Source organism: Salvelinus fontinalis, unplaced genomic scaffold (genome assembly GCF_029448725.1).
Source record: "Salvelinus fontinalis isolate EN_2023a unplaced genomic scaffold, ASM2944872v1 scaffold_0045, whole genome shotgun sequence".
Lineage (NCBI taxonomy): Eukaryota > Metazoa > Chordata > Actinopteri > Salmoniformes > Salmonidae > Salvelinus > Salvelinus fontinalis.
Genome location: NW_026600254.1, coordinates 249,878 through 321,966, shown reverse-complemented (window position 1 = coordinate 321,966; position 72,089 = coordinate 249,878). Strand labels below are relative to the sequence as shown.

The 72,089-nt window shown below is 54.4% G+C and overlaps 2 protein-coding genes across 3 annotated transcripts in view; both read right to left on the bottom strand.

Moving 5' to 3' along the window:
- Nucleotides 1-522, bottom strand: part of LOC129842515 (uncharacterized) — a 1,453-nt gene extending 931 nt beyond the window's left edge. The window contains exon 1 of the mRNA XM_055911094.1: nt 78-522. The gene's annotated coding sequence lies outside the window, so the exon portion shown is untranslated. The remainder of the gene's footprint in view (nt 1-77) is intronic.
- Nucleotides 523-36,775: 36,253 nt separating this feature from the next.
- wdr32 (WD repeat domain 32) lies at nt 36,776-66,492 on the bottom strand. Of its 2 annotated transcripts, none has more exons than XM_055911082.1 (8): nt 65,726-66,492; nt 65,343-65,456; nt 61,227-61,424; nt 57,738-57,940; nt 57,388-57,468; nt 46,141-46,319; nt 40,249-40,415; nt 36,776-37,740 (listed from the first exon to the last, which is right to left on the bottom strand). In XM_055911082.1, exons 1-8 carry the CDS (start codon nt 66,202-66,204, stop codon nt 37,536-37,538), a joined length of 1,626 nt encoding a protein of 541 aa, XP_055767057.1. In that variant the 5' UTR covers nt 66,205-66,492; the 3' UTR covers nt 36,776-37,535. The 2 variants fall into 2 exon arrangements, with proteins under 2 accessions (XP_055767057.1, XP_055767058.1); XM_055911083.1 differs by having other exon boundaries at nt 46,174-46,319; nt 65,726-66,491.
- Between the last annotated feature and the right edge of the window lie 5,597 nt (nt 66,493-72,089).

The following is a 72,089-nucleotide window of genomic DNA, read 5'->3' as shown; positions in this document are numbered from 1 at the left end:
AGAGGGCCTAGAACAGAGCCCTGGGGGACACCAGTGGTGAGAGCGCGTGGTGAGGAGACAGATTCTCGCCACGCCACCTGGTAGGAGCAACCTGTCAGGTAGGACGCAATCCAAGCGTGGGCCGCGCCGGAGATGCCCAACTCGGAGAGGGTGGAGAGGAGGATCTGATGGTTCACAGTATCGAAGGCAGCCGATAGGTCTAGAAGGATGAGAGCAGAGGAGAGAGAGTTAGCTTTAGCAGTGCGGAGCGCCTCCGTGATACAGAGAAGAGCAGTCTCAGTTGAGTGACTAGTCTTGAAACCTGACTGATTTGGATCAAGAAGGTCATTCTGAGAGAGATAGCAGGAGAGCTGGCCAAGGACGGCACGTTCAAGAGTTTTGGAGAGAAAAGAAAGAAGGGATACTGGTCTGTAGTTGTTGACATCGGAGGGATCGAGTGTAGGTTTTTTCAGAAGGGGTGCAACTCTCGCTCTCTTGAAGACGGAAGGGACGTAGCCAGCGGTCAAGGATGAGTTGATGAGCGAGGTGAGGTAAGGGAGAAGGTCTCCGGAAATGGTCTGGAGAAGAGAGGAGGGGATAGGGTCAAGCGGGCAGGTTGTTGGGCGGCCGGCCGTCACAAGACGCGAGATTTCATCTGGAGAGAGAGGGGAGAAAGAGGTCAGAGCACAGGGTAGGGCAGTGTGAGCAGAACCAGCGGTGTCGTTTGACTTAGCAAACGAGGATCGGATGTCGTCGACCTTCTTTTCGAAATGGTTGACGAAGTCGTCTGCAGAGAGGGAGGAGGGGGGGGGGGGGAGGAGGATTCAGGAGGGAGGAGAAGGTGGCAAAGAGCTTCCTAGGGTTAGAGGCAGATGCTTGGAATTTAGAGTGGTAGAAAGTGGCTTTAGCAGCAGAGACAGAAGAGGAAAATGTAGAGAGGAGGGAGTGAAAGGATGCCAGGTCCGCAGGGAGGCGAGTTTTCCTCCATTTCCGCTCGGCTGCCCGGAGCCCTGTTCTGTGAGCTCGCAATGAGTCGTCGAGCCACGGAGCGGGAGGGGAGGACCGAGCCGGCCTGGAGGATAGGGGACATAGAGAGTCAAAGGATGCAGAAAGGGAGGAGAGGAGGGTTGAGGAGGCAGAATCAGGAGATAGGTTGGAGAAGGTTTGAGCAGAGGGAAGAGATGATAGGATGGAAGAGGAGAGAGTAGCGGGGGAGAGAGAGCGAAGGTTGGGACGGCGCGATACCATCCGAGTAGGGGCAGTGTGGGAAGTGTTGGATGAGAGCGAGAGGGAAAAGGATACAAGGTAGTGGTCGGAGACTTGGAGGGGAGTTGCAATGAGGTTAGTGGAAGAACAGCATCTAGTAAAGATGAGGTCAAGCGTATTGCCTGCCTTGTGAGTAGGGGGGGAAGGTGAGAGGGTGAGGTCAAAAGAGGAGAGGAGTGGAAAGAAGGAGGCAGAGAGGAATGAGTCAAAGGTAGACATGGGGAGGTTAAAGTCACCCAGAACTGTGAGAGGTGAGCCGTCCTCAGGAAAGGAGCTTATCAAGGCATCAAGCTCGTTGATGAACTCTCCAAGGGAACCTGGAGGGCGATAAATGATAAGGATGTTAAGCTTGAAAGGGCTGGTAACTGTGACAGCATGGAATTCAAAGGAGGCGATAGACAGATGGGTAAGGGGAGAAAGAGAGAATGACCACTTGGGAGAGATGAGGATCCCGGTGCCACCACCCCGCTGACCAGAAGCTCTCGGGGTGTGCGAGAACACGTGGGCAGACGAAGAGAGAGCAGTAGGAGTAGCAGTGTTATCTGTGGTGAGCCATGTTTCCGTCAGTGCCAAGAAGTCGAGGGACTGGAGGGACGCATAGGCTGAGATGAGCTCTGCCTTGTTGGCCGCGGATCGGCAGTTCCAGAGGCTACCGGAGACACCATACAGGCGTCTCCACCACCATAGAGGGGTCTCCACCACCACAGAGAGGTCTCCACCACCACAGAGGGGTCTCCACCACCACAGAGGGGTCTCCACCACCACAGAGGCGTCTCCAACACCACAGAGGCGTCTCCACCACCACAGAGGCGTCTCCACCACCACAGAGGGGTCTCCACCACCATAGAGGGTCTCCACCACCGTAGAGGGGTCTCCACCACCATAGAGGCGTCTCCACCACTGTAGAGGGGTCTCCACCACCACAGAGGCGTCTCCACCACCATAGAGGGGTCTCCACCACCACAGAGGGGTCTCCACCACCACAGAGGGGTCTCCACCACCACAGAGGGGTCTCCACCACCACAGAGGCGTCTCCACCACCACAGAGGCGTCTCCACCACCATAGAGGCGTCTCCACCACCATAGAGGGCTCTCCATAGAGGCGTCTCCACCACCACAGAGGGGTCTCCACCACCACAGAGGCGTCACCACCACCACAGAGGCGTCTCCACCACCACAGAGGGGTCTCCACCACCACAGATGCGTCTCCACCACCACAGAGGCGTCTCCACCACCATAGAGGGCTCTCTACAGAGGCGTCTCCACCACCACAGAGGCGTCTCCACCACCACAGATGCGTCTCCACCACCACAGAGGCGTCTCCACCACCATAGAGGGCTCTCTACAGAGGCGTCTCCACCACCACAGAGGCGTCTCCACCACCACAGAGGCGTCTCCACCACCATAGAGGGATCTCTACAGAGGCGTCTCCACCACCACAGAGGCGTTCCCACCACCACAGAGGGGTCTCCGCCACCACAGAGGGGTCTCCGCCACCACAGAGGGGTCTCCGCCACCACAGAGGGGTCTCCGCCACCACAGAGGGGTCTCCGCCACCACAGAGGGGTCTCCACCACCATAGAGGCGTCTCCACCACCATAGAGGGGTCCCCACCACCATAGAGGGGTCTCCACCACCACAGAGGGGTCCCTACCACCACAGAGGGGTCTCCCCCACCACAGAGGGGTCTCCACCACCATAGAGGGGTCTCCACCACCACAGAGGGGTCCCTACCACCACAGAGGGGTCTCCACCACCATAGAGGGGTCTCCATCACCACAGAGGTGTCTCCACCACCACAGAGGCGTCTCCATCACCATACAGTCGTCTCCACCACCACAGAGGCGTCTCCACCACCACAGAGGCGTCTCCACCACCATAGAGGCGTCTCCACCACCACAGAGGCGTCCCCACCACCACAGAGGCGTCTCCACCACCGTAGAGGGGTCTCCACCACCGTAGAGGGTCTCCACCACCGTAGAGGGGTCTCCACCACCGTAGAGGCGTCTCCACCACCGTAGAGGGTCTCCACCACCGTAGAGGGGTCTCCACCACCATAGAGGCGTCTCCACCACCGTAGAGGGTCTCCACCACCATAGAGGGGTCTCCACCACCATAGAAGGGTCTCCACCACCACAGAGGGGTCTCCACCACCATAGAGGGGTCTCCACCACCACAGAGGGGTCTCCACCACCACAGAGGGGTCTCCACCACCACAGAGTGGTCTCCACCAACACAGAGGCGTCTCCACCACCACAGAGGGGTCTCCACCACCACAGAGGGGTCTCCACCACCACAGAGGGGTCTCCACCACCACAGAGGGGTCTCCACCACCACAGAGGGGTCTCCACCACCACAGAGGGGTCTCCACTACCACAGAGGCGTCTCCACCACCACAGAGGCGTCTCCACCACCATAGAGGCGTCTCCACCACCATAGAGGGGTCTCCACCACCATAGAGGGGTCTCCACCACCATAGAGGGGTCTCCACCACCATAGAGGGGTCTCCACCACCATAGAGGGGTCTCCACCACCATAGAGGGGTCTCCACCACCATAGAGGGGTCCCCACCATAGAGGCATCTCCACCACCACAGAGGGGTCCCCACCATAGAGGCATCTCCACCACCATAGAGGGGTCTCCACCATAGAGGGGTCTCCACCACCACAGAGGCGTCTCCACCACCACAGAGGGGTCTCCACCACTACAGAGGGGTCTCCACCACCACAGAGGCGTCAACACCAGCATAGAGGGGTCTCCACCACCATAGAGGGGTCTCCACCAGCATAGAGGCGTCTCCACCACTACAGAGGGGTCTCCACCACCATAGAGGGGTCTCCACCAGCATAGTGGGGTCCCCACCACCACAGAGGCGTCTCCACCACCACAGAGGCGTCTCCACCACCACAGAGGGGTCCCCACCACCATATAGGGGTCCCCACCACCACAGAGGCGTCTCCACCACCACAGAGGCGTCTCCACCACCATAGAGGGGTCTCCACCACTACAGAGGGGTCCCCACCACCATAGAGGGGTCTCCACCAGCATAGAGGGGTCCCCACCACCACAGAGTCGTCTCCACCACCACAGAGGCGTCTCCACCACCACAGAGGCGTCTCCACCACCACAGAGGGGTCTCCGCCACCATAGAGGCCTCTCCACCACTGTAGAGGGTCTCCACCACCGAAGAGGCGTCTCCACCACCATAGAGGGGTCTCCACCACCATAGAGGCGTCTCCACCACCATAGAGGGGTCTAGAGGTGTCTCCACCACCATAGAGGCGTCTCCACCACCATAGAGGGGTCTCCACCACCATAGAGGGGTCTCCACCACCATAGAGGGGTCTCCACCACCATAGAGGCGTCTCCACCACAATAGAGGGGTCTCCACCACCATAGAGGGGTTTCCACCACCATAGAGGCGTCTCCACCACCATAGAGGCGTCTCCACCACAATAGAGGGGTCTCCACCACCAAAAAGGGGTCTCCACCACCATAGAGGCGTCTCCACCACCATAGAGGGGTCTCCACCACCATAGAGGCGTCTCCACCACCATAGAGGGGTCTCCACCACCACAGAGGCGTCTCCACCACCAAAGAGGCGTCTCCACCACCACAGAGGAGTCTCCACCACCACAGAGGCGTCTCCACCACCACAGAGGTGTCTCCACCACAACAGAGGTGTCTCCACCACCACAGAGGGGTCTCCACCACCACAAAAGGGTCTCCACCACCACAGAGGCGTCTCCACCACCATAGAGGGCTCTCCATAGAGGTGTCTCCACCACCATAGAGGGGTCCCCACCACCACAGAGGCGTCTCCACCACCACAGAGGCGTCTCCACCACCACAGAGGCGTCTCCACCACCACAGAGGCGTCTCCACCACCACAGAGGCGTCTCCACCACCACAGAGGGGTCTCCACCACCACAGAGGAGTCTCCACCACCACAGAGGCGTCTCCACCACCACAGAGGCGTCTCCACCACCACAGAGGCGTCTCCACCACCAAAGAGGCGTCTCCACCACCATAGAGGGCTCTCCACAGAGGCGTCTCCACCACAACAGAGGTGTCTCCACCACCACAGAGGGGTCTCCACCACCACAAAAGGGTCTCCACCACCACAGAGGCGTCTCCACCACCATAGAGGGCTCTCCATAGAGGCGTCTCCACCACCATAGAGGGGTCCCCACCACCACAGAGGGGTCTCCACCACCACAGAGGCGTCTCCACCACCACAGAGGCGTCTCCACCACCACAGAGGGGTCCCCACCACCACAGAGGCGTCTCCACCACCACAGAGGCGTCTCCACCACCACAGAGGCGTCTCCACCACCACAGAGGCGTCTCCACCCCCACAGAGGCGTCTCCACCACCACAGAGGCGTCTCCACCACCACAGAGGGGTCTCCACCACCACAGAGGCGTCTCCACCACCACAGAGGCGTCGCCACCACCACAGAGGCGTCTCCACCACCACAGAGGCGTCTTCACCACCACAGAGGGGTCTCCACCACCACAGAGGGGTCTCCACCACCACAGAGGGGTCTCCACCACCACAGAGGGGTCTCCACCACCACAGAGGGGTCTCCACCACCATAGAGGGGTCTGCACTACCATAGAGGCGTCTCCACCACCATAGAGGGGTCTCCACTACCATAGAGGTGTCTCCACCACCATAGAGGGGTCTCCACTAACATAGAGGCGTCTCCACCACCATAGAGGTGTCTCCACCACCATAGAGGCGTCTCCACCACAGTAGAGGGTCTCCACCACCATAGAGGCGTCTCCACCACCATAGAGGCGTCTCCACCACCATAGAGGGGTCTCCACCACCACAGAGGGGTCTCCACCACCATAGAGGCGTCTCCACCACCACAGAGGGGTCTCCACAGAGGCGTCTTCACCACCATAGAGGGGTCTCCACCACCACAGAGGGGTCTCCACCACCATAGAGGGGTCTCCACCACCATAAAGGGGTTTCCACCACCATAGAGGCGTCTCCACCACCATAGAGAGTCTCCACCACCGTAGAGTGGTCTCCACCACCGTAGAGGCGTCTCCACCACCACAGAGGGGTCTCCACCACCATAGAGGGGTCTCCACCACCATAAAGGGGTTTCCACCACCATAGAGGCGTCTCCACCACCATAGAGAGTCTCCACCACCGTAGAGTGGTCTCCACCACCGTAGAGGCGTCTCCACCACCATAGAGGCGTCTCCACCACCATAGAGGGGTCTCCACCACCACAGAGGGGTCTCCACCACCATAGAGGCGTCTCCACCACCATAGAGGCGTCTCCACCACAATAGAGGGGTCTCCACCACCAAAAAGGGGTCTCCACCACCATAGGGGCGTCTCCACCACCATAGAGGGGTCTCCACCACAATAGAGGGGTCTCCACCACCAAAAAGGGGTCTCCACCACCATAGGGGCGTCTCCACCACCATAGAGGGGTCTCCACCACCATAGAGGGGTCTCCACCACCATAGAGGCGTCTCCACCACCATAGAGGGGTCTCCACCACCATAGAGGGGTCTCCACCACCACAGAGGCGTCTCCACCACCATAGAGGGGTCTCCACCACCATAGAGGGGTCTCCACCACCACAGAGGGGTCTCCAACACCATAGAGGGGTCTCCACCACCACAGAGGGGTCTCCACCACCATAGAGGAGTCTCCACCACCACAGAGGGGTCTCCACCACCACAGAGGGGTCTCCACCACAACAGAGGTGTCTCCACCACCATAGAGGGCTCTCCACAGAGGCGTCTTCACCACAACAGAGGTGTCTACACCACCACAGAGGCGTCTCCACCACCACAGAGGCGTCTCCACCACCATAGAGGGGTCTCCACCACCACAGAGGTGTCTCCACCACCACAGAGGTGTCTCCACCACCACAGAGGCGTCTCCACCACCACAGAGGCGTCTTCACCACCATAGAGGGGTCTCCACCACCACAGAGGTGTCTCCACCACCACAGAGGCGTCTCCACCACAACAGAGGGGTCTCCACCACCACAGAGGTGTCTCCACCACCACAGAGGTGTCTCCACCACCACAGAGGCGTCTCCACCACCATAGAGGTGTCTCCACCACCATAGAGGGGTCTCCACCACCATAGAGGGGTCTCCACCACCATAGAGGGGTCTCCACCACCATAGAGGGGTCTAGAGGTGGCTCTACAACCATAGAGGGGTCTCCACCACCACAGAGGGGTCTCCACCACCACAGAGGCGTCTCCACCACCACAGAGGCGTCTCCACCACCATAGAGGGGTCTCCACCACCACAGAGGGGTCTCCACCACCACAGAGGAGTCTCCACCACCATAGAGGGGTCTCCACCACAACAGAGTCGTCTCCACCACCACAGAGGCGTCTCCACCACCACAGAGGCGTCTCCACCACCACAGAGGGGTCTCCACCACCACAGAGGCGTCACCACCAGCATAGAGGGGTCCCCACCACTACAGAGGGGTCTCTACCACCATAGAGGGGTCTCCACCAGCATAGAGGGGTCCCCACCACCACAGAGGCGTCTCCACCACCACAGAGGCGTCTCCACCACCACAGAGGGGTCCCCACCACCATATAGGGGTCCCCACCACCACAGAGGGGTCCCCACCACCACAGAGGTGTCTCCACCACCACAGAGGCGTCTCCACCACCACAGAGGGGTCCCCACCACCACAGAGGCGTCTCCACCACCACAGAGGGGTCTCCACCACCACAGAGGGGTCTCCACCACCATAGAGGGGTCTCCACCACCACAGAGGCGTCTCCACCACCATAGAGGGGTCTCCACCACCACAGAGGGGTCTCCACCACCATAGAGGCGTCTCCACCACCATAGAGGCGTCTCCACCACAATAGAGGGGTCTCCACCACCAAAAAGGGGTCTCCACCACCATAGGGGCGTCTCCACCACCATAGAGGGGTCTCCACCACCATAGAGGGGTCTCCACCACCATAGAGGCGTCTCCACCACCATAGAGGGGTCTCCACCACCATAGAGGGGTCTCCACCACCACAGAGGCGTCTCCACCACCATAGAGGGGTCTCCACCACCATAGAGGGGTCTCCACCACCACAGAGGGGTCTCCACCACCATAGAGGGGTCTCCACCACCACAGAGGGGTCTCCACCACCATAGAGGAGTCTCCACCACCACAGAGGGGTCTCCACCACCACAGAGGGGTCTCCACCACAACAGAGGTGTCTCCACCACCATAGAGGGCTCTCCACAGAGGCGTCTTCACCACAACAGAGGTGTCTACACCACCACAGAGGCGTCTCCACCACCACAGAGGCGTCTCCACCACCATAGAGGGGTCTCCACCACCACAGAGGTGTCTCCACCACCACAGAGGTGTCTCCACCACCACAGAGGCGTCTCCACCACCACAGAGGCGTCTCCACCACCATAGAGGGGTCTCCACCACCACAGAGGTGTCTCCACCACCACAGAGGCGTCTCCACCACAACAGAGGGGTCTCCACCACCACAGAGGTGTCTCCACCACCACAGAGGTGTCTCCACCACCACAGAGGTGTCTCCACCACCACAGAGGCGTCTCCACCACCATAGAGGTGTCTCCACCACCATAGAGGGGTCTCCACCACCATAGAGGGGTCTCCACCACCATAGAGGGGTCTCCACCACCATAGAGGGGTCTAGAGGTGGCTCTACAACCATAGAGGGGTCTCCACCACCACAGAGGCGTCTCCACCACCACAGAGGCGTCTCCACCACCATAGAGGGGTCTCCACCACCACAGAGGGGTCTCCACCACCATAGAGGGGTCTCCACCACAACAGAGTCGTCTCCACCACCACAGAGGCGTCTCCACCACCACAGAGGCGTCTCCACCACCACAGAGGGGTCTCCACCACTACAGAGGGGTCTCCACCACCACAGAGGCGTCACCACCAGCATAGAGGGGTCCCCACCACTACAGAGGGGTCTCCACCACCATAGAGGGGTCTCCACCAGCATAGAGGGGTCCCCACCACCACAGAGGCGTCTCCACCACCACAGAGGCGTCTCCACCACCACAGAGGGGTCCCCACCACCACATAGGGGTCCCCACCACCACAGAGGCGTCTCCACCACCACAGAGGCGTCTCCACCACCACAGAGGGGTCTCCACCACCATAGAGGGGTCTCCACCACTACAGAGGGGTCCCCACCACCATAGAGGGGTCTCCACCAGCATAGAGGGGTCCCTACCACCACAGAGGCGTCTCCACCACCACAGAGGCGTCTCCACCACCACAGAGGCGTCTCCACCACCACAGAGGGGTTTCCCACCACCATATAGGGGTCTCCACCACCACAGAGGGGCCCCCACCACCATATAGGGGTCCCCACCACCACAGAGGGGTCCCCACCACCACAGAGGTGTCTCCACCACCACAGAGGCGTCTCCACCACCACAGAGGGGTCCCCACCACCACAGAGGCGTCTCCACCACCACAGAGGGGTCTCCACCACCACAGAGGGGTCTCCACCACCATAGAGGGGTCTCCACCACCACAGAGGCGTCTCCACCACCATAGAGGGGTCTCCACCACCATAGAGGGGTCTCCACCACCATAGAGGGGTCTCCACCACCATAGAGGGGTCTCCACCACCATAGAGGGGACTCCACCACCACAGAGGCGTCTCCACCACCACAGAGGGGTCTCCACCACCACAGAGGGGTCTCCACCACCATAGAGGGGTCTCCACCACCATAGAGGGGTCTCCACCACCACAGAGGGGTCTCCACCACCATAGAGGGGACTCCACCACCATAGAGGGGACTCCACCACCATAGAGGGGTCTCCACCACCATAGAGGCGTCTCCACCACCACAGAGGCGTCTCCACCACCACAGAGGCGTCTCCACCACCACAGAGGGGTCTCCACCACCACAGAGGGGTCTCCACCACCACAGAGGAGTCTCCACCACCACAGAGGCGTCTCCACCACCACAGAGGCGTCTCCACCACCACAGAGGCGTCTCCACCACCAAAGAGGCGTCTCCACCACCATAGAGGGCTCTCCACAGAGGCGTCTCCACCACAACAGAGGTGTCTCCACCACCACAGAGGGGTCTCCACCACCACAAAAGGGTCTCCACCACCACAGAGGCGTCTCCACCACCATAGAGGGCTCTCCATAGAGGCGTCTCCACCACCATAGAGGGGTCCCCACCACCACAGAGGCGTCTCCACCACCACAGAGGCGTCTCCACCACCACAGAGGCGTCTCCACCCCACAGAGGCGTCTCCACCACCACAGAGGCGTCTCCACCACCACAGAGGGGTCTCCACCACCACAGAGGCGTCTCCACCACCACAGAGGCGTCGCCACCACCACAGAGGCGTCTCCACCACCACAGAGGCGTCTCCACCACCACAGAGGGGTCTCCACCACCACAGAGGGGTCTCCACCACCACAGAGGGGTCTCCACCACCACAGAGGGGTCTCCACCACCACAGAGGGGTCTGCACTACCATAGAGGCGTCTCCACCACCATAGAGGGGTCTCCACTACCATAGAGGCGTCTCCACCACCATAGAGGGGTCTCCACTAACATAGAGGCGTCTCCACCACCATAGAGGGGTCTCCACCACCATAGAGGGGTCTCCACCACAGTAGAGGGTCTCCACCACCATAGAGGCGTCTCCACCACCATAGAGGCGTCTCCACCACCATAGAGGGGTCTCCACCACCACAGAGGGGTCTCCACCACCATAAAGGGGTTTCCACCACCATAGAGGGGTCTCCACCACCACAGAGGGGTCTCCACCACCATAGAGGCGTCTCCACCACCATAGAGGCGTCTCCACCACAATAGAGGGGGCTCCACCACCAAAAAGTGGTCTCCACCACCATAGGGGCGTCTCCACCACCATAGAGGGGTCTCCACCACCATAGAGGGGTCTCCACCACCATAGAGGCGTCTCCACCACCATAGAGTGGTCTCCACCACCATAGAGTGGTCTCCACCACCATAGAGGCGTCTCCACCACCATAGAGGCGTCTCCACCACCATAGAGGGGTCTCCACCACCACAGAGGGGTCTCCACCACCATAGAGGCGTCTCCACCACCATAGAGGCGTCTCCACCACCATAGAGTGGTCTCCACCACCATAGAGGCGTCTCCACCACCATAGAGGCGTCTCCACCACCATAGAGGGGTCTCCACCACCACAGAGGGGTCTCCACCACCATAGAGGCGTCTCCACCACCATAGAGGCGTCTCCACCACAATAGAGGGGTCTCCACCACCAAAAAGGGGTCTCCACCACCATAGGGGCGTCTCCACCACCATAGAGGGGTCTCCACCACCATAGAGGGGTCTCCACCACCATAGAGGCGTCTCCACCACCATAGAGGGGTCTCCACCACCATAGAGGCGTCTCCACCACCATAGAGGGGTCTCCACCACCATAGAGGGGTCTCCACCACCACAGAGGGGTCTCCACCACCACAGAGGGGTCTCCACCACCACAGAGGGGTCTCCACCACCACAGAGGGGTCTCCACCACCACAGAGGGGTCTCCACCACCACAGAGGGGTCTCCACCACCATAGAGGCGTCTCCACCACCATAGAGGCGTCTCCACCACAATAGAGGAGTCTCCACCACCAAAAAGGGGTCTCCACCACCATAGAGGGGTCTCCACCACCATAGAGGGGTCTCCACCACCATAGAGGCGTCTCCACCACCATAGAGGGGTCTCCACCACCATAGAGGCGTCTCCACCACCATAGAGGGGTCTCCACCACCATAGAGAGGTCTCCACCACCACAGAGGGGTCTCCACCACCACAGAGGGGTCTCCACCACCACAGAGGGGTCTCCACCACCACAGAGGGGTCTCCACCACCGTAGAGGGGTCTCCACCACAACAGAGGTGTCTCCACCACCATAGAGGGGTCTCCACCACTACAGAGGGGTCTCCACCACCATAGAGGGGTCTCCACCACTACAGAGGGGTCCCCACCAGCATAGAGGGGTCCCCACCACTACAGAGGGGTCTCCACCACCATAGAGGGGTCTCCACCACCATATAGGGGTCCCCACCACCACAGAGGCGTCTCCACCACCACAGAGGCGTCTCCACCACCATAGAGGGGTCTCCACCACTACAGAGGGGTCCCCACCACCATAGAGGGGTCTCCACCAGCATAGAGGGGTCCCCACCACCACAGAGGCGTCTCCACCACCACAGAGGCGTCTCCACCACCACAGAGGCGTCTCCACCACCACAGAGGGGTCTCCGCCACCATAGAGGCCTCTCCACCACTGTAGAGGGTCTCCACCACCGTAGAGGCGTCTCCACCACCATAGAGGGGTCTCCACCACCATAGAGGCGTCTCCACCACCATAGAGGGGTCTAGAGGTGTCTCCACCACCATAGAGGCGTCTCCACCACCATAGAGGGGTCTCCACCACCATAGAGGGGTCTCCACCACCATAGAGGCGTCTCCACCACCATAGAGGCGTCTCCACCACCATAGAGGGGTCTCCACCACCATAGAGGGGTTTCCACCACCATAGAGGCGTCTCCACCACCATAGAGGCGTCTCCACCACCACAGAGGCGTCTCCACCACCAAAGAGGCGTCTCCACCACCACAGAGGAGTCTCCACCACCACAGAGGCGTCTCCACCACCACAGAGGTGTCTCCACCACAACAGAGGTGTCTCCACCACCATAGAGGGCTCTCCACAGAGGCGTCTCCACCACAACAGAGGTGTCTCCACCACCACAGAGGGGTCTCCACCACCACAAAAGGGTCTCCACCACCACAGAGGCGTCTCCACCACCATAGAGGGCTCTCCATAGAGGCGTCTCCACCACCATAGAGGGGTCCCCACCACCACAGAGGCGTCTCCACCACCACAGAGGCGTCTCCACCACCACAGAGGCGTCTCCACCACCACAGAGGCGTCTCCACCACCACAGAGGCGTCTCCACCACCACAGAGGGGTCTCCACCACCACAGAGGAGTCTCCACCACCACAGAGGCGTCTCCACCACCACAGAGGCGTCTCCACCACCACAGAGGCGTCTCCACCACCAAAGAGGCGTCTCCACCACCGCAGAGGGGTCTCCACCACCGCAGAGGCGTCTCCACCACCACAGAGGCGTCTCCACCACCGTAGAGGCGTCTCCACCACCGTAGAGGGGTCTCCACCACCACAGAGGGGTCTCCACCACCACAGAGGCGTCTCCACCACCACAGAGGGGTCTCCACCACCACAGAGGGGTCTCCACCACCACAGAGGGGTCTCCACCACCACAGAGGGGTCTCCACCACCACAGAGGGGTCTCCACCACCACAGAGGCGTCGCCACCACCACAGAGGCGTCTCCACCACCACAGAGGCGTCTTCACCACCACAGAGGGGTCTCCACCACCACAGAGGGGTCTCCACCACCACAGAGGGGTCTCCACCACCACAGAGGGGTCTCCACCACCACAGAGGGGTCTCCACCACCATAGAGGGGTCTGCACTACCATAGAGGCGTCTCCACCACCATAGAGGGGTCTCCACCACCATAGAGGGGTCTCCACTACCATAGAGGGGTCTCCACCACCATAGAGGGGTCTCCACCACCATAGAGGCGTCTCCACCACCATAGAGGTGTCTCCACCACCATAGAGGGGTCTCCACCACCATAGAGGGGTCTCCACTACCATAGAGGCGTCTCCACCACCATAGAGGGGTCTCCACTAACATAGAGGCGTCTCCACCACCATAGAGGTGTCTCCACCACCATAGAGGGGTCTCCACCACAGTAGAGGGTCTCCACCACCATAGAGGCGTCTCCACCACCATAGAGGCGTCTCCACCACCATAGAGGGGTCTCCACCACCACAGAGGGGTCTCCACCACCATAAAGGGGTTTCCACCACCATAGAGGCGTCTCCACCACCATAGAGGCGTCTCCACCACCATAGAGTGTTCTCCACCACCGTATAGGCGTCTCCACCACCATAGAGGCGTCTCCACCACCATAGACGGGTCTCCACCACCACAGAGGGGTCTCCACCACCATAGAGGCGTCTCCACCACCATAGAGGCGTCTCCACCACAATAGAGGGGTCTCCACCACCAAAAAGGGGTCTCCACCACCATAGGGGCGTCTCCACCACCATAGAGGGGTCTCCACCACCATAGAGGGGTCTCCACCACCATAGAGGCGTCTCCACCACCATAGAGGGGTCTCCACCACCATAGAGGCGTCTCCACCACCATAGAGGTGTCTCCACCACTGTAGAGGGGTCTCCACCACAACAGAGGTGTCTCCACCACCATAGAGGGCTCTCCACAGAGGCGTCTTCACCACAACAGAGGTGTCTCCACCACCACAGAGGGGTCTCCACCACCACAGAGGGTTCTCCACCCCCACAGAGGCGTCTCCACCACCATAGAGGGGTCTCCACCACCGTAGAGGGTCTCCACCACCACAGAGGCGTCTCCACCACCATAGAGGGGTCTCCACCACCATAGAGGGGTCTCCACCACCACAGAGGGGTCTCCACCACCACAGAGGGGTCTCCACCACCACAGAGGGGTCTCCACCACAACAGAGGTGTCTCCACCACCATAGAGGGGTCTCCACCACAATAGAGGGGTCTCCACCAGCATAGAGGGGTCTCCACCAGCATAGAGGGGTCTCCACCACCATAGAGGGGTCTCCACCACCACAGAGGGGTCTCCACCACCACAGAGGAGTCTCCACCACAACAGAGGTGTCTCCACCACCATAGAGGCGTCTCCACCACCACAGAGGCGTCTCCACCACCATAGAGGGCTCTCCATAGAGGCGTCTCCACCACAACAGAGGCGTCTCCACCACAACAGAGGGGTCTCCACCACCACAGAGGTGTCTCCACCACCACAGAGGCGTCTCCACCACCACAGAGGGGTCTCCACCACCACAGAGGCGTCTCCACCACCACAGAGGTGTCTCCACCACCATAGAGGGGTCTCCACCACCACAGAGGTGTCTCCACCACCACAGAGGCGTCTCCACCACCATAGAGGGGTCTCCACCACCGTAGAGGGTCTCCACCACCACAGAGGCGTCTCCACCACCACAGAGGGGTCTCCACCACCATAGAGGGGTCTCCACCACCATAGAGGGGTCTCCACCACCATAGAGGTGTCTCCACCACCATAGAGGGGTCTCCACCACCATAGAGGGGTCTCCACCACCATAGAGGGGTCTCCACCACCATAGAGGGGTCTAGAGGTGGCTCTACAACCATAGAGGGGTCTCCACCACCACAGAGGCGTCTCCACCACCACAGAGGCGTCTCCACCACCACAGAGGCGTCTCCACCACCACAGAGGGGTCTCCACCACCACAGAGGGGTCTCCACCACAACAGAGTCGTCTCCACCACCACAGAGTCGTCTCCACCACCACAGAGGGGTCTCCACCACCATAGAGGGGTCTCCACCACCATAGAGGGGTCTCCACCACAACAGAGTCGTCTCCACCACCACAGAGGCGTCTCCACCAGCATAGAGGGGTCCCCACCACTACAGAGGGGTCTCCACCACCATAGAGGGGTCTCCACCAGCATAGAGGGGTCCCCACCACCACAGAGGCGTCTCCACCACCACAGAGGCGTCTCCACCACCACAGAGGGGTCTCCACCACCATAGAGGGGTCTCCACCACCATAGAGGCGTCTCCACCACCATAGAGGGGTCTCCACCACCATAGAGGGGTCTCCACCACCATAGAGGCGTCTCCACCACCACAGAGGGGTCTCCACCACCACAGAGGCGTCTCCACCACCACAGAGGGGTCTCCACCACCATAGAGGGGTCTCCACCACCATAAAGGGATGTCCGTGTCCCATCTCTCTTTAGCGACTCCTGTGGGTGGCCAGGTGCAGTGCACGCTGACACGGTCAGGTGTACTGTGTTTCCTCCGACACATTGGTGCGACTGGCTTCCGGGTTAAGCCAGCAGTGTGTCAAGAAGCTGTGTGGCTTGGCAGGGTCGTGTTTCGGGGGACGCATGGCTCTCGACCTTTGCCTCCCCCGAGTTCGTACGGGAGTTGCATTGATGGGACAAGACTGTAACTACCAATTGGATACCACGAAATTGGGGAAAAAGGGGGTTAAACAAGAAAGAACGAATAAAGAAAAGCTCCATGTCGAAACTATACATGATCTGTTGGCATTTATAAAATTGTACCGAAAATATATATTTCCATCACAGCTGTCGTAATGTTTTTGATACGGTATAACCTGTAGTCAGTCACAGGATAGGTTCCAAATGGCACCCTATTCCCTACGTAGTGCACTTCTACCCCATAGGTCCTGGTCAAAAGTCGTGCACTACGTAGGGAATAGAGCGCTAATTGGTATGCTGCCACTAACAACCCCTCCAAATGAACCATAGTTTCAACAGATAGCTGAGGTAGGTCTGCTGTCATTCACCTAGCTCTGGTCCAGGGCGTTACGTTGCTACTCCACTACGTAGTGGAGGAACACGCACTAACGCCTTGGACCAGAGCTATCTTTCATCCATTCAGGTCCACAATACAACACAGATTCATCATGAAGCATCATTCACTGAACAGCAGATACAGGGTCGTATTCATTAGTGCACACTGTCCCAAAAAGTTTTGCAACTGAAAACGAGGCCATTCTTATTCCGACAAAGTCAGGTAAGTCCCCCACTGTTTCAGTCAGTTTTCTTCCGTTTGGTGCCTAATGAATATGACCCAGGGCCACGTTCAGTAGCCAAACGTTTTGGAACGTAGCAGATAGAAATGGCATGAATAGAGCCAATGGGATTCCTTATTGAACGTGAATAGAGCCAATGGGATTCCTTATTGAACGTGAATAGAGCCAATGGGATTCCTTATTGAACGTGAATAGAGCCAATGGGATTCCTTATTGAACGTGAATAGAGCCAATGGGATTCCTTATTGAACGTGAATAGAGCCAATGGGATTCCTTATTGAACGTGAATAGAGCCAATGGCATTCCTTATTGAACGTGAATAGAGCCAATGGGATTCCTTATTGAATGTGAATAGAGCCAATGGGATTCCTTATTGAACGTGAATAGAGCCAATGGGATTCCTTATTGAACGTGAATAGAGCCAATGGGATTCCTTATTGAACGTGAATAGAGCCAATGGGATTCCTTATTGAACGTGAATAGAGCCAATGGGATTCCTTATTGAACGTGAATAGAACCAATGGGATTCCTTATTGAACGTGAATAGAGCCAATGGGATTCCTTATTGAACGTGAATAGAACCAATGGGATTCCTTATTGAACGTGAATAGAGCCAATGGGATTCCTTATTGAACGTGAATAGAGCCAATGGGATTCCTTATTGAACGTGAATAGAGCCAATGGGATTCCTTATTGAACGTGAATAGAGCCAATGGGATTCCTTATTGAACGTGAATAGAGCCAATGGGATTCCTTATTGAACGTGAATAGAACCAATGGGATTCCTTATTGAACGTGAATAGAGCCAATGGGATTCCTTATTGAACGTGAATAGAGCCAATGGGATTCCTTATTGAACGTGAATAGAGCCAATGGGATTCCTTATTGAACGTGAATAGAGCCAATGGGATTCCTTATTGAACGTGAATAGAGCCAATGGGATTCCTTATTGAACGTGAATAGAGCCAATGGGATTCCTTATTGAACGTGAATAGAGCCAATGGGATTCCTTATTGAACGTGAATAGAGCCAATGGGATTCCTTATTGAACGTGAATAGAGCCAATGGGATTCCTTATTGAACGTGAATAGAGCCAATGGGATTCCTTATTGAACGTGAATAGAACCAATGGGATTCCTTATTGAACGTGAATAGAGCCAATGGGATTCCTTATTGAACGTGAATAGAGCCAATGGGATTCCTTATTGAACGTGAATAGAGCCAATGGGATTCCTTATTGAACGTGAATAGAGCCAATGGGATTCCTTATTCTACATGTCAGAGAGATGTTTTGTTCTACATGTTTCTATCTGAGCGCTCCAGAACGTTTGCGTCCTGCTGAACGTGCCCCCAGGTGAAGTCATCCACACCTGAGTCCTGGCTACAGTCTTAAAACATGGGTTCTGGCATTGATGACTCAGTATTCCCATAACCTCCTAGAATCCAACCAGTACAGCAGACTGATGAAGGCGGAGAGTGATGTGCATAGTAATACAGGCTTCTATCGATCACTAGAGGGTTATTTATGAGTAAAACAGGCTCCTATCGATCACTAGAGGGTTATTCATGAGTAAAACAGGCTCCTATCGATCACTAGAGGGTTATTCATGAGTAAAACAGGCTCCTATCGATCACTAGAGGGTTATTCATGAGTAAAACAGGCTCCTATCGATCACTAGAGGGTTATTCATGAGTAATACAGGCTCCTATCGATCACTAGAGGGTTATTCATGAGTAAAACAGGCTCCTATCGATCACTAGAGGGTTATTCATGAGTAAAACAGGCTCCTATCGATCACTAGAGGGTTATTCATGAGTAAAACAGGCTCCTATCGATCACTAGAGGGTTATTCATGAGTAAAACAGGCTCCTATCGATCACTAGAGGGTTATTCATGAGTAAAACAGGCTCCTATCGATCACTAGAGGGTTATTCATGAGTAATACAGGCTCCTATCGATCACTAGAGGGTTATTCATGAGTAAAACAGGCTCCTATCGATCACTAGAGGGTTATTCATGAGTAAAACAGGCTCCTATCGATCACTAGAGGGTTATTCATGAGTAAAACAGGCTCCTATCGATCACTAGAGGGTTATTCATGAGTAAAACAGGCTCCTATTTATCACTAGAGGGTTATTCATGAGTAAAACAGGCTCCTATCGATCACTAGAGGGTTATTCATGAGTAAAACAGGCTCCTATTTATCACTAGAGGGTTATTCATGAGTAAAACAGGCTCCTATCGATCACTAGAGTGTTATTCATGAGTAAAACAGGCTCCTATCGATCACTAGAGGGTTATTCATGAGTAAAACAGGCTCCTATCGATCACTAGAGGGTTATTCATGAGTAAAACAGGCTCCTATCGATCACTAGAGGGTTATTCATGAGTAAAACAGGCTCCTATCGATCACTAGAGGGTTATTCATGAGTAAAACAGGCTCCTATCGATCACTAGAGGGTTATTCATGAGTAAAACAGGCTCCTATCGATCACTAGAGGGTTATTCATGAGTAAAACAGGCTCCTATCGATCACTAGAGGGTTATTCATGAGTAAAACAGGCTCCTATCGATCACTAGAGTGTTATTCATGAGTAAAACAGGCTCCTATCGATCACTAGAGGGTTATTCATGAGTAAAACAGGCTCCTATCGATCACTAGAGGGTTATTCATGAGTAAAACAGGCTCCTATCGATCACTAGAGGGTTATTCATGAGTAAAACAGGCTCCTATCGATCACTAGAGGGTTATTCATGAGTAAAACAGGCTCCTATCGATCACTAGAGGGTTATTCATGAGTAATACAGGCTCCTATCGATCACTAGAGGGTTATTCATGAGTAAAACAGGCTCCTATCGATCACTAGAGGGTTATTCATGAGTAAAACAGGCTCCTATCGATCACTAGAGGGTTATTCATGAGTAAACAGGCTCCTATCGATCACTAGAGGGTTATTCATGAGTAAAACAGGCTCCTATTTATCACTAGAGGGTTATTCATGAGTAAAACAGGCTCCTATCGATCACTAGAGGGTTATTCATGAGTAAAACAGGCTCCTATTTATCACTAGAGGGTTATTCATGAGTAAAACAGGCTCCTATCGATCACTAGAGTGTTATTCATGAGTAAAACAGGCTCCTATCGATCACTAGAGGGTTATTCATGAGTAAAACAGGCTCCTATCGATCACTAGAGGGTTATTCATGAGTAAAACAGGCTCCTATTTATCACTAGAGGGTTATTCATGAGTAAAACAGGCTCCTATCGATCACTAGAGGGTTATTCATGAGTAAAACAGGCTCCTATCGATCACTAGAGGGTTATTCATGAGTAAAACAGGCTCCTATCGATCACTAGAGGGTTATTCATGAGTAAAACAGGCTCCTATTTATCACTAGAGGGTTATTCATGAGTAAAACAGGCTCCTATCGATCACTAGAGGGTTATTCATGAGTAAAACAGGCTCCTATCGATCACTAGAGGGTTATTCATGAGTAAAACAGGCTCCTATCGATCACTAGAGGGTTATTCATGAGTAAAACAGGCTCCTATCGAACACTAGAGGGTTATTCATGAGTAAAACAGGCTCCTATCGATCACTAGAGGGTTATTCATGAGTAAAACAGGCTCCTATCGATCACTAGAGGGTTATTCATGAGTAAAACAGGCTCCTATCGATCACTAGAGGGTTATTCATGAGTAAAACAGGCTCCTATCGATCACTAGAGGGTTATTCATGAGTAAAACAGGCTCCTATTTATCACTAGAGGGTTATTCATGAGTAAAACAGGCTCCTATCGATCACTAGAGGGTTATTCATGAGTAAAACAGGCTCCTATTTATCACTAGAGGGTTATTCATGAGTAAAACAGGCTCCTATCGATCACTAGAGTGTTATTCATGAGTAAAACAGGCTCCTATCGATCACTAGAGGGTTATTCATGAGTAAAACAGGCTCCTATCGATCACTAGAGGGTTATTCATGAGTAAAACAGGCTCCTATCGATCACTAGAGGGTTATTCATGAGTAAAACAGGCTCCTATCGATCACTAGAGGGTTATTCATGAGTAAAACAGGCTCCTATCGATCACTAGAGGGTTATTCATGAGTAAAACAGGCTCCTATCGATCACTAGAGGGTTATTCATGAGTAAAACAGGCTCCTATCGATCACTAGAGGGTTATTCATGAGTAAAACAGGCTCCTATCGATCACTAGAGTGTTATTCATGAGTAAAACAGGCTCCTATCGATCACTAGAGGGTTATTCATGAGTAAAACAGGCTCCTATCGATCACTAGAGGGTTATTCATGAGTAAAACAGGCTCCTATCGATCACTAGAGGGTTATTCATGAGTAAAACAGGCTCCTATCGATCACTAGAGGGTTATTCATGAGTAAAACAGGCTCCTATCGATCACTAGAGGGTTATTCATGAGTAATACAGGCTCCTATCGATCACTAGAGGGTTTTTCATGAGTAAAACAGGCTCCTATCGATCACTAGAGGGTTATTCATGAGTAAAACAGGCTCCTATCGATCACTAGAGGGTTATTCATGAGTAAACAGGCTCCTATTTATCACTAGAGGGTTATTCATGAGTAAAACAGGCTCCTATCGATCACTAGAGGGTTATTCATGAGTAAAACAGGCTCCTATTTATCACTAGAGGGTTATTCATGAGTAAAACAGGCTCCTATCGATCACTAGAGTGTTATTCATGAGTAAAACAGGCTCCTATCGACCACTAGAGGGTTATTCATGAGTAAAACAGGCTCCTATCGATCACTAGAGGGTTATTCATGAGTAAAACAGGCTCCTATTTATCACTAGAGGGTTATTCATGAGTAAAACAGGCTCCTATCGATCACTAGAGGGTTATTCATGAGTAAAACAGGCTCCTATCGATCACTAGAGGGTTATTCATGAGTAAAACAGGCTCCTATCGATCACTAGAGGGTTATTCATGAGTAAAACAGGCTCCTATTTATCACTAGAGGGTTATTCATGAGTAAAACAGGCTCCTATCGATCACTAGAGGGTTATTCATGAGTAAAACAGGCTCCTATCGATCACTAGAGGGTTATTCATGAGTAAAACAGGCTCCTATCGATCACTAGAGGGTTATTCATGAGTAAAACAGGCTCCTATCGATCACTAGAGTGTTATTCATGAGTAAAACAGGCTCCTATTTATCACTAGAGGGTTATTCATGAGTAAAACAGGCTCCTATCGATCACTAGAGGGCTATTCATTTGTCCAAACCGTAGCAAACAAAAACAAGAGTTTCTATTGGACAAATTCAAGTAGTTCCTGCCTGTTTCATCCTGTTTACTTCCGTTTGGTTCCTAGTGAATAAACCCCAGATAAACTGCATGTCAGGTGTGTGTGTACAGGTAGAGAAGTCAGGTGTGTGTGTACAGGTAGAGAAGTCAGGTGTGTGTGTACAGGTAGAGAAGTCAGGTGTGTGTGTACAGGTAGAGAAGTCAGGTGCAGGAGAGCAGAGATTTGTGAACAGGCGCACACTTTATTGAGGCAAAAGTGCAAAAGGCGCAACACAGTCACAAGAATAATGTTTAACAATAAACATCTTCGTGAAAAATAACACGGGAAAAAACAAGCCAGTCTGGCGCGTCAACAATACACACGTAACAACAAACAATCTCACACATAGACATGATGGGGAACAGAGGGTTAAATACATGTAGATTGATTGGGGAATGAAAACCAGGTGTGCAGGGAACAAGACAAAACAAATGGATACATGAAAAAAATGGAGCGGCGATGGCTAGAAAGCCGGTGACGTCGACCGCCGAAACGCCGCCCCGAACAAGGAGAGGAGCCGACTTCGGCGGAAGTCGTGACACTGCAAATGCCAATCCTGGTTACGTAGCATTATAACAAGGCGCTATAAGCAGGTGTTATAGCCAGGTATTACTCAGTATTTATGCCTAAATTATCATACGTAAAAGGACTGGTTTCCCCAGAAACAGATTAAGTTTAGTCCTGGAATAAAGACAGTTTAATGGAGATTCCCTATTGGGCTTGCTTTTATATCCAGGCTTAATCTGTGTCTGGTGAACCAACCAAAAGTATCCCAGACACTAACCATAAAATCAATGTTGTACGCCATAGCAGCAGTGACAGACAGCTCTGAACGTCAGTCCCACAACGTTCATCAGACCTGGAGAAGTAAAATCATTAAGACAATGGAGAGAAATCCCGAAAGTACCAAGGAGTCAGGTCAGAGGTCAAGACAGAAGGCTGTGATAGGTCCTTTAAACTGAGGTTAGAGGTTACAGGTCAGATTGATTGTACAAGCAGAAAAAGGTGTAGGGTGAAGATAATCCTAGACGCTGATCTTGGATCGGTTTTTGTATTTCCACCACTAATGGTTAAGGTTAGGATTGAGGGAAGGGAAACTGATCCTAGATCTGTCCCGAGGGAAACAGAGTAGCAGCACCCGCTGTAAGGCATGGATGTGTGGATGGTGTACAGTAGAGGACTAAGGCTACACAGAACCACTATAAGTTTATAGGAGCATGGACAAGAGAGGAGGAGGAGAGTGGAGGAAACAGAGGAGAGAGCAGGAGGAGTACATGGGAGAGGAAGAGGTGAGACACAAAGCAGGAGTACGTAGGAGAAGAAGAGGAGAGAGAGCAGGAGGAGTACATAGGAGAGGAAGAGGAGAGAGAGCAGAGAGCAGGAGGAGTACATAGGAGAGGAAGAGGAGAGAGAGCAGGTGGAGTACGTAGGAGAGGAAGAGGAGAGAGAGCAGGTGGAGTACGTAGGAGAGGAAGAGGAGAGAGAGCAGGTGGAGTACGTAGGAGAGGAAGAGGAGAGAGAGCAGGAGGAGTACGTAGGAGAGGAAGAGGAGAGAGAGCAGGAGGAGTACGTAGGAGAAGAAGAGGAGAGAGAGCAGGAGGAGTACACAGGAGAGGAAGAGGAGAGAGACAGAGGAGTACATAGGAGAGGAAGAGGAGAAAGACAGAGGAGTACATAGGAGAGGAAGAGGAGAGAGAGCAGGAGGAGTACGTAGGAGAGAAGAGGAGAGAGAGCAGGAGGAGTATATAGGAGAGGAAGAGGAGAGAGACAGAGGAGTACATAGGAGAAGAAGAGGAGAGAGACAGAGGAGTACATAGGAGAGGAAGAGGAGAGAGAGCAGGAGGAGTACATAGGAGAGGAAGAGGAGAGAGAGCAGAAGGAGTACATAGGAGAGGAAGAGGAGAGAGAGCAGGAGGAGTACATAGGAGAGGAGGAGAGAGACAGAGAGGAAGAGGAGAGAGACAGAGAGGAAGAGGAGAACGTAGGAGAGGAAGAGGAGAGAGAGCAGGAGGAGTACATAGGAGAGGAAGAGGAGAGAGAGCAGAAGGAGTACATAGGAGAGGAAGAGGAGAGAGAGCAGGAGGAGTACATAGGAGAGGATGAGGAGAGAGAGCAGGAGGAGTACGTAGGAGAGGAAGAGGAGAGAGACAGAGGAGAACATAGGAGAGGAAGAGGAGAGAGAGCAGGAGGAGTACGTAGGAGAGGAAGAGGAGAGAGAGCAGGTGGAGTACATAGGAGAGGAAGAGGAGAGAGAGCAGGTGGAGTACAGAGGAGAGGAAGAGGAGAGAGAGCAGGTGGAGTACATAGGAGAAGAAGAGGAGAGAGAGCAGGTGGAGTACATAGGAGAAGAAGACCATCAGGATGAAGTCCCCTCTCTCTGGTCAGTCTCACCGGACCATCAGGTGGAAGCCAGGTGTCCCCTCTCTCTGGTCAGTCTCACCGGACAATCAGGTAGAAGCCAGGAGTCCCCTCTCTCTGGTCAGTCTCACCGGAGGAAAGGCCATCAGGTGGAAGCCAGGTGTCCTCTCTCTCTGGTCAGTCTCACCAGACCAGCAGGTGGAAGACAGGTGTCCCCTCTCTGGTCAGTCTCACCGGACCATCAGGTGGAAGCCAGGAGTCCCCTCTCTCTGGTCAGTCTCACCGGAGGAAAGGCCATCAGGTGGAAGCCAGGAGTCCCCTCTCTCTGGTCAGTCTCACCGGAGGAAAGGCCATCAGGTGGAAGCCAGGAGTCCCCTGTCTCTGGTCAGTCTCACCGGACCATCAGGTGGAAGCCAGGTGTCCCCTCTCTCTGGTCAGTCTCACCGGACCATCAGGTAGAAGCCAGGAGTACCCTCTCTCTGGTCAGTCTCAACGGAGGAAAGGCCATCAGGTGGAAGCCAGGAGTCCCCTCTCTCTGGTCAGTCTCACCGGACCATCAGGTGGAAGCCAGGTGTCCCCTCTCTCTGGTCAGTCTCACCGGACCATCAGGTGGAAGCCAGGAATCCCCTCTCTCTGGTCAGTCTCACCGGACCATCAGGTAGAAGACAGCCCCCCCCCCCACTCTGGTCAGTCTCACTGGACCATCAGGTGGAAGCCAGGAGTCCCCTCTCTCTGGTCAGTCTCACCGGACCATCAGGTGGAAGCCAGGAGTCCCCTCTCTCTGGTCAGTCTCACTGGACCATCAGGTGGAAGCCAGGTGTCCCCTCTATCTGGTCAGTCTCACCGGACCATCGGGTGGAAGACAGGTGTCCTCTCTCTGGTCAGTCTCACCGGATGAAAGGCCATCAGGTAGAAGCCAGGAGTCCCCTCTCTCTGGTCAGTCTCACCGGACCATCAGGTGGAAGCCAGGTGTCCCCTCTCTCTGGTCAGTCTCACCGGACCATCAGGTGGAAGCCAGGTGTCCTCTCTCTGGTCAGTCTCACCGGACCATCAGGTGGAAGACAGGTGTCCCCTCTCTCTGGTCAGTCTCACCGGACCATCAGGTAGAAGCCAGGAGTCCCCTCTCTCTGGTCAGTCTCACCGGACCATCAGGTGGAAGACAGGTGTCCCCCCCCCACTCTGGTCAGTCTCACCGGACCATCAGGTGGAAGACAGGTGTCTCCTCTCTCTGGTCAGTCTCACTAGACCATCAGGTGGAAGACAGGTGTCCCTATCTCTGGTCAGTCTCACCGGACCATCAGGTGGAAGCCAGGAGTCCCCTCTCTCTGGTCAGTCTCACCGGAGGAAAGGCCATCAGGTGGAAGCCAGGAGTCCCCTCTCTCTGGTCAGTCTCACCGGACCATCAGGTGGAAGCCAGGTGTCCCCTCTCTCTGGTCAGTCTCACCGGACCATCAGGTGGAAGCCAGGAGTCCCCTGTCTCTGGTCAGTCTCACCGGACCATCAGGTGGAAGCCAGGAGTCCCCTCTCTCTGGTCAGTCTCACCGGACCATCAGGTGGAAGCCAGGAGTCCCCTCTCTCTGGTCAGTCTCACCGGACCATCAGGTGGAAGCCAGGTGTCCCCTCTCTCTGGTCAGTCTCACCGGACCATCAGGTGGAAGACAGGAGTCCCCTCTCTCTGGTCAGTCTCACCGGACCATCAGGTGGAACACAGGTGTCCTCTCTCTGGTCAGTCTCACCGGACCATCAGGTGTAAGACAGGTGTCCTCTCTCTGGTCAGTCTCACCGGACCATCAGGTGGAAGCCAGGAGTCCCCTCTCTCTGGTCAGTCTCACCGGACCATCAGGTGGAAGCCAGGAGTCCCCTCTCTCTGGTCAGTCTCACCGGAGGAAAGGCCATCAGGTGGAAGCCAGGATTCCCATCTCTCTGGTCAGTCTCACCGGACCATCAGGTGGAAGCCAGGTGTCCCATCTCTGGTCAGTTTCACCGGAGGAAAGGCCATCAGGTGGAAGCCAGGAGTCCCCTCTCTCTGGTCAGTCTCACCGGACCATCAGGTGGAAGCCAGGTGTCCCCTCTCTCTGGTCAGTCTCACCGGACCATCAGGTGGAAACCAGGTATCCCCTCTGTCTGGTCAGTCTCACTGGACCATCAGGTGGAAGACAGGTGTCCCCCCCACTCTGGTCAGTCTCACCGGACCATCAGGTGGAAGCCAGGTGTCCTCTCTCTGGTCAGTCTCACCGGAGGAAAGGCCATCAGGTGGAAGCCAGGACTCCCCTCTCTCTGGTCAGTCTCACCGGAGGAAAGGCCATCAGGTGGAAGCCAGGAGTCCCCTCTCTCTGGTCAGTCTCACCGGACCATCAGGTGGAAGCCAGGTGTCCCCTCTCTCTGGTCAGTCTCACTGGACCATCAGGTGGAAGCCAGGTGTCCTCTCTCTGGTCAGTCTCACCGGAGGAAAGGCCATCAGGTGGAAGCCAGGTGTCCTCTCTCTGGTCAGTCTCACTGGACCATCAGGTAGAAGACAGGTGTCCCCTCTCTCTTGTCAGTCTCACCGGACCATCAGGTGGAAGACAGGTGTCCCCTCTCTGGTCAGTCTCACCGGACCATCAGGTGGAAGACAGGTGTCTTCTCTTTGGTCAGTCTCACCGGACCATCAGGTGGAAGACAGGTGTCCTCTCTCTGGTCAGTCTCACCGGACCATCAGGTGGAAGACAGGTGTCCTCTCTCTGGCCAGTCTCACCGGACCATCAGGTGGAAGCCAGGTGTCCTCTCTCTGGTCAGTCTCACCGGAGGAAAGGCCATCAGGTGGAAGCCAGGTGTCCCCTCTCTCTGGTCAGTCTCACCGGACCATCAGGTGGAAGCCAGGTGTCCCCTCTCTCTGGTCAGTCTCACAGGACCATCAGGTAGAAGACAGGAGTCCCCTCTCTCTGGTCAGTCTCACCGGAGGAAAGGCCATCAGGTGGAAGCCAGGAGTCCCCTCTCTCTGGTCAGTCTCACCGGACCATCAGGTGGAAGCCAGGTGTCCCATATCTGGTCAGTCTCATCGGAGGAAAGGCCATCAGGTGGAAGGCAGGAGTCCCCTCTCTCTGGTCAGTCTCACCGGACCATCAGGTGGAAGCCAGGTGTCCCCTCTCTCTGGTCAGTCTCACCGGACCATCAGGTGGAAGCCAGGAGTCCCCTCTCTCTGGTCAGTCTCACCGGACCATCAGGTGGAAGCCAGGAGTCCCCTCTCTGGTCAGTCTCACCGGACCATCAGGTGGAAGCCAGGAGTCCCCTCTCTCTGGTCAGTCTCACCGGAGGAAAGGCCATCAGGTGGAAGCCAGGAGTCCCCTCTCTCTGGTCAGTCTCACCGGAGGAAAGGCCATCAGGTGGAAGCCAGGAGTCCCCTCTCTCTGGTCAGTCTCACCGGACCATCAGGTGGAAGCCAGGAGTCCCCTCTCTCTGGTCAGTCTCACCGGACCATCAGGTGGAAGCCAGGAGTCCCCTCTCTCTGGTCAGTCTCACCGGACCATCAGGTGGAAGCCAGGTGTCCTCTCTCTGGTCAGTCTCACCGGAGGAAAGGCCATCAGGTGGAAGCCAGGTGTCCTCTCTCTGGTCAGTCTCACTGGACCATCAGGTAGAAGACAGGTGTCCCCTCTCTCTTGTCAGTCTCACCGGACCATCAGGTGGAAGACAGGTGTCCCCTCTCTGGTCAGTCTCACCGGACCATCAGGTGGAAGACAGGTGTCTTCTCTTTGGTCAGTCTCACCGGACCATCAGGTGGAAGACAGGTGTCCTCTCTCTGGTCAGTCTCACCGGACCATCAGGTGGAAGACAGGTGTCCTCTCTCTGGCCAGTCTCACCGGACCATCAGGTGGAAGCCAGGTGTCCTCTCTCTGGTCAGTCTCACCGGAGGAAAGGCCATCAGGTGGAAGCCAGGTGTCCCCTCTCTCTGGTCAGTCTCACCGGACCATCAGGTGGAAGCCAGGTGTCCCCTCTCTCTGGTCAGTCTCACAGGACCATCAGGTAGAAGACAGGAGTCCCCTCTCTCTGGTCAGTCTCACCGGAGGAAAGGCCATCAGGTGGAAGCCAGGAGTCCCCTCTCTCTGGTCAGTCTCACCGGACCATCAGGTGGAAGCCAGGTGTCCCATATCTGGTCAGTCTCATCGGAGGAAAGGCCATCAGGTGGAAGGCAGGAGTCCCCTCTCTCTGGTCAGTCTCACCGGACCATCAGGTGGAAGCCAGTTGTCCCCTCTCTCTGGTCAGTCTCACCGGACCATCAGGTGGAAGCCAGGAGTCCCCTCTCTCTGGTCAGTCTCACCGGACCATCAGGTGGAAGCCAGGAGTCCCCTCTCTGGTCAGTCTCACCGGACCATCAGGTGGAAGCCAGGAGTCCCCTCTCTCTGGTCAGTCTCACCGGAGGAAAGGCCATCAGGTGGAAGCCAGGAGTCCCCTCTCTCTGGTCAGTCTCACCGGAGGAAAGGCCATCAGGTGGAAGCCAGGAGTCCCCTCTCTCTGGTCAGTCTCACCGGACCATCAGGTGGAAGCCAGGAGTCCCCTCTCTCTGGTCAGTCTCACCGGACCATCAGGTGGAAGCCAGGAGTCCCCTCTCTCTGGTCAGTCTCACCGGACCATCAGGTGGAAGCCAGGTGTCCCAGCTCTGGTCAGTCTCACCGGAGGAAAGGCCATCAGGTGGAAGGTAGGAGTCCCCTCTCTCTGGTCAGTCTCACCGGACCATCAGGTGGAAGCCAGGAGTCCCCTCTCTCTGGTCAGTCTCACTGGACCATCAGGTGGAAGCCAGGTGTCCCCTCTCTCTGGTCAGTCTCACCGGACCATCAGGTGGAAGCCAGGAGTCCCCTCTCTCTGGTCAGTGTCACCGGAACATCAGGTGGAAGACAGGTCCCCCCCCCACTCTGGTCAGTCTCACTGGACCATCAGGTGGAAGCCAGGAGTCCCCTCTCTCTGGTCAGTCTCACCGGACCATCAGGTGGAAGCCAGGTGTCCTCTCTCTGGTCAGTCTCACCGGAGGAAAGGCCATCAGGTGGAAGACAGGAGTCCCCTCTCTCTGGTCAGTCTCACCGGACCATCAGGTGGAAGCCAGGTGTCCCATATCTGGTCAGTCTCACCGGAGGAAAGGCCATCAGGTGGAAGCCAGGAGTCCCCTCTCTCTGGTCAGTCTCACCGGACCATCAGGTGGAAGACAGGTGTCCCCTCTCTCTGGTCAGTCTCACCGGACCATCAGGTGGAAGACAGGTGTCCCCTCTCTGGTCAGTCTCACTGGACCATCAGGTGGAAGACAGGTGTCCCCTCTCTGGTCAGTCTCACTGGACCATCAGGTGGAAGACAGGTGTCCCCTCTCTGGTCAGTCTCACCGGACCATCAGGTGGAAGCCAGGTGTCCCTCTCTGGTCAGTCTCACTGGACCATCAGGTGGAAGCCAGGATTCCCCTCTCTCTGGTCAGTCTCACCGGACCATCAGGTGGAAGCCAGGAGTCCCCTCTCTCTGGTCAGTCTCACCGGACCATCAGGTGGAAGCCAGGAGTCCCCTCTCTCTGGTCAGTCTCACCGGACCATCAGGTGGAAGCCAGGAGTCCCCTCTCTGGTCAGTCTCACCGGACCATCAGGTGGAAGCCAGGAGTCCCCTCTCTCTGGTCAGTCTCACCGGAGGAAAGGCCATCAGGTGGAAGCCAGGAGTCCCCTCTCTCTGGTCAGTCTCACCGGAGGAAAGGCCATCAGGTGGAAGCCAGGAGTCCCCTCTCTCTGGTCAGTCTCACCGGACCATCAGGTGGAAGCCAGGAGTCCCCTCTCTCTGGTCAGTCTCACCGGACCATCAGGTGGAAGCCAGGAGTCCCCTCTCTCTGGTCAGTCTCACCGGACCATCAGGTGGAAGCCAGGTGCCCCAGCTCTGGTCAGTCTCACCGGAGGAAAGGCCATCAGGTGGAAGGTAGGAGTCCCCTCTCTCTGGTCAGTCTCACCGGACCATCAGGTGGAAGCCAGGAGTCCCCTCTCTCTGGTCAGTCTCACTGGACCATCAGGTGGAAGCCAGGTGTCCCCTCTCTCTGGTCAGTCTCACCGGACCATCAGGTGGAAGCCAGGAGTCCCCTCTCTCTGGTCAGTGTCACCGGAACATCAGGTGGAAGACAGGTCCCCCCCCCACTCTGGTCAGTCTCACTGGACCATCAGGTGGAAGCCAGGAGTCCCCTCTCTCTGGTCAGTCTCACCGGACCATCAGGTGGAAGCCAGGTGTCCTCTCTCTGGTCAGTCTCACCGGAGGAAAGGCCATCAGGTGGAAGACAGGAGTCCCCTCTCTCTGGTCAGTCTCACCGGACCATCAGGTGGAAGCCAGGTGTCCCATATCTGGTCAGTCTCACCGGAGGAAAGGCCATCAGGTGGAAGCCAGGAGTCCCCTCTCTCTGGTCAGTCTCACCGGACCATCAGGTGGAAGACAGGTGTCCCCTCTCTCTGGTCAGTCTCACCGGACCATCAGGTGGAAGACAGGTGTCCCCTCTCTGGTCAGTCTCACTGGACCATCAGGTGGAAGACAGGTGTCCCCTCTCTGGTCAGTCTCACTGGACCATCAGGTGGAAGACAGGTGTCCCCTCTCTGGTCAGTCTCACCGGACCATCAGGTGGAAGCCAGGTGTCCCTCTCTGGTCAGTCTCACTGGACCATCAGGTGGAAGCCAGGATTCCCCTCTCTCTGGTCAGTCTCACCGGACCATCAGGTGGAAGCCAGGAGTCCCCTCTCTCTGGTCAGTCTCACCGGACCATCAGGTGGAAGCCAGGAGTCCCCTCTCTCTGGTCAGTCTCACCGGACCATCAGGTGGAAGCCAGGAGTCCCCTCTCTGGTCAGTCTCACCGGACCATCAGGTGGAAGCCAGGAGTCCCCTCTCTCTGGTCAGTCTCACCGGAGGAAAGGCCATCAGGTGGAAGCCAGGAGTCCCCTCTCTCTGGTCAGTCTCACCGGAGGAAAGGCCATCAGGTGGAAGCCAGGAGTCCCCTCTCTCTGGTCAGTCTCACCGGACCATCAGGTGGAAGCCAGGAGTCCCCTCTCTCTGGTCAGTCTCACCGGACCATCAGGTGGAAGCCAGGAGTCCCCTCTCTCTGGTCAGTCTCACCGGACCATCAGGTGGAAGCCAGGTGTCCCAGCTCTGGTCAGTCTCACCGGAGGAAAGGCCATCAGGTGGAAGGTAGGAGTCCCCTCTCTCTGGTCAGTCTCACCGGACCATCAGGTGGAAGCCAGGAGTCCCCTCTCTCTGGTCAGTCTCACTGGACCATCAGGTGGAAGCCAGGTGTCCCCTCTCTCTGGTCAGTCTCACCGGACCATCAGGTGGAAGCCAGGAGTCCCCTCTCTCTGGTCAGTGTCACCGGAACATCAGGTGGAAGACAGGTCCCCCCCCCACTCTGGTCAGTCTCACTGGACCATCAGGTGGAAGCCAGGAGTCCCCTCTCTCTGGTCAGTCTCACCGGACCATCAGGTGGAAGCCAGGTGTCCTCTCTCTGGTCAGTCTCACCGGAGGAAAGGCCATCAGGTGGAAGACAGGAGTCCCCTCTCTCTGGTCAGTCTCACCGGACCATCAGGTGGAAGCCAGGTGTCCCATATCTGGTCAGTCTCACCGGAGGAAAGGCCATCAGGTGGAAGCCAGGAGTCCCCTCTCTCTGGTCAGTCTCACCGGACCATCAGGTGGAAGACAGGTGTCCCCTCTCTCTGGTCAGTCTCACCGGACCATCAGGTGGAAGACAGGTGTCCCCTCTCTGGTCAGTCTCACTGGACCATCAGGTGGAAGACAGGTGTCCCCTCTCTGGTCAGTCTCACTGGACCATCAGGTGGAAGACAGGTGTCCCCTCTCTGGTCAGTCTCACCGGACCATCAGGTGGAAGCCAGGTGTCCCTCTCTGGTCAGTCTCACTGGACCATCAGGTGGAAGCCAGGATTCCCCTCTCTCTGGTCAGTCTCACCGGACCATCAGGTGGAAGCCAGGAGTCCCCTCTCTCTGGTCAGTCTCACCGGAGGAAAGGAGAGAGCAGGGACCGTGAGAGGTGGCCCATTTGCTGCTGTCTCCTCCACTGAGACTAATGCCGTGTTCAAAACAACGTGGAACTCGGAAATCTCTGACTTCAGTGCGTTGAAGACAACTGGGAACTCAGGGGAAAAAATGAGATCTGAATGGGGAAAAAATAGCTTTGAACGGTCACCCAACTCAGAACCCCAAATCAGAAACTCGGGCGTCTTTCTAGAGCTCCGACTTCACGGCCTGAAGATCACTGACATCACGATTTGACCTTGTCCCCCCCCCCCCCACCACATCATGATTTGACCTTGTCCTCCCCCCACATCACGATTTCACCTTGTCCCCCCCCCCACATCATGATTTGACCTTGTCCCCCCACACCACATCATGATTTGACCTTGTCCCCCCACACCACATCATGATTTGACCTTGTCCTCCCCCCACATCATGATTTGACCTTGTCCCCCCCCCCCCACATCATGATTTGACCTTGTCCCCCCCACACCACATCATGATTTGACCTTGTCCCCCCCCCACACCACGATTTGACCTTATCCCCCCCACACCACATCATGATTTGACCTTGTCCCCTCCCCCCATCATGATTTGCCCTTGTCCCCTCCCCCACATCATGATTTGACCTTTCCCCCCCACACCACGATTTGACCTTGCCCCCCCCCCACACCATGATTTGACCTTGTCCCCTCCCACATCATGATTTGACCTTGTCCCCTCCCACATCATGATTTGACCTTGTCCCCTCCCCACACCACATCATGATTTGACCTTGTCCCCCCCACACCACGTCATGATTTGACCTTGTCCCCTCCCCACGTCATGATTTGACCTTGTCCCCTCCCCACGTCATGATTTGACCTTGTCCCTCCCCACGTCATGATTTGACCTTGTCCCCTCCCCACATCATGATCTGACCTTGTCCCCCCCACATGATTTGACCTTGTCCCCCCCCCCCACATGATTTGACCTTGTCCCCTCCCCACATCCATGATTTGACCTTATCCCCCCCCCCACCACATCATGATTTGACCTTGTCCTCCCCCCACATCACGATTTCACCTTGTCCCCCCCCCCACATCATGATTTGACCTTGTCCCCCCACACCACATCATGATTTGACCTTGTCCCCCCCACACCACATCATGATTTGACCTTGTACTCCCCCACACCACATCATGATTTGACCTTGTCCCCCCCCCCCACACCACGATTTGACCTTATCCCCCCCAAACCACATCATGATTTGACCTTGTCCCCTCCCCCATCATGATTTGCCCTTGTCCCCTCCCCCACATCATGATTTGACCTTTCCCCCCCACACCACGATTTGACCTTGCCCCCCCCCACACCACGATTTGACCTTGTCCCCCCCCACACCATGATTTGACCTTGTCCCCTCCCACATCATGATTTGACCTTGTCCCCTCCCCACATCATGATTTGACCTTGTCCCCCCCACACCACGTCATGATTTGACCTTGTCCCCTCCCCACGTCATGATTTGACCTTGTCCCCTCCCCACGTCATGATTTGACCTTGTCCCCCCCACACCACATCCTGAGTTGACCTTGTAACCCTCCCCACGTCATGATTTGACCTTGTAACCCACCCCACGTCATGATTTGACCTTGTAACCCTCCCCACGTCATGATTTGACCTTGTCCCCCCCACACCACATCATGAGTTGACCTTGTAACCCTCCCCACGTCATGATTTGACCTTGTCCCCTCCCCACATCATGATTTGACCTTGTCCCCCCCACATGATTTGACCTTGTCCCCCCCCCCCCACATGATTTGACCTTGTCCCCTCCCCACATCATGATTTGACCTTATCCCCCCACACCACATCATGATTTGACCTTGTACCCCCCCACACCACATCATGATTTGACCTTGTCCCCCCCACACCACGATTTGACCTTGCCCCCCCCCCCCCCCACATGATTTGACCTTGCCCCCCCCCCCCACATGATTTGACCTTGTCCCCCCCACACTACATCATGATTTGACCTTGCCCCCCCCACCACATCATGATTTGACCTTGTAACCCTCCCCACGTCATGATTTGACCTTGTAACCCACCCCACGTCATGATTTGACCTTGTAACCCTCTCCACGTCATGATTTGACCTTGTCCCCCCCACACCACATCATGAGTTGACCTTGTAACCCTCCCCACGTCATGATTTGACCTTGTCCCCTCCCCACATCATGATTTGACCTTGTCCCCCCCACATGATTTGACCTTGTCCCCCCCCCACATGATTTGACCTTGTCCCCTCCCCACATCATGATTTGACCTTATCCCCCCACACAACATCATGATTTGACCTTGTACCCCCCCACACCACATCATGATTTGACCTTGTCCCCCCCACACCACATCATGATTTGACCTTGTCCCCCCCACACCACGATTTGACCTTGTCCCCCCCCACACCACATCATGATTTGACCTTGTCCCCCCCACACCACGATTTGACCTTGCCCCCCCCCCCCCACATGATTTGACCTTGTCCCCCCCCCCACATGATTTGACCTTGTCCCCCCCCCCACATCATTTGACCTTGTCCCCTCCCCACATCATGATTTGACCTTGTCCCCCCCACATGATTTGACCTTGTCCCCCCCCCCCACATGATTTGACCTTGTCCCCTCCCCACATCATGATTTGACCTTATCCCCCCACACCACATCATGATTTGACCTTGTACCCCCCCACACCACATCATGATTTGACCTTGTCCCCCCCACACCACGATTTGACCTTGCCCCCCCCCCCCCCACATGATTTGACCTTGCCCCCCCCCCCACATGATTTGACCTTGTCCCCCCCACACTACATCATGATTTGACCTTGCCCCCCCCACCACATCATGATTTGACCTTGTAACCCTCCCCACGTCATGATTTGACCTTGTAACCCACCCCACGTCATGATTTGACCTTGTAACCCTCTCCACGTCATGATTTGACCTTGTCCCCCCCCACACCACATCATGAGTTGACCTTGTAACCCTCCCCACGTCATGATTTGACCTTGTCCCCTCCCCACATCATGATTTGACCTTGTCCCCCCCACATGATTTGACCTTGTCCCCCCCCCACATGATTTGACCTTGTCCCCTCCCCACATCATGATTTGACCTTATCCCCCCACACAACATCATGATTTGACCTTGTACCCCCCCCACACCACATCATGATTTGACCTTGTCCCCCCCACACCACATCATGATTTGACCTTGTCCCCCCCACACCACGATTTGACCTTGTCCCCCCCCCACACCACATCATGATTTGACCTTGTCCCCCCCCACACCACGATTTGACCTTGCCCCCCCCCCCCCACATGATTTGACCTTGTCCCCCCCCCCACATGATTTGACCTTGTCCCCCCCCCCACATGATTTTACCTTGTCCCCTCCCCACATCATGATTTGACCTTGTCCCCCCCACACTACATCATGATTTGACCTTGTCCCCCCCACACCACATCATGATTTGACCTCGTCCCCCCCACATGATTTGACCTTGTCCCCCCCACACCACATCATGATTTGACCTTGTCCCCCCCCACATGATTTGACATTGTCCCTCCCCCCACATGATTTGACATTGTCCCCCCCCACGTCATGATTTGACCTTGATTCCCCCCCCTACGTCATGATTTGACCTTGATTCCCCCCCTACGTCATGATTTGACCTTGTCCCTCCCCTACGTCATGATTTGACCTTGTCCCCCCCCCCACATGATTTGACCTTGTCCCCCCCCCCACATGATTTGACCTTGTCCCCTCACCACATCATAATTTGACCTTTCCCCCCCACACCACGATTTGACCTTGCCCCCCCCCCCCACACCATGATTTGACCTTGTCCCCTCCCACATCATGATTTGACCTTGTCCCCTCCCCACATCATGATTTGACCTTGTCCCCCCCCCCAGTCGCCAGTTGTCTTGAACCCATCAGATACCATAAATCCAGTAGAATAAGAGGGATAGTCATTTCAGTGTTTCTGCTCAGCTGGGCATCACTCAGCAACAATGACTGATCTATTTTCTCATCAAGGCTCGAGTTGGGAGATATAATATGGTCTGAGAACAATATTGTCAAGCCATAGAGACGGTATGCTGTGAAAATGTAACTTTTTATTAGGTTAACGTTACATTTTTTTAAAAGAAATGATGGGGGCGGTCGAGCTCGGCTTGCTTTTACGAAAGTGTCCTCGACTCAGGAAAAAGGTTGGTGACCATTGCATCAGGGTATAACGGTAGCAAAACCAAGTTCAAGGTAGTCCTTCCGGTTCAGTCTGGTTTCTTTCCGTTCGGTGCCAAATGAATAAAGGTCTACCTGATTACTCGAGTGTCCCAAAATTGGCACCCTATTCCCTATGTAGTGCACTACTATAGACCAGGGCCCTATTCCCTATAGAGTGCACTACTTCAGACCAGGGCCCTATTCCCTATATAGTGCACTACTTTAGACCAGGGCCCTATTCCCTATATAGTGCACTACTTTAGACCAGGGCGCTATTCCCTATATAGTACACTACTTTAGACCAGGGCCCTATTCCTTATATAGTGCACTACTTTAGACCAGGGCCCTATTCCCTATATAGTGCACTACTTTAGACCAGAGCCCTATTCCCTATATAGTGCACTACTTTAGACCAGGGCCCTATTCCCAATATAGTGCACTACTTTAGACCAGGGCCCTATTCCCTATATAGTGCACTACTTTAGACCAGAGCTCTATTCCCCATATAGTGCACTACTTTAGACCAGGGCCCTATATAGTGCACTACTTTAGACCAGGGCCCTATATAGTGCACTACTTTTGACCAGAGCCCATAAGGAATAGGGGGGGACCATTTGGGACAGCCCTGCTGTTAGAACCTGGGCTGGTAGAGGGCGACGCGGCCACTGAGGCAGCCTGACGCCAGCTGGCAGTGGGTTGGAGAGAACTTGGTGGTGAGGACCACATCGCTATGGGAGTAGATGGACCGGACCTCTCGGAGACAGCTGGTCTGGACGGGCAGGCAGTCAGACAGCTCCATACAGTTCTCGTCGAAGGACAGCAGCCGTACTCCGTACCTGTTGGAACAATACCTGATTACAAAAGCTGACAACTGTGTCCCAACTCCAAATAGACCCCAATCCCTACACACTCGTGGAGATCAGAGATTTTATAGGCTAATCAATATGACAATAAGTGCACCTTGCCCTCTGACAGGCTAAGCAATATGACAATACGTGCACCTTGCCCTCTGATAGGCTAAGCAATATGACAATAAGTGCACCTTGCCCTCTGATAGGCTAAGCAATATGACAATAAGTTCACCTTGCCCTCTGATAGGCTAAGCAATATGACAATAAGTTCACCTTGCCCTCTGATAGGCTAAGCAATATGACAATAAGTTCACCTTGCCCTCTGATAGGCTAGGTAGATGTTTAACCATATCGTTTATACTTATACTGTCATAATACTCCCTACCCGTAGGGGGAGCAGCTGTCATAATACTCCCTACCCGTAGGGGGAGCAGCCGTCATAATACTCCCTACCCGTAGGGGGAGCAGCTGTCATAATACTCCCTACCCGTAGGGGGAGCAGCTGACATAATACTCCCTACCCGTAGGGGGAGCAGCTGTCATAATACTCCCTACCCGTAGGGGGAGCAGCTGTCATAATACTCCCTACCCGTAGGGGGAGCAGACGTCATAATACTCCCTACCCGTAGGGGGAGCAGCCGTCATAATACTCTCTACCCGTAGGGGGAGCAGCCGTCATAATACTCTCTACCCGTAGGGGGAGCAGCCGTCATAATACTCTCTACCCGTAGGGGGAGCAGATGACATAATACTCCCTACCCGTAGGGGGAGCAGATGTCATAATACTCCCTACCCGTAGGGGGAGCAGACGTCATAATACTCCCTACCCGTAGGGGGAGCAGCCGTCATAATACTCTCTACCCGTAGGGGGAGCAGATGACATAATACTCCCTACCCGTAGGGGGAGCAGACGTCATAATACTCCCTACCCGTAGGGGGAGCAGACGTCATAATACTCCCTACCCGTAGGGGGAGCAGACGTCATAATACTCCCTACCCGTAGGGGGAGCAGACGTCATAATACTCCCTACCCGTAGGGGGAGCAGCTGTCATAATACTCCCTACCCGTAGGGGGAGCAGCTGTCATAATACTCCCTACCCGTAGGGGGAGCAGATGTCATAATACTCCCTACCCGTAGGGGGAGCAGCTGTCATAATACTCCCTACCCGTAGGGGGAGCAGCTGTCATAATACTCCCTACCCGTAGGGGGAGCAGATGTCATAATACTCCCTACCCGTAGGGGGAGCAGATGTCATAATACTCCCTACCCGTAGGGGGAGCAGCTGTCATAATACTCCCTACCCGTAGGGGGAGCAGCTGTCATAATACTCCCTACCCGTAGGGGGAGCAGCTGTCATAATACTCCCTACCCGTAGGGGGAGCAGATGTCATAATACTCCCTACCCGTAGGGGGAGCAGACGTCATAATACTCCCTACCCGTAGGGGGAGCAGCTGTCATAATACTCCCTACCCGTAGGGGGAGCAGCTGTCATAATACTCCCTACCCGTAGGGGGAGCAGCTGTCATAATACTCCCTACCCGTAGGGGGAGCAGCTGTCATAATACTCCCTACCCGTAGGGGGAGCAGCTGTCATAATACTCCCTACCCGTAGGGGGAGCAGATGTCATAATACTCCCTACCCGTAGGGGGAGCAGCTGTCATAATACTCCCTACCCGTAGGGGGAGCAGCTGTCATAATACTCCCTACCCGTAGGGGGAGCAGCTGTCATAATACTCCCTACCCGTAGGGGGAGCAGATGTCATAATACTCCCTACCCGTAGGGGGAGCAGATGTCATAATACTCCCTACCCGTAGGGGGAGCAGCTGTCATAATACTCCCTACCCGTAGGGGGAGCAGCCGTCATAATACTCCCTACCCGTAGGGGGAGCAGCTGTCATAATACTCCCTACCCGTAGGGGGAGCAGACGTCATAATACTCCCTACCCGTAGGGGGAGCAGCTGTCATAATACTCCCTACCCGTAGGGGGAGCAGCTGTCATAATACTCCCTACCCGTAGGGGGAGCAGATGTCATAATACTCCCTACCCGTAGGGGGAGCAGATGTCATAATACTCCCTACCCGTAGGGGGAGCAGCTGTCATAATACTCCCTACCCGTAGGGGGAGCAGATGTCATAATACTCCCTACCCGTAGGGGGACCAGATGTCATAATACTCCCTACCCGTAGGGGGAGCAGATGTCATAATACTCCCTACCCGTAGGGGGAGCAGATGTCATAATACTCCCTACCCGTAGGGGGAGCAGATGTCATAATACTCCCTACCCGTAGGGGGAGCAGCTGTCATAATACTCCCTACCCGTAGGGGGAGCAGCTGTCATAATACTCCCTACCCGTAGGGGGAGCAGCTGTCATAATACTCCCTACCCGTAGGGGGAGCAGATGTCATAATACTCCCTACCCGTAGGGGGAGCAGCTGTCATAATACTCCCTACCCGTAGGGGGAGCAGATGTCATAATACTCCCTACCCGTAGGGGGAGCAGATGAGCCGCCCGTCAGGACTGAAGCACAACTCCTTGATGTAGCCCCTCCCCACGTTAGCCTCCTCGATGTAGTGGGTCAGACGCAGAGAGCAGCGCGGGGAGACGGGGGGACGTGTGGGGGAGCCATCCTGGAACTCATACACACATGTCCACTGGAGAGGAGAGAGAAGGGGAAGGACAGAGGAATAGGGGAGGAAGAAGGGAGGGGGAGAGAGAAGGGGAGGGACAGAGGGATAGGGGAGGAAGAAGGGAGGGGGAGAGAGAAGGGGGAGGACAGAGGAATAGGGGAGGAAGAAGGGAGGGGGAGAGAGAAGGACAGAGGAATAGGGGAGGAAGAAGGGAGGGGGAGAGAGAAGGACAGAGGAATAGGGGAGGAAGAAGGGAGGGGGAGAGAGAAGGACAGAGGAATAGGGGAGGAAGAAGGGAGGGGGAGAGAGAAGGACAGAGGAATAGGGGAGGAAGAAGGGAGGGGGAGAGAGAAGGGGAAGGACAGAGGAATAGGGGAGGAAGAAGGGAGGGGGGGAGAGAAGGAGAAGGACAGAGGAATAGGGGAGGAAGAAGGGAGGGGGAGAGAGAAGGGGGAGGACAGAGGAATAGGGGAGGAAGAAGGGAGGGGGAGAGAGAAGATAATAGGAAGACAAGAAGAGTGGAGAAATAAAAGATTAGAGGTGAAACGTAACCTGTTCATCTATGCTGACAGACAGAGCATTAGAAAAGCATGTCCAAGTGCAATCTTACATGGGCCACAAAGCCCTGGTGGAGATCTGAGAGGATTTGATTGGTTTAAGCAATAATGAAACGTCCAGCTAGCCTATCAGTGGGCAATCTGGAGCTACAGAGCCATCAGAAACTATTCATACCCCTTGACTTATTCCACATTTTGTTGTTACAGCCGGAATTCAAAAATAAAAACTCACCCATCTACACACAATAATGACAAAGTGAAAACCTGTTTTTAGAAATGTTAGCAAAATGATTGAAAATGAAATCCAGAAATATCGAATTTACATACGTATTTCACACAGCTCAGTCAATACTTTGTTGAAGCACCTTTGGCAGCGATAACAGCTGTGTCTTTCTGGGTAAGTTTCTCTAAGAGATTTCCACACCTGGATTGTGAAACATTTACCAATTATTTATTTTATTCTTCAAACTCTGTCTAATTGGTTGTTGGTCATTGTTATGACAACCATTTTTCAGGTCTTACCATAGATTTAACTAGATTTAAGTCAAAACTGTAACTCGGCCACCATCAACAGTGTAATTAATAACTCCACCATGCTCAAAGGGATATTCAACGGTGTAAAATACTTAAGTAAAAATACTTTAAAGTACTACTGAAGTAGTTTTTTGGGGATATCTGTACTTTACTATTTATACTTTTGCTCCATTACATTCCAAAATAAAACAATGTACTTTTTACTCCATACATTTTCCCCGACACCCAGAAGTACTCGTTAGATTTTGAATGCTTAGCAGGACAGGAAAATGGTCCAATTCACACTCTTACCAAGAGAACATCCCTGGTCATCCCTACTGCGTCTGATCAGGAAGTACTCAATAAACACAAATGCTTTGTTTGTAAATTATGTCTGAAAGTTGGAGTGTGACCCTGGCTGTCTGTAAATAAACGAAAAAAGTAAAATCATGCCATCTGCTTTGTCTAATATAAGAAAAGTGAAATTATTTATACTTTTACTTTTGATACTTAAGGATATTTAAAACCAAATACTTTTAGACTTTTACTCAAGTCGTATTTTACTGGGTGATTTTCACTTGAGTCATTTTCTATAGGGAAAGAGCGCAGGCTCTAGAATGCCCTTCACACCAATCAGAAACAAGTATTCTAAAATGCCATGGTATAATTTTAATGAATTTGTAAAAACACAACTTCACTTTGACATTATGGGGTTATTGTGTGTAAAAATCTAAACTTAAATCAATTTTAAATTGAGGTTGTAACACAAAAAAAAGACTTTGGCGTTGTGATAAAGACATTATGATAAAGAAGAATCATGAAGTAGATGTTGGGGGAGGGGCTCGCGGTGACGTCGGGGGAGGGGCTCGCGGTGACGTCGGGGGAGGGGCTCGCGGTGACGTCGGGGGAGGGGCTCGCGGTGACGTCGGGGGAGGGGCTCGCGGTGACGTCGGGGGAGGGGCTCGCGGTGACGTCGGGGGAGGGGTGCGTGTTGACGTCGGGGGAGGGGCTCGCGGGTGACGTCGGGGGAGGGGCTCGCGGTGACGTCAGGGGAGGGGTGCGTGTTGACGTCAGGGGAGGGGTGCGTGTTGACGTCGGGGCGGGGGGCGCGTGTTGACGTCAGGGGAGGGGTGCGTGTGTTGACGTCAGGGGAGGGGTGCGTGTTGACGTCAGGGCAGGGGGGCGTGTTGACGTCGGGGCAGGGGGGCGTGTGTTGACGTCGGGGCGGGGGGCGCGTGTTGACGTCGGGGGCAGGGGTGCGTGTTGACGTCGGGGCAGGGGTGCGTGTTGACGTCAGGGGAGGGGTGCGTGTTGACGTCAGGGGAGGGGTGCGTGTTGACGTCAGGGGAGGGGTGCGTGTTGACGTCGGGGTGGGGGGCGTGTGTTGACGTCGGGGCGGGGGGCGCGTGTTGACGTCGGGGCGGGGGGGCGCGTGTTGACGTCAGGGGTGGGGGGCGCGTGTTGACGTCGGGGCGGGGGGTGCGTGTTGACGTCGGGGCAGGGGCGCGTGTTGACGTCGGGGGCAGGGGTGCGTGTTGACGTCGGGGCAGGGGTGCGTGTTGACGTCGGGGCGGGGGGCGCGTGTTGACGTCGGGGCGGGGGGCGCGTGTTGACGTCAGGGGTGGGGGGCGTGTGTTGACGTCAGGGGTGGGGGGCGTGTGTTGACGTCAGGGGTGGGGGGCGTGTGTTGACGTCAGGGGTGGGGGGCGCGTGTTGACGTCAGGGGTGGGGGGCGTGTGTTGACGTCAGGGGTGGGGGGCGTGTGTTGACGTCAGGGGTGGGGGGCGTGTGTTGACGTCAGGGGGGGGGGGGGGCGTGTGTTGACGTCAGGGGGGGGGGGGGCGTGTTGACGGGGGGGGGGGTGCGTGTTGACGTCAGGGGAGGGGTGCGTGTTGACGTCAGGGGAGGGGTGCGTGTTGACGTCAGGGGAGGGGGGTGCGTGTTGACGTCGGGGGAGGGGCGCGTGTTGACGTCGGGGCAGGGGCGCGTGTTGACGTCGGGGGTGGGGTGCGTGTTGACGTCGGGGCAGGGGTGCGTGTTGACGTCAGGGGAGGGGGGGGGCGTGTGTTGACGGGGGAGGGGTGGGGGGCGTGTGTTGACGGGGGAGGGGGGGGGTGTGTTGACGGGGGAGGGGGGGGGGGCGTGTGTTGACGGGGGAGGGGTGGGGGGTGCGTGTTGACGGGGGAGGGGTGGGGGGGTGCGTGTTGACGGGGGAGGGGTGGGGGGTGCGTGTTGACGTCAGGGGGGGGGGGCGCGTTGACGTCAGGGCGGGGGGCGCGTGTTGACGTCAGGGGTGGGGGGCGCGTGTTGACGTCGGGGCAGGGGTGCGTGTTGACGTCGGGGCAGGGGCGCGTGTTGACGTCGGGGGCAGGGGTGCGTGTTGACGTCGGGGCAGGGGTGCGTGTTGACGTTGGGGTGGGGGGCGCGTGTTGACGTCAGGGGTGGGGGGCGCGTGTTGACGTCAGGGGTGGGGGGCGTGTGTTGACGTCAGGGGTGGGGGGCGTGTGTTGACGTCAGGGGTGGGGGGCGTGTGTTGACGTCAGGGGTGGGGGGCGTGTGTTGACGTCAGGGGGGGGGGGGGCGTGTGTTGACGTCAGGGGGGGGGGGGGCGTGTGTTGACGGGGAGGGGTGCGTGTGTTGACGGGGAGGGGTGCGTGTTGACGTCAGGGGAGGGGTGCGTGTTGACGTCAGGGGAGGGGGGTGCGTGTTGACGTCGGGGGAGGGGCGCGTGTTGACGTCGGGGCAGGGGTGCGTGTTGACGTCGGGGGTGGGGTGCGTGTTGACGTCGGGGCAGGGGTGCGTGTTGACGTCAGGGGAGGGGGGGGCGTGTGTTGACGGGGGAGGGGTGGGGGGCGTGTGTTGACGGGGGAGGGGGGGGGGGCGTGTGTTGACGGGGGAGGGGTGGGGGGTGCGTGTTGACGGGGGAGGGGTGGGGGGGTGCGTGTTGACGTCAGGGGGGGGGCGCGTTGACGTCAGGGGTGGGGTGCGTGTTGACGTCGGGGCAGGGGTGCGTGTTGACGTCAGGGGTGGGGGGTGCGTGTTGACGTCAGGGGTGGGGTGCGTGTTGACGTCAGGGGTGGGGTGCGTGTTGACGTCGGGGCGGGGGGTGCGTGTTGACGTCAGGGGCAGGGGGGGGGGGCGTGTGTTGACGGGGGAGGGGGGCGTGTGTTGACGTCAGGGGTGGGGTGCGTGTTGACGTCAGGGGTGGGGGGTGCGTGTTGACGTCAGGGGCAGGGGGGGGGCGTGTTGACGTCAGGGGTGGGGGGCGTGTTGACGTCAGGGGTGGGGTGCGTGTTGACGTCAGGGGTGGGGTGCGTGTTGACGTCGGGGCGGGGGGTGCGTGTTGACGTCAGGGGTGGGGGGTGCGTGTTGACGTCAGGGGTGGGGGGCGTGTTGACGTCAGGGGTGGGGGGGCGTGTTGACGTCGGGGGAGGGGTGCGTGTTGACGTCGGGGCGGGGGGCGTGTTGGCGTCGGGGGGGAGGGGGGCGTGTTGACGTCAGGGGAGGGGTGCGTGTTGACGTCAGGGGAGGGGTGCGTGTTGACGTCGGGGAGGGGTGCGTGTTGACGTCGGGGAGGGGTGCGTGTTGACGTCGGGGGAGGGGTGCGTGTTGACGTCGGGGGAGGGGTGCGTGTTGACGTCGGGGAGGGGGGCGTGTTGACGTCGGGGAGGGGCGCGTGTTGACGTCGGGGAGGGGCGCGTGTTGACGTCGGGGAGCGGCGCGTGTTGACGTCGGGGAGGGGCGCGTGTTGACGTCGGGGAGGGGCGCGTGTTGACGTCGGGGGAGGGGCGCGTGTTGACGTCGGGGGAGGGGCGCGTGTTGACGTCGGGGGAGGGGCGCGTGTTGACGTCGGGGGTGGGGGGTGCGTGTTGACGTCGGGGAGGGGGGCGTGTTGACGTCGGGGAGGGGGGCGTGTTGACGTCGGGGAGGGGGGCGTGTTGACGTCGGGGAGGGGGGAGTGTTGACGTCGGGGGGGGCGCGTGTTGACGTCGGGGGGGGCGCGTGTTGACGTCGGGGGGGGCGCGTGTTGACGTCGGGGGGGGGCGCGTGTTGACGTCGGGGGAGGGGCGCGTGTTGACGTCGGGCAGGGGCGCGTGTTGACGTCGGGCAGGGGCGCGTGTCGACGTCGGGGGAGGGGCGCGTGTCGACGTCGGGGGGGGGGCGCGTGTCGACGTCGGGGGGGGGCGCGTGTTGACGTCGGGGGGGGGGCGCGTGTTGACGTCGGGGGGGGCGCGTGTTGACGTCGGGTGGGGCGCGTGTTGACGTCGGGCAGGGGCGCGTGTCGACGTCGGGGGAGGGGCGCGTGTCGACGTCGGGGGAGGGGCGCGTGTCGACGTCGGGGGAGGGGCGCGTGCTGACGTCGGGGGAGGGGCGCGTGTCGACGTCGGGGGAGGGGCGCGTGTCGACGTCGGGGGAGGGGCGCGTGTCGACGTCGGGGGAGGGGCGCGTGTCGACGTCGGGGGAGGGGCGCGTGTCGACGTCGGGGGAGGGGCGCGTGCCAACGTCGGGGGAGGGGCGCGTGCCGACGTCGGGGGAGGGGCGCGTGTTGACGTCGGGGGAGCGGCGCGTGTTGACGTCGGGGTAGGGGCGCGGTGCGTGTTGACGTCGGGGGAGCGGCGCGTGTTGACGTCAGGGGAGGGTCGCGTGTAGATGTCAGTGTGCAGTGTGGTGAAATTTACCTCCTGGGGGTTTTGGGGGGTCAGGTGACTCACCTCCTGGTCATCCATGTTGGAGGAGCAGCGTATGAGGGCGGCCCAGCCTTTAGGGTGAAGCTGGAGAGAGGTGATGCAGTTCCCCCTGTCCCTCTCTCCTGGGATCTCTGGGGTCAACACCTCCAAGCTATTCCTGGGGGAGAGACCTGGGAGAGGGAAGGAGGGGCAGCAACAGGAAGTTACCACTACGGCTGGCACAATGACCTCATAGCCGTGTAGGTCCAACCCACAGTTATGGATGAAGACAGTCATAACCATAAAAAAACAAAACACCCATTCTATTCCATCTATTTCTATGGCAGCACACACGTCAGGAGGAGAAAATAGGAGTAGAAAAAAAAGGTTATTACTGTGACCGCGGCCAATTACAGTCATCCAAACTTCCATGACCGTCACAGCCTCAGTCAACACAACATTACTTAACATAGAGGGGGGGAGGCAACATTACACACTGACATGCAACACGTAGCACACTGACAGTCAACACATAGCACACTGACAGTCAACACATAGCACACTGACAGTCAACACATAGCACACTGACAGTCAACACATAGCACACTGACAGTCAACACACAGCACACTGACAGTCAACACACAGCACACTGACAGTCAACACACAGCACACTGACAGTCAACACACTGACAGTCAACACACAACACACTGACAGTCAACACACAGCACACTGACAGTCAACACATAGCACACTGACAGTCAACACACTGACAGTCAACACACAGCACACTGACAGTCAACACACAGCACACTGACAGTCAACACACAGCACACTGACAGTCAACACACAGCACACTGACAGTCAACACACAGCACACTGACAGTCAACACACAGCACACTGACAGTCAACACACAGCACACTGACAGTCAACACACAGCACACTGACAGTCAACACACTGACAGTCAACACACAGCACACTGACAGTCAACACACAACACACTGACAGTCAATACACTGACAGTCAACACACAACACACTGACAGTCAACACATAGCACACTGACAGTCAACACACAGCACACAGAGTCAACACACAGCACACTGACAGTCAACACACTGACAGTCAACACACAACACACTGACAGTCAACACACAACACACTGACAGTCAACACAAAACACACTGACAGTCAACACAAAACACACTGACAGTCAACACAAAACACACTGACAGTCAACACAAAACACACTGACAGTCAACACACAGCACACTGACAGTCAACACACAGCACACTGACAGTCAACACACAACACACAGACAGTCAACACACAACACACAGACAGTCAACACACAACACACAGACAGTCAACACACAACACACAGACAGTCAACACACAACACACAGACAGTCAACACACAACACACAGACAGTCAACACACAGCACACAGACAGTCAACACACAGCACACTGACAGTCAGCACACTGACAGTCAGCACACTGACAGTCAGCACACTGACAGTCAGCACACTGACAGTCAGCACACTGACAGTCAGTGCAGTCAGCACACTGACAGTCAGCACACTGACAGTCAGTGCAGTCAGCACACTGACAGTCAGCACACTGACAGTCAGCACACTGACAGTCAACACACTGACAGTCAACACACTGACAGTCAACACACTGACAGTCAACACACTGACAGTCAACACACCGACAGTCAACACACCGACAGTCAACACACCGACAGTCAACACACCGACAGTCAACACACCGACAGTCAACACACCGACAGTCAACACACCGACAGTCAACACACCGACAGTCAACACACCGACAGTCAACACACTGACAGTCAACACACTGACAGTGAACACATAACACACTGACAGTCAACGGGATGGGATGTGGACTGATCCCATTGCGGAGGCCGATTGGCTCCCGTCTCAGTGGACCGATCCCATTGCGGAGGCCGATTGGCTCCCGTCTCAGTGGACCGATCCCATTGCGGAGGCCGATTGGCTCCCGTTTCAGTGGACCGATCCCATTGCGGAGGCCGATTGGCTCCCGTCTCAGTGGACTGATCCCATTGCGGAGGCCGATTGGCTCCCGTTTCAGTGGACCGATCCCATTGCGGAGGCCACGGGGATGGCACAGCCCATCACTCTAAGACATGTGATACTGAAATTGTATACGGTGCCGCCTTACGTAGGAACAACGGGCGCAAAACAAATAAATCTAATATTATTTTATAACGAACGCTCTTCTTTCTCCCGCGTTGGATAGTCGCCGTCTGCGGATCTGAAGCGTCATCTTCAGGGGGCTGCAGAACTGGGCCCCTTCCCTTTGTTATGTGCATAGTAGCAACCAGCCAATAGGGATTGAGGACAATGCGGTGGAGGCAGCAGAGATCAGGAAACAGCCTGATTAGCATAATTGGTCAACAACAACAACAACAAAAATTGGGGAGAGAAGAAAACCCCATATTTAATGAGGTCTATAAATCAATAGCGTTACTGTTCAATGTGCCTTTATAAATGATCCATATATATATCAACAGAAAGACAAACCGATCTTCCTTCTGTCGTCTGTTTGAGTGTTTGTTATTATATATGAATAGAGTATTAGGTTAATAGCCTAATGATTACGTGAAGCTCTAATCCTCATGCAATGGCAAAATGTTGGAATAAAGCAATTTCACAGACTGGTCTGTTTTTAATCTTTGCTATGCTGAAATAAAGGCTTTACAATGTGGTTTTCCTTAGAACGGACTGGTATTACTTATATTTTATTTATTTGTTGGTTACACTGTTCAAAACGGGTAGAAAAATAATATTGTAAACAGTACCTGTTCGCCACGCAGCTCTCACTCCTATACCCTTGATCATCTTGTTATTACTATACCCTTGATCATCTTCTTGTTATTACTATACCCTTGATCATCTTCTTGTTATTACTATACCCTCCTATACCCTTGATTATCTTCTTGTTATTACTATACCCTTGATTATCTTCTTGTTATGATTATACCCTCCTATACCCTTGATCATCTTCTTGTTATTACTATACCCTTGATCATCTTCTTGTTATTACTATACCCTCCTATACCCTTGATTATCTTCTTGTTATTACTATACCCTTGATTATCTTCTTGTTATGATTATACCCTCCTATACCCTTGATCATCTTCTTGTTATTATTATAGTTTACAATTGGCTCATTCATCCCCCTCCTCTCCCCTGTAACTATTCCCCAGGTCGTTGCTGCAAATGAGAACGTGTTCTCAGTCAACTTACCTGGTAAAATAACGGTTAAATAAAAAATAAATAAATACAATTATTGTTATGCTCGTCATTATATGTCATTATCATTAGTAGACTTAGTATGTAAACTTCAAACGTGTGTGTATATATATATATATATATAAATACACACACCTCTAGCCTAGTGGTTAGAGTGTAGGGGCGGCAGGTAGCCTAGTGGTTAGAGTGTAGGGGCGGCAGGTAGCCTAGTGGTTAGAGCGTAGGGGCGGCAGGTAGCCTAGTGGTTAGAGTGTAGAGGTGGCAGGTAGACTAGTGGTTAGAGTGTAGAGGCGGCAGGTAGCCTAGTGGTTAGAGCGTAGGGGCGGCAGGTAGCCTAGCGGTTAGAGCGTAGGGGCGGCAGGTAGCCTAGTGGTTAGAGTGTAGGGGCGGCAGGTAGCCTAGTGGTTAGAGGGGAGGGGCGGCAGGTAGCCTAGTGGTTAGAGGGGAGGGGCGGCAGGTAGTCTAGTGGTTAGAGTGTAGAGGTGGCAGGTAGCCTAGTGGTTAGAGTGTAGAGGTGGCAGGTAGCCTAGTGGTTAGAGTGTAGAGGTGGCAGGTAGCCTAGTGGTTAGAGTGTAGAGGCGGCAGGTAGCCTAGTGGTTAGAGTGTAGAGGCGGCAGGTAGCCTAGTGGTTAGAGTGTAGAGGCGGCAGGTAGCCTAGTGGTTAGAGTGTAGAGGTGGCAGGTAGCCTAGTGGTTAGAGTGTAGAGGCGGCAGGTAGCCTAGTGGTTAGAGTGTAGAGGTGGCAGGTAGCCTAGTGGTTAGAGTGTAGAGGCGGCAGGTAGCCTAGTGGTTAGAGTGTAGAGGTGGCAGGTAGCCTAGTGGTTAGAGTGTAGAGGCGGCAGCGTAGCCTAGTGGTTAGAGTGTAGAGGAGGCAGGTAGCCTAGTGGTTAGAGTGGAGGGGTGGCAGGTAGCCTAGTGGTTAGAGTGTTGGACTAGTAACTGAAAGATCAAATCCCCAAACTGACAAGGTAAAAATCTGTCATTATGCCCCTGAACAAGGCAGTTAACCCACTGTTCCCCGGTAGGCCGTCATTGAAAATAAGAATTTTTTCTTAACTGACTTGTCCAGTTAAAAAAATGTAAAATAAAAAATTTGCTGGCAAACTCATTGATCCTGTGTTTTACTCTACCCCTCTGTCGACAGTCTAATCACAGTTCACGTCTCCTGATCAATACCATGGTATTGATCAGCTGCTAGGTAGCTGACAAACATACAATCCATGGTGGAGCAAGTTATTGATGAGCCACCAACGGAATGGAGCAGAGACCAGGTTTGTGGAATCTAGCTCCAACTATATTGATTCTCCAAAGATCAATACTTATATATATATATTATGAAACGGTAACCTTGTAACTATGTTCGTCTTTTGTCTTTGAGGAAATCTACACTTTTTCAATAAATGTTAATCAAATACAACCTCGGACATTTTTTTGGAAGTATTGTTCTTGGGAAAAAGTTCCTTGAGGATTTCTTCTTGGAAATGTACCTAACTTTAGGACAGCGAAACGCTCGTCTTGTGACGAATGGACACTCTAACCACTAGGCTACCTGCCGCCTCTACACTCTAACCACTAGGCTACCTGCCGCCTCTACACTCTAACCACTAGGCTACCTGCCGCCTCTACACTCTAACCACTAGGCTACCTGCCGCCTCTACACTCTAACCACTAGGCTACCTGCCGCCTCTACACTCTAACCACTAGGCTACCTGCCGCCTCTACACTCTAACCACTAGGCTACCTGCCGCCTCTACACTCTAACCACTAGGCTACCTGCCGCCTCTACACTCTAACCACTAGGCTACCTGCCGCCTCTACACTCTAACCACTAGGCTACCTGCCGCCCCTCCGCTCTAACCGCTAGGCTACCTGCCGCCCCTCCGCTCTAACCGCTAGTCTACCTGCCGTCCCTACGCTCTAACCGCTAGGCTACCTGCCGCCCCTACGCTCTAACCGCTAGGCTACCTGCCGCCCCTACGCTCTAACCGCTAGGCTACCTGCCGCCCCTACGCTCTAACCGCTAGGCTACCTGCCGCCCCTACGCTCTAACCGCTAGGCTACCCTGCCGCCCCTACGCTCTAACCACTAGGCTACCTGCCACCCCTACACTCTAACCACTAGGCTACCTGCCACCTCTACACTCTAACCACTAGGCTACCTGCCACCTCTACACTCTAACCACTAGGCTACCTGCCACCTCTACACTCTAACCACTAGGCTACCTGCCACCTCTGAACTCTAACCACTAGGCTACCTGCCGCCCCTATGCTCTAACCACTAGGCTACCTGCCGCCCCTCCGCTCTAACCACTAGGCTACCTGCCGCCCCTCCGCTCTAACCGCTAGTCTACCTGCCGTCCCTACGCTCTAACCACTAGGCTACCTGCCGCCCCTACGCTCTAACCGCTAGGCTACCTGCCGCCCCTACGCTCTAACCGCTAGGCTACCTGCCGCCCCTACGCTCTAACCACTAGGCTACCCTGCCGCCCCTACGCTCTAACCACTAGACTACCTGCCGCCCCTACGCTCTAACCACTAGGGTACCTGCCGCCCCTACGCTCTAACCACTAGGGTACCTGCCGCCCCTACGCTCTAACCACTAGGGTACCTGCCGCCCCTACGCTCTAACCACTAGGGTACCTGCCGCCCCTACGCTCTAACCACTAGGGTACCTGCCGCCTCTACGCTCTAACCACTAGACTACCTGCCACCTCTACACTCTAACCACTAGACTACCTGCCGCTCCTACACTCTAACCACTAGGCTACCCTGCCGCCCCTACGCTCTAACCACTAGGCTACCTGCCGCTCCTACGCTCTAACCTCTAGGCTACCTGCCGCCCCTACGCTCTAACCGCTAGGCTACCTGCCGCCCCTACGCTCTAACCGCTAGGCTACCTGCCGCCCCTACGCTCTAACCGCTAGGCTACCTGCTCTAACCACTAGGCTACCTGCTCTAACCACTAGGCTACCTGCTCTAACCACTAGGCTACCTGCTCTAACCACTAGGCTACCTGCTCTAACCACTAGGCTACCTGCTCTAACCACTAGGCTACCTGCTCTAACCACTAGGCTACCTACTCTAACCACTAGGCTACCTGCTCTAACCACTAGGCTACCTGCTCTAACCACTAGGCTACCTGCTCTAACCACTAGGCTACCTGCTCTAACCACTAGGCTACCTGCTCTAACCACTAGGCTACCTGCTCTAACCACTAGGCTACCTGCCGCCCCTACACTCTAACCGCTAGGCTACCTGCCGCCCCTACGCTCTAACCGCTAGGCTACCCTGCCGCCCCTACGCTCTAACCACTAGGGTACCTGCCGCCCCTACGCTCTAACCACTAGGGTACCTGCCGCCCCTACGCTCTAACCTCTAGGCTACCTGCCGCCCCTACACTCTAACCGCTAGGCTACCTGCCGCCCCTACGCTCTAACCGCTAGACTACCCTGCCGCCCCTACGCTCTAACCGCTAGGCTACCCTGCCGCCCCTACGCTCTAACCGCTAGGCTACCTGCCGCCCCTACACTCTAACCGCTAGGCTACCTGCCGCCCCTACGCTCTAACCACTAGGCTACCTGCCGCCCCTACGCTCTAACCACTAGGGTACCTGCCGCCCCTACGCTCTAACCACTAGGGTACCTGCCGCCCCTACGCTCTAACCACTAGGCTACCTGCCGCCCCTACGCTCTAACCACTAGGGTACCTGCCACCTCTACACTCTAACCGCTAGGCTACCTGCCGCCCCTACGCTCTAACCACTAGGGTACCTGCCGCCCCTACGCTCTAACCACTAGGGTACCTGCCGCCCCTACGCTCTAACCGCTAGACTACCCTGCCGCCCCTACGCTCTAACCGCTAGGCTACCCTGCCGCCCCTACACTCTAACCGCTAGGCTACCTGCCGCCCCTACGCTCTAACCACTAGGGTACCTGCCGCCCCTACGCTCTAACCACTAGGGTACCTGCCGCCCCTACGCTCTAACCGCTAGACTACCCTGCCGCCCCTACGCTCTAACCGCTAGGCTACCTGCCGCCCCTACGCTCTAACCGCTAGGCTACCTGCTCTAACCACTAGGCTACCTGCTCTAACCACTAGGCTACCTGCTCTAACCACTAGGCTACCTGCTCTAACCACTAGGCTACCTGCTCTAACCACTAGGCTACCTGCTCTAACCACTAGGCTACCTGCTCTAACCACTAGGCTACCTGCTCTAACCACTAGGCTACCTACTCTAACCACTAGGCTACCTGCTCTAACCACTAGGCTACCTGCTCTAACCACTAGGCTACCTGCTCTAACCACTAGGCTACCTGCTCTAACCACTAGGCTACCTGCTCTAACCACTAGGCTACCTGCTCTAACCACTAGGCTACCTGCCGCCCCTACACTCTAACCGCTAGGCTACCTGCCGCCCCTACGCTCTAACCGCTAGGCTACCCTGCCGCCCCTACGCTCTAACCACTAGGGTACCTGCCGCCCCTACGCTCTAACCACTAGGGTACCTGCCGCCCCTACGCTCTAACCTCTAGGCTACCTGCCGCCCCTACACTCTAACCGCTAGGCTACCTGCCGCCCCTACGCTCTAACCGCTAGACTACCCTGCCGCCCCTACGCTCTAACCGCTAGGCTACCTGCCGCCCCTACGCTCTAACCGCTAGGCTACCCTGCCGCCCCTACACTCTAACCGCTAGGCTACCTGCCGCCCCTACACTCTAACCGCTAGGCTACCTGCCGCCCCTACGCTCTAACCGCTAGGCTACCCTGCCGCCCCTACGCTCTAACCACTAGGGTACCTGCCGCCCCTACGCTCTAACCACTAGGGTACCTGCCGCCCCTACGCTCTAACCTCTAGGCTACCTGCCGCCCCTACACTCTAACCGCTAGGCTACCTGCCGCCCCTACGCTCTAACCGCTAGACTACCCTGCCGCCCCTACGCTCTAACCGCTAGGCTACCCTGCCGCCCCTACGCTCTAACCACTAGGCTACCTGCCGCCCCTACACTCTAACCGCTAGGCTACCTGCCGCCCCTACACTCTAACCACTAGGGTACCTGCCGCCCCTACGCTCTAACCACTAGGGTACCTGCCGCCCCTACGCTCTAACCACTAGGGTACCTGCCGCCCCTACGCTCTAACCTCTAGGCTACCTGCCGCCCCTACACTCTAACCGCTAGGCTACCTGCCGCCCCTACGCTCTAACCGCTAGACTACCCTGCCGCCCCTACGCTCTAACCGCTAGGCTACCCTGCCGCCCCTACGCTCTAACCACTAGGCTACCTGCCGCCCCTACACTCTAACCGCTAGGCTACCTGCCGCCCCTACACTCTAACCACTAGGCTACCTGCCGCCCCTACGCTCTAACCACTAGGGTACCTGCCGCCCCTACGCTCTAACCACTAGGGTACCTGCCGCCCCTACGCTCTAACCACTAGGCTACCTGCCGCCCCTACGCTCTAACCACTAGGCTACCTGCCGCCCCTACGCTCTAACCACTAGGGTACCTGCCACCTCTACACTCTAACCGCTAGGCTACCTGCCGCCCCTACGCTCTAACCACTAGGGTACCTGCCGCCCCTACGCTCTAACCACTAGGGTACCTGCCGCCCCTACGCTCTAACCGCTAGACTACCCTGCCGCCCCTACGCTCTAACCGCTAGGCTACCCTGCCGCCCCTACACTCTAACCGCTAGGCTACCTGCCGCCCCTACGCTCTAACCACTAGGGTACCTGCCGCCCCTACGCTCTAACCACTAGGGTACCTGCCGCCCCTACGCTCTAACCGCTAGACTACCCTGCCGCCCCTACGCTCTAACCGCTAGGCTACCTGCCGCCCCTACGCTCTAACCGCTAGGCTACCTGCTCTAACCACTAGGCTACCTGCTCTAACCACTAGGCTACCTGCTCTAACCACTAGGCTACCTGCTCTAACCACTAGGCTACCTGCTCTAACCACTAGGCTACCTGCTCTAACCACTAGGCTACCTGCTCTAACCACTAGGCTACCTACTCTAACCACTAGGCTACCTGCTCTAACCACTAGGCTACCTGCTCTAACCACTAGGCTACCTGCTCTAACCACTAGGCTACCTGCTCTAACCACTAGGCTACCTGCTCTAACCACTAGGCTACCTGCTCTAACCACTAGGCTACCTGCCGCCCCTACACTCTAACCGCTAGGCTACCTGCCGCCCCTACGCTCTAACCGCTAGGCTACCCTGCCGCCCCTACGCTCTAACCACTAGGGTACCTGCCGCCCCTACGCTCTAACCACTAGGGTACCTGCCGCCCCTACGCTCTAACCTCTAGGCTACCTGCCGCCCCTACACTCTAACCGCTAGGCTACCTGCCGCCCCTACGCTCTAACCGCTAGACTACCCTGCCGCCCCTACGCTCTAACCGCTAGGCTACCCTGCCGCCCCTACGCTCTAACCACTAGGCTACCTGCCGCCCCTACACTCTAACCGCTAGGCTACCTGCCGCCCCTACACTCTAACCACTAGGCTACCTGCCGCCCCTACGCTCTAACCACTAGGGTACCTGCCGCCCCTACGCTCTAACCACTAGGGTACCTGCCGCCCCTACGCTCTAACCACTAGGCTACCTGCCGCCCCTACGCTCTAACCACTAGGGTACCTGCCACCTCTACACTCTAACCGCTAGGCTACCTGCCGCCCCTACGCTCTAACCACTAGGGTACCTGCCGCCCCTACGCTCTAACCACTAGGGTACCTGCCGCCCCTACGCTCTAACCGCTAGACTACCCTGCCGCCCCTACGCTCTAACCGCTAGGCTACCCTGCCGCCCCTACACTCTAACCACTAGGCCACTAGTACTTTTGTAACCATTAACGTATTCTCGCGCCACAGACAGTTGGTTACCGGACATTTAAATACAGCAAGAAAACTAATGCGTTATAGTGAGAAGGAGAGAGGTTGTGGGAAAATTGCTTTTTTTCACTCGATCTGTCTAACTTATCATCTTATCGCCTCTAAAATGTAAACAAAACACTATAAAGAGTTTATATAATGTGTCATTACATACCTATTTGAAGGTTTGTGTCGAATTTGAAATCGGGTTTTTAGGGCGGTGCTAAAGTGATCTTAGAAGTAAACAGCGGCTTTGAGAATGATGATCGCATGCAATGATGACGCAAAAAGTGACTAGGTATCCCCCTTACTGTCCATTTCTTGTTTTTAAACGATGAGAGAAGTGCTACACCTGGTGGAGAGAGATTGTAAGATAGAAATAGTTGCTTTATGCGTGCTGTACGTTACGACATGACACGTCACAATGTAACGGAGGGTCCGTTTTTTCTACTTTTCTCCAATACTATAGAGCCATTACCATGTCGATCAACGCTTGAATAGAAACGTAGTTCACACCCCCGATGTTGAAGTCAACACAGTCGCTACAGTCTCATTAGTTTTCTTTGTAGCTTCGTTTGAATGTCGCGGTTGAGCACATTTGTACGGAACGGGGGGGTGAGTTTACGTTAGCGTTAGCTCGTCAGTTTGCAAAGAACAACTTGGCTAACGTTAACGTCATTAGCTATATTGGCTATAATGTCGTTACGCGTTAGCTAGCTAACTTACTGGTCGCGTAGTCCCTCTACCACCATCTCTCCTATCGTGGACAACACCTTCTCCTCTAGCTGGTTCACATGAATGTTCGATACCCCCCCCCCCTCTCCTGCTTCTCTCAGTTCCCTTCTTGTTAGCAAACCATCTTAAGAACGTATTTTTCCCCCCCTCTAGTAACTTCTCACGTTTTTTTCACATGTTTTGTGAATTCAGTCCCTGGTCTCTGCTCCACTCCGTTGGTGGAGATCATTAGGTGTTTATTTCGCTACCTAATAGACGTGTGTCTGATTGGTTGTCCTACCAGAGACGTGTGTCTGATTGGTTGTCCTACCAGAGACGTGTGTCTGAAGTAAGCCCAGCATGCCTCTAACTGACCTTCTCTGTGAGGGTGGATCTTGCTGGAGTCGTTACCCTGTCGAGGAGCTCCACTTGACCTCGATGCAGATGCTGAGCCATCTAGAGACAGATTCACAATAAATCACCTGAGCTGTGAGAGGTGATGATAGGGGGGGGGGGGGGGGGGGGGGGTGAAGCAGCACCTCACCTGAGCTGTGAGAGGTGATGATGGGAGGGGGGGTGTCTCACCTGAGCTGTGAGAGGTGTTGATGATGTGGGGGGGGGGGTGAAGCAGCACCTCACCTGGGCTGTGAGAGGTGATGATGGGAGGGGGGGGTGTCTCACCTGAGGTGTGAGAGGTGATAATGGGGGGGGGGGGGGGGTCTCACCTGAGCTGAGGGGGGTGCGTCTGGCCCGCAGCATGCGGTAGCTGCCCACCTCCAGAGACTGTGTGAGGTCCAGGTCATGGAGGATCAGCAGGTAACCCGATGACGTGGAGATCAACATCTTGGAGCAGTCTGGAGTCAGACGCATCCTCATCAGGTAGCGCGTGTGGAAGAACTTCTTGTGGGGGCAGCCATCCTCTGTAAACCTACAGGTAGAGGAGAGAAGAAGAGTCAGCCATCCTCTGTAAACCTACAGGTAGAGGAGAGAAGAAGAGTCAGTCATCCTCTGTAAACCTACAGGTAGAGGAGAGAAGAAGAGTCAGTCATCCTCTGTAAACCTACAGGTAGAGGAGAGAAGAAGAGTCAGCCATCCTCTGTAAACCTACAGGTAGAGGAGAGAAGAAGAGTCAGCCATCCTCTGTAAACCTACAGGTAGAGGAGAGAAGAAGAGTCAGCCATCCTCTGTAAACCTACAGGTAGAGGAGAGAAGAAGAGTCAGCCACCCTCTGTAAACCTACAGAGTAGAGGAGAGAAGAAGAGTCAGCCACCCTCTGTAAACCTACAGAGTAGAGGAGAGAAGAAGAGTCAGCCACCCTCTGTAAACCTACAGAGTAGAGGAGAGAAGAAGAGTCAGCCACCCTCTGTAAACCTACAGAGTAGAGGAGAGAAGAAGAGTCAGCCACCCTCTGTAAACCTACAGAGTAGAGGAGAGAAGAAGAGTCAGCCACCCTCTGTAAACCTACAGAGTAGAGGAGAGAAGAAGAGTCAGCCATCCTCTGTAAACCTACAGGTAGAGGAGAGAAGAAGAGTCAGCCATCCTCTGTAAACCTACAGGTAGAGGAGAGAAGAAGAGTCAGCCATCCTCTGTAAACCTACAGGTAGAGGAGAGAAGAAGAGTCAGCCATCCTCTGTAAACCTACAGGTAGAGGAGAGAAGAAGAGTCAGCCATCCTCTGTAAACCTACAGGTAGAGGAGAGAAGAAGAGTCAGCCATCCTCTGTAAACCTACAGGTAGAGGAGAGAAGAAGAGTCAGCCATCCTCTGTAAACCTACAGGTAGAGGAGAGAAGAAGAGTCAGCCACCCTCTGTAAACCTACAGGTAGAGGAGAGAAGAAGAGTCAGCCATCCTCTGTAAACCTACAGGTAGAGGAGAGAAGAAGAGTCAGCCATCCTCTGTAAACCTACAGGTAGAGGAGAGAAGAAGAGTCAGCCACCCTCTGTAAACCTACAGGTAGAGGAGAGAAGAAGAGTCAGCCACCCTCTGTAAACCTACAGGTAGAGGAGAGAAGAAGAGTCAGCCACCCTCTGTAAACCTACAGGTAGAGGAGAGAAGAAGAGTCAGCCACCCTCTGTAAACCTACAGGTAGAGGAGAGAAGAAGAGTCAGCCACCCTCTGTAAACCTACAGGTAGAGGAGAGAAGAAGAGTCAGCCACCCTCTGTAAACCTACAGGTAGAGGAGAGAAGAAGAGTCAGCCACCCTCTGTAAACCTACAGGTAGAGGAGAGAAGAAGAGTCAGCCACCCTCTGTAAACCTACAGGTAGAGGAGAGAAGAAGAGTCAGCCATCCTCTGTAAACCTACAGGTAGAGGAGAGAAGAGTCAGCCATCCTCTGTAAACCTACAGGTAGAGGAGAGAAGAAGAGTCAGCCACCCTCTGTAAACCTACAGGTAGACGAGAGAAGAAGAGTCAGCCACCCTCTGTAAACCTACAGGTAGACAAGAGAAGAAGAGTCAGCCACCCTCTGTAAACCTACAGGTAGACGAGAGAAGAAGAGTCAGCCACCCTCTGTAAACCTACAGGTAGACGAGAGAAGAAGAGTCAGCCACCCTCTGTAAACCTACAGGTAGACGAGAGAAGAAGAGTCAGCCATCCTCTGTAAACCTACAGGTAGAGGAGAGAAGAAGAGTCAGCCATCCTCTGTAAACCTACAGGTAGACGAGAGAAGAAGAGTCAGCCACCCTCTGTAAACCTACAGGTAGACGAGAGAAGAAGAGTCAGCCATCCTCTGTAAACCTACAGGTAGAGGAGAGAAGAAGAGTCAGCCACCCTCTGTAAACCTACAGGTAGAGGAGAGAAGAAGAGTCAGCCACCCTCTGTAAACCTACAGGTAGACGAGAGAAGAAGAGTCAGCCACCCTCTGTAAACCTACAGGTAGAGGAGAGAAGAAGAGTCAGCCACCCTCTGTAAACCTACAGGTAGACGAGAGAAGAAGAGTCAGCCACCCTCTGTAAACCTACAGGTAGAGGAGAGAAGAAGAGTCAGCCACCCTCTGTAAACCTACAGGTAGAGGAGAGAAGAAGAGTCAGCCACCCTCTGTAAACCTACAGGTAGAGGAGAGAAGAAGAGTCAGCCATCCTCTGTAAACCTACAGGTAGAGGAGAGAAGAAGAGTCAGCCATCCTCTGTAAACCTACAGGTAGAGGAGAGAAGAAGAGTCAGCCACCCTCTGTAAACCTACAGGTAGAGGAGAGAAGAAGAGTCAGCCATCCTCTGTAAACCTACAGGTAGAGGAGAGAAGAAGAGTCAGCCATCCTCTGTAAACCTACAGGTAGAGGAGAGAAGAAGAGTCAGGGCCTGCATTCTAAATGGCACCCACCGTATTCCCTAAATAGTGCACTCCTTTTGACCAGAAACCTATGGTAGTACACTATATTGAGAATAGCATGCCATTTGGGACACAACCTCAGGCTGTCTGTTGTGCAAACACCGGCCCATCCCCGATAACACCGGCCCATCCCCGATAACACCGGCCCATCCCCGATAACACCGGCCCATCCCCGATAACACCGGCCCATCCCCGATAACACCGGCCCATCCCCGATAACACCGGCCCATCCCCGATAACACCGGCCCATCCCCGATAACACCGGCCCATCCCCGATAACACCGGCCCATCCCCGATAACACCGGCCCATCCCCGATAACACCGGCCCATCCCCGATAACACCGGCCCATCACCGATAACACCGGCCCATCCCCGATAACACCGGCCCATCCCCGATAACACCGGCCCATCCCCGATAACACCGGCCCATCCCCGATAACACCGGCCCATCCCCGATAACACCGGCCCATCCCCGATAACACCGGCCCATCCCCGATAACACCGGCCCATCCCCGATAACACCGGCCCATCACCGATAACACCGGCCCATCCCCGATAACACCGGCCCATCCCCGATAACACCGGCCCATCCCCGATAACACCGGCCCATCCCCGATAACACCGGCCCATCCCCGATAACACCGGCCCATCCCCGATAACACCGGCCCATCCCCGATAACACCGGCCCATCCCCGATAACACTGACAGATAACACAGAGCTCAACGAAGACAGAATACAATGTCATTGTGTTATTCTTAGTATTTCTAAAACATTATTATGAAAGTTAACTTACTAATTAACATGCTGTAGTGGAAACACACACACACACACACACACACACACACACACACACACACACACACACACACACACACACACACACCTACCTGTTGGTGTCCCAGGTGATGACGTTGCCGTCAAAGCCAGAGGTGACAAGGAGTCGCGTGTTGGTGTCGTACTCGATGTTCTTGACCCAGCTGGCGTGACCGTGCAGAGAGCAAACCTTAGAGTTGAGCTTCCTCAGGTCCCACAGCGCTATGGTGGTGTCATCCGAGCACGTGGCAAACAGCCGGTTGTCCAGAAACCTGTGAAGAGAAGAAGAGCAGAACGTACATTATAATAACAAGAGCGTACGTAGGTGATTCCTTGCCTCCTAATTCCTTGCCTCCTAATTCCTTGCCTCCTTCTCAACCGTATTGGAGGAGAAGGTCCAGGGTCCCTCCCCTCAGACCTTATCGTCTAATGTGTTTTGAAACAGACGTAAAGAGAAAGGAATCAAGCTTGGATTCATTGAGATAAGACATGTAGACCAAGTTAACAAACTGATCACTTCGAATCCCACCGTACCTTCTCCGCTGTGCAATCTGGTTTCAGAGCTGGTCACGGGTGCACCTCAGCCACGCTCAAGGTCCTAAACGATATCATAACCGCCATCGATAAGAGACAGTACTGTGCAGCCGTCTTCATCGACCTGGCCAAGGCTTTCGACTCTGTCAATCATCGTATTCTTATCGGCAGACTCGACAGCCTTGGTTTCTCTAATGACTGCCTCGCCTGGTTCACCAACTACTTCTCAGATAGAGTTCAGTGTGTCAAATCGGAGGGCCTGTTGTCCGGGCCTCTGGCAGTCTCTATGGGGGTGCCACAGGGTTCAATTCTTGGACCGACTCTCTTCTCTGTATACATCAATGATGTCGCTCTTACTGCGGGTGATTCTCTGATCCACCTCTACGCAGACGACACTATTCTGTATACTTCTGGCCCTTCTTTGGACACTGTGTTAACAACCCTCCAGACGAGCTTCAATGCCATACAACTCTCCGTCCGTGGCCTCCAACTGCTCTTAATTGCAAGTAAAACTAAATGCATGCTCTTCAACCGATCGCTGCCCGCACCTGCCCGCCCGTCCAGCATCACTACTCTGGACGGTTCTGACTTAGAATATGTGGACAACTACAAATACCTAGGTGTCTGGTTAGACTGTAAACTCTCCTTCCAGACTCACATCAAGCATCTCCAAAGTTAAATCTAGAATCGGCTTCCTATTCCGCAACAAATCCTCCTTCACTCATGCTGCCAAACATACCCTCGTAAAACTGACCATCCTACCGATCCTCGACTTCGGTGATGTCATCTATAAAATAGCCGCCAATACCCTACTCAATAAATTGGATGCAGTCTATCAAAGTGCCATCCGTTTTGTCACCAAAGCCCCATATACTACCCACCACTGCGACATGTACGCTCTCGTTGGTTGGCCCTCGCTTCATACTCGTCACCAAACCCACTGGCTACAGGTCATCTATAAGTCTCTGCTAGGTAAAGCCCCGCCTTATCTCAGCTCACTGGTCACCATGGCAGCACCCACCCGTAGCACGCGCTCCAGCAGGTATATCTCACTGGTCATCCCCAAAGCCAACACCTCGTTTGGTCGCCTTTCCTTCCAGTTCTCTGCTGCCAATGACTGGAACGAATTGCAAAAATCCCTGAAGTTGGAGACTTATATCTCTAAACATCAGCTATCTGAGCAGCTAACCGATCGCTGCAGCTGTACATAGTCCATCTGTAAATAGCCCACCCAATCTACCTACCTCATCCCCATACTGTTTTTATTTACTTTTCTGCTCTTTTGCCACACCAGTATCTCTATAATGACATCACAATACCCCATAATGACATCACAATACCCCATAAGGACATCACAATACCCCATAATGACATCACAATACCCCATAATGACATCACAATACCCCCCACACCAGTATCTCTACCTGCACATTATCATCTGCTCATCTATCACTCCAGTGTTAATCTGCTAAATTGTAATTACTTCACCACTATGGCCTATGTAATTTTATTTTCTATTGTGTTATTGACTGTACGCTTGTTTATTCCATGTGTAACTCTGTGTTGTTGTTTGTGTCACACTGCTTTGCTTTATCTTGGCCAGGTCGCAGTTGTAAATGAGAACTTGTTCTCAACTAGCTTACCTAGTTAAATAAAGGGGAAATAAATAAAATGTATATTTTAAATCCTAGGATGCCATAGCAGTCTAGATATAGCCATGTATCAGAGCCTTGAGCAGACCTAGGGAGAGTACTTACAGGACAAACAGCATTGGCAGACTTTTGACAGACAGACAGGCAGACTTCTGACAAACAGACAGGCAGACAAACTTCTGACAGACAGACAGACAGGCAGACTTCTGACAGACAGACAGGCAGACTTCTGACAGACAGACAGACAGGCAGACTTCTGACAGACAGGCAGACTTCTGACAGACAGACAGACAGACAGGCAGACTTCTGACAGACAGACAGGCTGACAAACAGACAGACAGACAGACAGACAGGCAGACTTCTGACAGACAGACAGGCAGACTTCTGACAGACAGACAGGCAGACTTCTGACAGACAGACAGGCAGACTTCTGACAGACAGACAGGCAGACTTCTGACAGACAGACAGGCAGACTTCTGACAGACAGACAGGCAGACTTCTGACAGACAGACAGGCAGACAGACAGGCAGACACACAGACAGACAGACAAACTTCTGACAGACAGACAGACATGTGGAGGCGTGGGAACAGCTAGCAGTAGCTCTGGTCCAGGGAGTTTATGTGTCCTGCTCAAGGCTTAACATCAGCTAGTCACATGGAAAAGCCTTGGACCAGAGATAAGGAACATCCAGCTAGCATACCTGACGATACAGACAGGAGAGAACAAATACAAACCTTTCCTTGGGGACCCACATTCATTTTTTTTTGTAGCCCTGAACTAGTAGACAAGGGCTTGCTAACTAGTAGACAAGGGCTTGCTAACTAGTAGACAAGGGCTTGCTAACTAGTAGACAAGGGCTTGCTAACTAGTAGACAAGGGCTAGCTAACTAGTAGACAAGGGCTTGCTAACTAGTAGACAAGGGCCTGCTAACTAATAGACAAGGGCCTGCTAACTAATAGACAAGGGCCTGCTAACTAGTAGACAAGGGCTTGCTAACTAGTAGACAAGGGCTTGCTAACTAGTAGACAAGGGCTTGCTAACTAGTAGACAAGGGCTTGCTAACTAGTAGACAAGGGCTTGCTAACTAGTAGACAAGGGCTTGCTAACTAGTAGACAAGGGCTTGCTAACTAGTAGACAAGGGCTTGCTAACTAGTAGACAAGGGCTTGATAACTAGTAGACAAGGGCTTGATAACTAGTAGACAAGAGCAGGACTATAAGGGACAAGTAGACAAGAGCAGGACTATTGCTAACTAACTAGTTGACAAGGGCCTGCTAACTAACTAGTCGACAAGTTGTATGTGGTGTGATAACTCTGGAAGAGTAGAAACAGATGGAACGCCTGGGTGTACCCGAGGAGAGGTTTGAGAAAGGCCGGGGTAGAGAACCCCCGCCCCAGGAGCGTTAGAGACGTCGGCGATGAGTATGAGGTGCCTCCTTTAAAGGCCCATGAAACTCCGATTCAAACTCCCATTAGACAGCGCTGCAAGTGTTATAATGTCTGACCTCTGACCTCTGACCTCTGACTGGCAGTAATGATTGATTACGGTTGTGCTGAATAGGCACATTTTTCGTATGGTTGTAAATGTTTACTAAGCCATTCTCTGGAAATACATGTCGGCCATAAATGATCCTCGTTGCTCAGCGAAACTCTATATTTGGTAAATTTACATTTACATTTAAGTCATTTAGCAGACGCTCTTATCCAGAGCGACTTACAAATTGGAAAGTTCATTCATATTCATCCTGGTCCCCCTGTGGGGAATGAACCCACAACCCTGGCGTTGCAAGCGCCATGCTCTACCAACTGAGCCACACGGGACCACCCACGGGACCACCCGTTAGTAAATAACTAACATAGTTGGACATAAAGCTTACAAAGCTGTCTAATGGGAGTTTGAATCTGAGTTTCCCAAGGTGTTTGAGAGGAGACACCTCATACTCATCGTCGACATCTCTAAAACGCCCAGATACCCCGGGGGCAGAGAACACGTCTACGGTACCTGATGTTATTGACACAGTCTTCATGGGCCTCCACCAGGGTCTTGATGTGCTTGGAGGAGATGGGATCGAACAGGAGAACCTCTGTCTGCTCACAGGCCACTGTCAGGACAGACCTGAGGTGGGATATAAGGTCACAACAACAGGCCCAGTCTGTATTATGTTTCATGTGGACCCCAGGAAGAGGAGCTGCTGCTTTTGCAACAACTAATCCTAATTCAATATCGAAATACCTCGCCTAGGGCAACTTGTGTAATTTAAGGTCTGTCTGTGGACTGTGACTACTGATCATACAACTTAACTAGCTTTCCTATTACGCAAATATGGATAAAACTTCAGGATAAAAATGGACAAACACGTAACATCCATTTCCTCCTGTCCTTACCCGTCGGGGGAGTATTCCAAATTGAACACTGCGCCATGAGTTTGGGTACTGAGGTTGACCGAGTCTGCAGCCGGACTCATGGAAAAATACAAGTTCGTCATTGTCCTAAAGTTATCCCTAGATGGATCCACGAACAGTCCTCTCCTTATAGTCCTGCTCTGTAGCATGGAGAACAGGCTGTTGGAGCTACTCTCAACCGAACCAGGGCCAGCCATAGAGGTACCCCCCTGCCCCGAGGCGCCTTGTACATTCGGCTGACACCGGGGATTGTCCTCCGCGGCTGCAAAATCCGCCCTGGAGCTTCTCGGGTTAGCACTTCCCTCCTCTCGGCTGCTCTGCGGAGGACGCGTCGGCGTCTTGCCTTCATCGGCGGAGTCATCTGTCTGGGGGTCCTGTTCCTTGTCCGACACCCTGCTGCTGCTAGACCTGTCCTGCGACTCATCCGGGTCCACGCTGTCGCTCTGCTGCTCCGAGCTCATTGTGGCTGTTAGGGCTGTCGCCAACGGGTGCCTGTGCAGGCCCCTTGTTTCACAGACAGTGTCTCGGTTCAACAACCAAGTGTGCAACTATTGTTTCCCGAATACACCTACCTCTACTCCGTTAAGACAATCGCGCCCCAAAAAACGTGAGTGGAATTTCACGAAACTAGACAGAGACGGAATTGCTATTTGATGTAGCTAACCACACAAAACTGGAGCAAAATAAACCAAGTGCTGTGACGGAGTTCCAGCTTCCTTCTCCTTCTTCCGTGGAATTTCAGTGGTCAAAACTAAGAAAATAAATTGGATACCTCCACCTAGTGGACATAGTTATACTTTCATTTCATAAAACCGTTCCATATGCAAAATCTAAATCAAATTTGATTTGACACAAGCACTGAATAAAACGAGTGTGGACTTAACCGTGACATGCTACTTTACGAGTTCTTCCCAACGATGCAAAATAAAAAATAAAAATATTACAAATTTTAAAAAAGTAACACAAGAATGGTGCTTTATACAGGAAGTACAAGATCAATACTGGATCAAATGTTTTTTTCTTTTCTTATTTATTTAACTAGGCAAGTCAGTTAAGAACAAATTCTTATTTACAATGACGGCCTACCAATATGCAGAGGTATGAGATATTTGAGGTAAATATGTACATGAAGGCAGTGTAAAGTGACTAGGCATCAGGATAGATCATAATACGAGTAAAATTAAGAACACGATGAGTATAAAAGTGTGTGTGTGTGTGTGTGTGTGTGTTTTGTCGGTATGCATGTTTGTGTTATAGGTGTGTGTATTTATGTGTATTTATTTATGAATGTGTGTGGGCTTTGTGTGAGAGTGTCAGTGTGTCTATAGTGTGTCTGTAGTGTGTCTGTGGTGTGTCTGTAGTGTGTCTGTGGTGTGTCTGTAGTGTGTCTGTGGTGTGTCTGTAGTGTGTCTGTGGTGTGTCTGTGGTGTGTCTGTGGTGTGTCTGTGGTGTGTCTGTAGTGTGTCTGTGGTGTGTCTGTGGTGTGTCTGTAGTGTGTCTGTGGTGTGTCTGTAGTGTGTCTGTGGTGTGTCTGTAGTGTGTCTGTGGTGTGTCTGTGATGTGTCTGTGGTGTGTCTGTGGTGTGTCTGTGGTGTGTCTGTGGTGTGTCTGTGGTGTGTCTGTGGTGTGTCTGTGGTGTGTCTGTGATGTGTCTGTGGTGTGTCTGTGGTGTGTCTGTGATGTGTCTGTGGTGTGTCTGTAGTGGGGGCTGAAACTGTGGACAAATTTAAAAGAGATCTTAAAACACATCTTTGTAGCTTTGCTTTTCCTCTGGGTGCTTTTTAGGCGTTCAGTTTGTCATTATTTCGTTTTTTTTCTTTTTCTTATGTTGGTTGTGTAGTAAATATTTCAGCTTTGATTTTCATTGTTTTTTCATTGTTTTTTTTCTCCTGTAAAGCACATTGTGTTGTGATTTGCACGCTACACTTTTAGAAAAAGTTTATATCACTTCACTGCAACGTTAAGTCAAAGGGGCGGTCCTTAGAGAAACATTTTTCCAGCTCAACTGCTTCACAGCACAGACATGGCAAAGCAATCGCTGAATTTGTCTCGAGCAGGCGGATCTAAATACATACACTTTAATAGCTCTAGGATACAGAATGAGACCTACACACTTCCTTAACCCTAAAATAAGTAAAGAAGTAATTTTGTCTGGAAGTCAAGTTTTACGTCGGAGGCAGACACATTGCACATGCTCAGAACAACAAAATGGACCCCTTTAACATAGCCCGTCTCCCCTCGGCTATTGGAGGGACACACACTGTTTTAAATGGCCCACATGGTAATTTAGACGTTCACAAATTTAACAGATTTGGACAATCACTAATGTCATTACATGTTTTGTAAAGTAATAAAGAAGATGAACTATTTTGGGTAGATGTTCCTAAAACAGATTCTAACTACAGCACTAGTCAAACATTTGGACACACCTACTCATTCCAGGGTTTTTCTTTTTTCTACATTGTAGAATAATAGTGAAGGCATCAAAACTATGAAATAACACATATGGAATCATGTAGTAACCAAAAAAGTGTTAGATCAAAATGTTATTTATGACTGCCCAGAATCGGCCCAAGTACATCGGGCTATTTCCGTCTACCGGAATTCAGCCGACTTTGCCGGCATCTTACCAGAATCCCCCCAGAAGCGGCCTGATGCAAATTTAAATAAATGTATTCGAAATTACCTGATTTAGTCATTTTAAAAATTACTATTATACATTTTATACATACAAATTATACCCATCCAGAAAAAAAATAATTGTGTCGGAGGAAACACCATACACCTGGTGACAGTGTCAGCGTGCATGCGCCCGGCCCGCCACAGGAGTTGCTACAGCGCGATTGGACAAGGACATCTCGGCCGGCCAAACCCTCCCTTAACTCGGACGACGCAGGGCCAATTGTGCGGTGAGGAAAATATGGGAAAATAAATAAATAATGAAATGTAATCATCTGTTAGAGAGTAGCCCCAATCGGCTAGAGCCCCAAGTAATACATTTAGGCAAGATAACTCTCACCGGATCGGCCCGAGCCCCAGTCCCCGCATCCTAGCCATAAGTAATACTGCCGAAGGCGGCCCAGACTCGGGCCACATGTCTGACTCTCAGCCGAGTGGCCCGACTCTCAGCCGGAATCGGGCCAGATCCACTGTGCTAGCTAGGGGACTTCACCAGCCAGGTCCTTCGATCTTCTCCACCGAGACGGTCAGGTGGACACCAGAACGTGACCCAGGAAGTGCCGTGCGGTGGAGGCAGAGCAGAACGGGATCGTAACAACGGGATGGAGATGGGACCCAAGGCTTTCGGTAGTAATCCTAAACTAGACAAGGTCCGTCGCTGGTCTCCCTACCCATCCCTGCCCCATAAGGAGACTCACACACACCCCTCAGAGAGGCACCCCAAGGGTTCTCCACCCCCCAACCCTCCAGACCACCAGATCCCTCTGGCCCAAGGCAGAGACGGGAACCTGAGATCCAGATGGTACAAGCTAGCAGGCCTTCAGTATGAGGAGAGACGGACAAACCACCACCTCCGCAGGGTGTTCGAGTCTCAGGAGAGACAGACAAACCTCCACCTCCTCTGGGTGTTCTAGTCTAAGGAGAGACGGACAAACCTCCACCTCCTCTGGGTGCTCCAGTCTGAGGAGAGACGGACAAACCTCCACCTCCTCTGGGTGTTCCAGTCTGAGGAGAGACGGACAAACCTCCACCTCCTCTGGGTGTTCCAGTCTGAGGAGAGACGGAAAAACCTCCACCTCCTCTGGGTCTTCCAGTCTGAGGAGAGACGGACAAACCTCCACCTCCTCTGGGTGTTCCAGTCTGAGGAGAGACGGACAAACCTCCACCTCCTCTGGGTGTTCCAGTCTGAGGAGAGACGGACAAACCTCCACCTCCTCTGGGTGTTCCAGTCTGAGGAGAGACGGACAAACCTCCACCTCCTCTGGGTGTTCCAGTCTGAGGAGAGACGGACAAACCTCCACCTCCTCTGGGTGTTCCAGTCTGAGGAGATACAGACAAACCTCCACCTCCTCTGGGTGTTCCAGTCTGAGGAGAGACAGACAAACCTCCACCTCCTCTGGGTGTTCCAGTCTGAGGAGAGACGGACAAACCTCCACCTCCTCTGGGTGTTCCAGTCTGAGGAGAGACAGACAAACCTCCACCTCCTCTGGGTGTTCCAGTCTGAGGAGAGACGGACAAACCTCCACCTCCTCTGGGTGTTCCAGTCTGAGGAGAGACGGACAAACCTCCACCTCCTCTGGGTGTTCCAGTCTGAGGAGAGACGGACAAACCTCCACCTCCTCTGGGTGTTCCAGTCTGAGGAGATACAGACAAACCTCCACCTCCTCTGGGTGTTCCAGTCTGAGGAGAGACAGACAAACCTCCACCTCCTCTGGGTGTTCCAGTCTGAGGAGAGACGGACAAACCTCCACCTCCTCTGGGTGTTCCAGTCTGAGGAGAGACAGACAAACCTCCACCTCCTCTGGGTGTTCCAGTCTGAGGAGAGACAGACAAACCTCCACCTCCTCTGGGTGTTCCAGTCTGAGGAGAGACAGACAAACCTCCACCTCCTCTGGGTGTTCCACGAGAGACGGACAAACCTCCACCTCTTCTGGGTGTTCCAGTCTGAGGAGAGACAGACAAACCTCCACCTCCTCTGGGTGTTCCAGTCTGAGGAGAGACAGACAAACCTCCACCTCCTCTGGGTGTTCCAGTCTGAGGAGAGACGGACAAACCTCCACCTCTTCTGGGTGCTCCAGTCTGAGGAGAGACGGACAAACCTCCACCTCCTCTGGGTGTTCCAGTCCGAGGAGAGACGGACAAACCTCCACCTCCTCTGGGTGTTCCAGTCTGAGGAGAGACGGACAAACCTCCACCTCCTCTGGGTGTTCCAGTCTGAGGAGAGACAGACAAACCTCCACCTCCTCTGGGTGTTCCAGTCTGAGGAGAGACAGACAAACCTCCACCTCCTCTGGGTGTTCCAGTCTGAGGAGAGACGGACAAACCTCCACCTCCTCTGGGTGTTCCAGTCTGAGGAGAGACAGACAAACCTCCACCTCCTCTGGGTGTTCCAGTCTGAGGAGAGACATACTAACCTCCACCTCCTCTGGGTGTTCCAGTCTGAGGAGAGACAGACAAACCTCCACCTCCTCTGGGTGTTCCACGAGAGACGGACAAACCTCCACCCCCTCTGGGTGTTCCAGTCTGAGGAGAGACGGACAAACCTCCACCTCCTCTGGGTGTTCCAGTCTGAGGAGAGACAGACAAACCTCCACCTCCTCTGGGTGTTCCACGAGAGACGGACAAACCTCCACCTCCTCTGGGTGTTCCAGTCTGAGGAGAGACGGACAAACCTCCACCTCCTCTGGGTGCTCCAGTCTGAGGAGAGACAGACAAACCTCCACCTCCTCTGGGTGCTCCAGTCTGAGGAGAGACGGACAAACCTCCACCTTCTCTGGGTGTTCCAGTCTGAGGAGAGACGGACAAACCTCCACCTCCTCTGGGTGTTCCAGTCTGAGGAGAGACGGACAAACCTCCACCTCCTCTGGGTGTTCCAGTCTGAGGATAGACGGACAAACCTCCACCTCCTCTGGGTGTTCCAGTCTGAGGAGAGACGGACAAACCTCCACCTCCTCTGGGTGTTCCAGTCTGAGGAGAGACGGACAAACCTCCACCTCCTCTTGGTGTTCCAGTTTGAGGAGAGACGGACAAACCTCCACCTCCTCTGGGTGTTCCAGTCTGAGGAGAGACGGACAAACCTCCACCTCCTCTGGGTGTTCCAGTCTGAGGAGAGACGGACAAACCTCCACCTCCTCTGGGTGTGCCAGTCTGAGGAGAGACGGACAAACCTCCACCTCCTCTGGGTGTTCCAGTCTGAGGAGAGACAGACAAACCTCCATCTCCTCTGGGTGTTCCAGTCTGAGGAGAGACGGACAAACCTCCACCTCCTCTGGGTGTTCCAGTCTGAGGAGAGACGGACAAACCTCCACCTCCTCTGGGTGTTCCAGTCTGAGGAGAGACAGACAAACCTCCACCTCCTCTGGGTGTTCCACGAGAGACGGACAAACCTCCACCTCCTCTAGGTGTTCCAGTCTGAGGAGAGACGGGCAAACCTCCACCTCCTCTGGGTGTTCCAGTCTGAGGAGAGACGGACAAACCTCCACCTCCTCTGGGTGTTCCAGTCTGAGGAGAGACGGACAAACCTCCACCTCCTCTGGGTGTTCCAGTCTGAGGAGAGACGGACAAACCTCCACCTCCTCTGGGTGTTCCAGTCTGAGGAGAGACGGACAAACCTCCACCTCCTCTGGGTGTTCCAGTCTGAGGAGAGACGGGCAAACCTCCACCTCCT

Bases quoted from the DNA above. Each gene is read 5' to 3' on its own strand.
- wdr32 (XM_055911082.1), bottom strand. From the start codon at position 66,204: ATGAGCTCGGAGCAGCAGAGCGACAGCGTGGACCCGGATGAGTCGCAG. The intron at 61,425-65,342 runs GTACCGTAGACG...TTCTCTTCACAG, and splicing joins GACTGTGTCAATAACATCAG to GTTTCTGGACAACCGGCTGT. The intron at 57,941-61,226 runs GTAGGTGTGTGT...CTCTACCTGTAG, and splicing joins ATCACCTGGGACACCAACAG to GTTTACAGAGGATGGCTGCC.